The sequence below is a fragment of the Dipteris shenzhenensis genome, chromosome 29 (genome assembly GCF_047967505.1).
Source record: "Dipteris shenzhenensis isolate YYH24624 ecotype China chromosome 29, Dip_SZ_1.0, whole genome shotgun sequence".
NCBI lineage: Eukaryota > Viridiplantae > Streptophyta > Polypodiopsida > Gleicheniales > Dipteridaceae > Dipteris > Dipteris shenzhenensis.
This window is the reverse complement of record NC_141624.1, coordinates 50,131,302-50,194,606: the sequence shown is the minus strand read 5'-3', so window position 1 is coordinate 50,194,606 and position 63,305 is coordinate 50,131,302. Positions and strand designations below refer to the sequence as shown.

The window sequence follows — 63,305 nt, the reverse complement described above, 5'->3', positions numbered from 1 at the left end:
TCTTTCGAACATTTTTTTTTAAAAAGGGCATACATACTTTTGACACAAATATAGAAGTTTATCTTCTTAACAAAACTAGCTTGAAAATATCATACATGTAATGTACCCTCCCCCATGAATACAGCAAATAATTGCAGGCATTTAGATGTGCGTGTGAAACCCCACTCATGCACCACTCTCAATCCACTTACAATAGAACTCCAATAGTAGCAACGATAGAAAGTGCATGTTGGAAAATCAATCATGCTTGCATTTTTGTGAGTAGATAACTTATCTTTGTGTCCCCTTTCAAAAAAAAATGTGGTGCACATTTTCTACATGAATGCTGCACAGGACAGCATAAACATTCTTGATACCCCTTCTCACATCCTTCAAGCAATTGGCATAGGGCAAAGTAACAAACGATCAAAACCCCTAATGACCCAAAAGCCATAAGTGGCCTTCATCTACAACTTATAGGCCTCGTGAATGGCGTGGATGAATTTTATAGGCACTCCCAAAAAAACACACAATCACCAACTGGTTGGATTGAATTCCATGACAAACAAACTGGAAACCAATCATGTTACAGTGTCAAAATCTCTTATTAAAATAACACTTGAAGTATGTGGACTCCACTTCAACAAATAAATTGTGAGTCCCAGATTGTATGTCGCACATAGTCCCTATCTAGCCATTTGCAACCAAAACTATCTAATGACTGTGCACAAGGCCTTTCAATGGACTCAATGTTGAGATATCGAGCTCCACTCGTGATATGCCAGGGTGACCGTTGTGCATTTATGTCACTGACTTGTTAGCTGTAGATGCAGTTGGTACACCGCCCATGAATAATAGCTGGATGACAGCTATCTTTATGTACTCTAGTTAGTGGCTCAATTAGCATGCCACCTAGGTTAGCTGACTTTGGATGAGACCCACATATAGGGTTCATCTATTCCTTTTGTACTAGGAGAGAGTTCTTTTGGCTTTCACAACTAAGAAGAGGAAAACTGTTTTTAGCCTCCACTTTTGTGCGTATTCCCCCATTGTGTTTGTGAGAAAGCTACAAGTGAGACTCCTTACCTCTCTCCCACTCTCTTCACATGGTATCAACAGGAGTTGCATAATGTGCAGAGAGAAAATATGAGCATCAATGACTACCACATGAAGGTGAAGAAGATTGCAGATGCACTTGCCTTCATCGAGTTGCCAGTGGAAGATGATGATGTAGTTTCTGTGACCTTGAATGGTCTAGAAAAGGATTATGCATAGTTTTGGACAAGCTCGGCATTAAAAAAACCTCTTCTCAATAGAGATTAGGCTTGACATACAACAATCCCACTTGGAGACTGATCACAGTAACTCCTTTACTACTGCATCACATACATGCTTTCATCTGACTATTTCCCATTCTCCTTCTCATCCTTGAAGGCCAATTGAAATTGAGCAGAAGCCCAACTTTTCCTTGGTTTCAACCTTTCTCAACATATCTGTAGGATTCTGACTAGTGTGTATCTTCTCCAGCTTCAACAAACCATCATCCAAAACTGAATGTATGAAATGATACCTGAGTTGTATATGCTTGGTTCTTGAATGAAAGGTTGCACTCTTAGCAAGATGAATAGTACTCTAGCTATCACTATGCAAGCTGCAATTATCTTGCTTCTTTCCAAGTTCCTCCATAAACTTTTGCAACCAAATCATCTCCTTACTAGCCTCTATCACTGCAACATATTCAACCTCTATTGTTGAGAGTGCAACGACCTTTTGCAACATTGAAATCTAGCTTACTACTGTTCCACTTATAGTAAAGACATATCCAGTAGTACTTCTTCTACCATCTTTATCACCCGCCATATCAAAATCAACATATCCCTGCAAAATAACATCTGAACCTTCAAAGCATAATGCATTACCTACCTCTCAGGTATCTGAGCATCCACTTCACTGCCAACCAATGCTCTTTTCCTAGATTGTTCATAAACATGCTCACAACTCCCATTGCATGTGCAATGTCTGGCCTCGTGCATACCATTGCATACATCGAACTGCCAATTGCTGATGCATATGGAACTCTTGACATGTAATCAATGTCTTCTTGTGTCTTGGGACACATATCCTTGCATAATTTGAAATGATTGGCCAAAGGCATAGAAACTGGCTTTGCATTCTGCATTCCAAACCTTTCCAATACATTCTCAATATACTCACCTTGAGACAAAATCAATAAATTTTCATGTCTCTTGTTATGCGCATACCAAGGATTTGCTTTGCAGCACCCAAATCCTTCATTGCAAAAGTACAGAATCCTGAAATTTTAGGATGTTGAGCTAGAGCTGCAATGCCAACCTAGCATTCTCACCTAGCCCTAGCCCTCCATAGGTTTGTGAGACTTGCCTGCTAATGCAGCTGAGACAACCACACTAGCATGCACGAAAAAGTCCTCTTAGAAAGCCGTCCTCCCATAGCCCTCAAACGAACAATCTGAATGTGAGACACTCTGTGTCCATGGGTGCACGTGAAATGGTCCCTTCTGGTTGTACCATTCACATCCCAGTGTCGGTATCCTCAAACCACTAATCCCCCATAGTATCCACCAAGACAACTATTGGCCCTACCAACTCCCCCAATTTATAATGTGACCCAAGGAGTAGGCCCACCACCAAATGTACTAAGAGGAGGGTTTAGATCTTCTGATGTACCCCTTCCTCCACCACTTTTACCACCACAACCTCCTATGCTAGGGACCACCCTTGTGAATCAAGTGATAATCAAAGAGTTGCACGATTGGGATGATCAACCGGAGTTCCAACTGAGCAACTACCCTCCACTGGAAGACAATCCGAATGAGCCTTGCTACTACATTCAATAGGAAAAGGGAATTGTACTTGTTTATCAAGGTACGTCCTTCCATCCTAGACCATGGGACATAAATAGTCTCGCTAAACATGGATGCCTTTGGCTACTAGGCATACTGGTGCACATATCCAGTGCTTCCTAGGTATCTGTGATCCCATGGACTATCACATTTAGTGTAAAAGGCGCACATTGTCTAGGCAACAAGACAACAAGTCGCACAAATCCAAAGAATGACATGCACACATATGAATGTATTGTTGTCTGGAAAGATTAGGTCCCAGCTTATTTGTTATACTTAGTAGGTAGCAAGATTTACAAGCCACATAGTTGCTACCTCCTATGGAGGAATCATGGACCACAATGTTACCTAGCCCTTGTTCGAGCTTGTCCATCCTCTGCTCCATATCAGGCCAATGCACTTTATAAGGGAATATGTACATGTGACCCCTTTTCCATATCAAGCCAATGAATAATCATGCACCTCATAAAAGAGAATGACATGTCTATAGGCTTATGTTTGATCTAGATACAATCCATGAGTGTAGCAACATAAGCCCTCAAAACCTAGGATTTGTGACAATGGAGGTACATGCATTGGATGAAAACTATTCTAACATAGTTGCTAATGTATGTTGGTGTTGGAGTTTGGTGGCCTCCGTTGAAGCTCCCAAGCCAGTAGTTGTGCATGGTAGCAGTCTTCTTCATCCCTCCATGTGGCTTCCTCTATCCTTAGTTCCTGATCAAGTTTCTATAGAGCATGCATTTAAAATTTAAGGGTTCTTGTTCTTTGGGTTGCTATTTAGGATTTTTTGCTTGTTTGTATTGTAATTGTAACTTTAGCAATCGATTCTATTCCATCAACTCTGAGATAAGATATTTAGTGCTTTGCAGAATTGTCTTCTCTTGAGTGGTTTCTTATTTTTTGAATCCAAACTTCTTTGATGTGCTCCTCATCCTCCTTAGATATGGTGGATGATTGGGTGGTGTTTCTTGACCTCAGTTTCATGATCCACGCAATGCTTGTACTTCAAAGTTTCCAAGTTGGGTCATAACTAATATGCAATGGTACCAATGTTACATGGAAGTGGTAGGACCATTTTCCTAAACAAGGCCTTCCACATTTTCTTTTATGAGCAATCCATAATAACTTCAAACTAATGCGAGAGAAAAGAAGATAAAGAGTCAACAACATTAATGTGTTCCCAATTACCCATTGAGGGGCCCCTCCTACAAGCAACAATATTTGTTTTATTATTTTTTGGAATATGGCTTACAAATGATGACTAAGAACTTACTGACAAATGACGGACTGAGGAATGCTCAACAGAAGGGCAAGGCACCCCAAACCTTGCCTGAAATGATGTGTAGCTATAGGCTATCATTGAAGTCTATTCTAATAGTAATCATGTGCTCAAGAATTGAGAGAATGTGGAATTTGGATGATCTCTGAGAATCAAATGGGTTTGTGTTGCCTTGGGGTAATGCTCTCAAATGTTGAAGATACATGCACAAGTCTAAAGACTAGGCACACTGTCACATGTACCGCTACACTAGGGTGCACGGTGACACACTAGCTCATCACCAAGTGCAAAAAATGTATAGAAGAAGGAGCCAATTAGGACATTTTATCGTATCTCATTGCCCCATTGTGAGCCCTTCTAGGGACTAATTAAGCACAAGCTACATAGATCACCCTCCAAGCCTTAGTGTCAAGTCCCTTGTACCAACTAGAGAACTATGCAATGAAATAGCTAGGTCAAGCCTAAGATAGGTTTCCATAGGTGTGTAGAAGAGATCTCTGTGAAAATGGAGGAGTTGAAGTCCAAAGTGGCTTTTAAGGGAGTGTCGTTAACACCGTGGATGAAGATAATGCATGACACCATTGACGTCCTACTTGAGGGTGGATGTATGGAGATTCCATCTCTTGAGGATGAGGAGTCCCTGCCAAAGGAGTTTGTGCTTCATGTGTGGAGGAAGCCTCTCTGACAACTGTAGGTAGGTATTGCTATTTAGGAGTTACCACATCTTGGACTCTCTTTGTCAATGGAAGGAGGTGCAAGGAGGGGTTGAGACCCTCCAAAATTTCACTTGGACACATGGGGAGGAACTTTTGTACCAGGTGGTTGTGGCCTTGACAAAATTCAATCATTTTGCAATGAGGTTGCCTTAAGTGGGAGACATGCAGTCCTCCTCTATGCAGATAATGTGGTCCTACTCTCATCCTCTGCTACTTGTTTCCAGTAACGCTTGGATGCACTCCATGCTTTTTGTGATACACATGATTTAAAGTTGAACCTTGGTAAAACCAAGTTCATGACATTCATCACATCTCGAGCCATGCCAAACCTCATGAGGAGTTATGGTTTGCAAAGCTTTGCTAGGGTATCTATTAAATACATAGGTTGCACACATGACTACATCCATTTAAAACTTACTAGGCAAGCTTTGGCCTTTTACCATGCACTATTCCATCTCCATGAGGAATCTCCTTTTCCTCGCAATAGGACTATCTTTCTTAGGTGTGGAAGGCACTATACATCAATGATTAATGTCCCTATCTATCTTTTATGCAAGAACCTCCTTTGACATATACTCCCTCTACCACCCCTTATATGTACTAAGGGTAATGACCATACATAAATAGAGTCCATATGGAGAGATCGTGGACCCCACAATGAAATTTGTTTTTCGAGTTTTTGGATGCTTTTTAGGAACCAAAAGCACAGGACATCAGTTTTACAACCCCACCTCCCTTGTCCAAAGCCCCGCACAGCCTATCTTCATTATGATTTATTAGGAATGGATTCTAGGATAGGTTCTATAGTGCACAGTCTATTCCATCACAATAGTAATCCAACTATTTCTGACTTCTTGCATCAAGCATCCTCTCTGAGATTTTGCCATCATTGTTGCTAGCCCCTCTAGCTGATATTCTCTTGCAATTTACCATCTCTACCTAGCACAAGCTCTATAGATGCTTCTTCTTCCAAGCTGAACTCTTTGTCCCCTGAGCTGTCCACCTTCTCTTCTACCAGCATGATTTCCATTTCTTTCATAGGGATCTCAAATCTTAAGGATTTCAACGAGTCCAAATCTTTGGGGAGACATCTTTAGTTTCCATGACTTGATGGGTATGGATAGATCCTTTGACTAGAACACTCGTCAAGGAAGTTTCTAAGTGCATAGATGTTATCTATTGCTTGGACCAAGAGTTGGTCCCTAGTCTTGAATTGTCACATAGATATTGCTACGAGAGAAGTAAGCTATAGGAAAGACAAAAGAGACTAGAGTGCAGTAAGAAGGCCAAAGCAAGGTGCATGTTCATAGAATATGCACAGAGATATAAGAGCAAATAATAATAATAATCTATTAAATAGAAAATGCACCAAACGAGATCGTTTTAGAGCCCACATCAATAGGGTATCTAGTCTTTGTTGAGAAAATTTTAATAAGAATGTAGCCAATCATGATGTGATTGTCTTGTTTGATTCAGAATCAACACACGATGTTATTAATTCCCTGGTCCTTAAAAGATTGAAACTTAAAACTAGTCCATCTAACTATGCATATATAGTTAAGATGGCACATGGGAGTTTAATAGAGGTGCGGGACCAAAGGATCATACAGTTGGAACTTTGCATTCGATACTACATGGAGAAGGTTGATTTGACATGAATATGTTAGATCATGCACATGTAGTTGCATGGCTTTCGAAGAAGAATCCCATTATCAACTAGCAAAAGCACATCATCAATATAAATTAAATGATGTGTCACATGTTATTTGAGGTGAAATAAAGAGTTATCTCAAGGACCACTAATTTTGACTAAGTAGGTTATAAAAACTCCATGTGAGTTTTAATCTCTTTGTATCATATCAATATAGTCATTTGAGGATGCATCGACTAGATCTTTAGCTGATGATATGGGGAGATAGCCTTATGAGATGATTATATATCTTGTGAGTTGTTTGATTGTTTTAAGGATGAGTTACCTAATGGGTTACTTTTAGAAAGGAATGTTGAACATAAAATGGGGGTTATTCTTGAAGCAAAACTTGTGAAGACAACTAGAATAATACACAAGTTGGGGTAGATTCAAATCTGGTTTCTCATATTAGCTTCATTAGTGACATTAAAGAAAAAAAAGGATCCTTCTTTTCACCTATGTACTAATTGCTAATGTCAACTACTATCACCATCAAACACATATATCCTATGGTCAACATTGACAATCTGTTTGATGCATTGCATGAGGATATAATGTTTAGTAAGATTGATCCCAAGTGTGATTAGCATCGTATTATAATCCAAGCAAAGGATGTGTACAAGTATGCTTTTAGAAGCACGTTTGGTAGTAATGTCATTTAGACTAACTAATGCTCTAGCTACATTTCTCATGATATATTATGCCCATATATTGGAAAGCTAGTAGTACATTCTATTGACAATATAATAGTTTATATAGCAAGAGTTGAGCATCATGAACACTTAAAGAAATCTATTCTTGATTTTATATTAAGGCTAGTATTTTGGTTAATAATAAGAAAACCATGCTATGCATGGTTAGATTAGAGTATTTGGGTTTTGTTGTTTGAAATGGATCCAAATGTAGTGGATGCTATACTAGTATGGTTAGTTCATGAGTGTAATAATGTACGATCAATTTTAAGGTTTCACATTTATCGAAAACATATCAAAGGATGTTTCAACATGGTATCACCACCACTCATTAGTATTAGTTTATAAAAAATACCTTTATTTGGGGAAAGAACCAACACAAAAACTTTGATGTGGTAAAAAAATCAATCGCTGAAGACCTTGTGCTAAAGATTCTAGTCCCACCAAAAAAAAGCTTTTATATAGTAAAGAAAGTAATTTTTGAATTCCTTGTGTTAATGATTGCTAATTCCAAAATAAAAATTTCCTATAAAACAATGGAAGAGCTCAAGTAGGAGTCCTTTTACTTCAAGTGCAAAGGCTAGTAGCCTTTGAAAGCAAGAAGTTTTCTCCCTCTTCCCATCATTGGCCAGCTCATTGAATACGAGTTGTACTGTGTCATTCATGCTTTGAAATCATGGAGGCATTATTTTAATGGCTTAGAGTTTTATGTAGAGGACCACCACGATACTCTCAAATAATTTTGTAAACATAGATCGTGGTATGCTTATAAGAAATGGCAAAGTTGTTATACTTAATAGGAATGATTGTTAAAAAAAGGTCATTCGATGATGCCTTGATAGTCCATGTTTGGGACATCTAGGTGTCTAGAATACATATGAGCTCATAAAACTTTTTTGCCAAAGACAAAAAAACATATCATGAATATGTGACACATTGGCTTTTTAAATAATTTCCAAGGATTTTATAGTTGATATGCCAAGAATACAAGGTGGATATGATTCCACTCTTATGGTGGTGGATGACAATCTTACCAAGATGGCTCAACTTGATTCGGAGTGTATAACTAGTCGTATCCCATAACCAGTAGATTTGTTTATAAGTAACATATTTTGTTTGCATGGATTACCTAAACCCATAGCATCAATATAGAGATATCGGATTTAGAAATACTAATGACTATCTAATTCCATACTATAAAGTAGATATACATGATACGGGAGAGATACTGGATTTACTAATCAACTTTGCACAGTAGTCTTTGATGTACTCAGAATTGATGTTGGATTGAACAGTGGGGGTTATTGTGACACAGATGTTAAACAGATAGATTTAATGATAGTCTTGAAGAAATGATGAGAGCATATCTTTCATTAAGGAAAAATACACTACTAGAATTTCCATGTTGCGATATATGACATTCATCCACAAGGATGAGTCCACTTGAGTCAAACTATAGATTTAAACAAACCAATCCAACTAAAGTTGGAATACCTTAGCAGGTGCCTCACAATGTATGATATAGTCTAGAGATGTGAAACGATAACAATTGTGAGAGCAAATATTCATCAAGCTATTGATGGAGTGAAAATGCCTGCGGATGAGAATAGATTGTTCAAAGAGTTCAACAAAGGAGTGGTAGCATTTCTCAAATTTCCTTCACACACAGAGTTCTTAACAATGTGAAAATTATCACCTTGATATTGTGGGTTGTGGTCGATTATGAAAAGAATAAGCAAGGTCGCCTATTAACTAAAATCAACACAAGGTTGTAACATGCATGCTGCATGTTTCTTATTTAAAGCAATGTGACTCACTAATCGAGGGTATTATGATGTTTTGGAATAGAGAATGTTGTAGGATGCAAACCAACTGGAATCTTGGGCTAAGGAGGATAAAAGTTCACAACCAAAAGATAACCATAGTGTCACATGGCATGACTCCATCAATTTGAGGCTGCTTAGGAATTTGTTTAATAAATTTTGAAAGCAATCCCATACTTTATCATTGAGGACATTGATTCATGAAGAGGTAAGGAATGTTGCATTCCAATTAGAACGTAACATGACCTTGGATGAATCAGTGGACAAAAGTCTTTAGAGAGCCCATGAAAAGTTAATTGTAGATGTATATAAAGTTTGACTACTTCTTGAAGTATTGGTGTGGGATATGGGAAGATAAATATCCTTATAGCATTTCATAAGCGTACTAGGTGCTTACATTGTTTATGGTGGTTAAATGCCTAGTAGGAGCATGTTAGGACCAAAGGTTAATCAAGAGAGGTTTCGGAAGACTTGTGTGAGTGGTTGACACTTGGCAAGCTGCCAAGTCTAGGGGCATTAGGGGTCAAGGGGACAACTCTAAAACTTGTGTGTTGTATCTATGTGGATACATGGGGATTTGATTGAGTTGTGAAAGTTGGGAGTTGATCTCTATCACGATCCTCATTATAGTTCATGACACAAAGTTGGGGTCATGTTTGAGACTAGATTACTAGTTTGTGAAAAAGACCCTCTTGTAAATCCACCAAAAAATGTAACGAAGTTGCACCATAATGATCATAATTTCTTTACAAATTAAATACCTTTGAAACAACTCCAACCTAGGCTTGAGTCATATTAAAGATGTGAAGCAAACTAGAACTTTAAAATTTCTTAAACTATATATCTTCAATATAACTGTTCGTTTTACATTTTTACGATTCTGAGTCTAAGTTTAAGAATTTAGACATTGCAAGTTGCATAATATTTACTTAGGATTTTTTATTCAACATCATAAATGTATGTCATATATACAAGAGTTCATGGTCTCAGATAAGTATTTAATACTAACTATCAAGAATTTCGCTCATCCGTAGCTACTAGTGTTATAATTTCTTAAGTTAACATTTGACAACAAAAATTCCCCACCGTGAAGATAAATACCAAGCCACTTCCATTTATTGACCAACAAAATGCCATTATACCCTTTGTTCATTAGAAAGAGTGACACAAAGTGTATGAAGGTACAGCTACAAACCATCTTTAACTTCCCACTTGTAGATATCCAAGTTAAAATCACCTAAACCAATAGCAAGAGCCTTTGACATCATAATAGAACAAAAGAATAAAGGACAGAGCTAGAAAAGGAGTGGTAGATTGTAAATAGAACCCCCAAATGCACCCTTGGAGACAGTTTCTGAGTTGTTGACAATCAAGTTGAGCCCTCTAGAACATAATTTAGAGAAGCTATGTTGGTTGGGACACCAAGATTTTAACGGTTTATGGTAGAGAGACTTTGCTCTCTCGAAGAGTGCTAACCTCAAGAGAGTCAATATTTTAGCTTATCAATACGCAAAGGCATAGTAGGAGAAGAGCTTAAGCTAGAGAAGCTTGATATTCTTCCTCCCTCATCATTGCTCTTCCTCCCATATCATACATATCCTTCAAAATCTTCACCATCATTTGCAACTTGCATCAATGAACTAGAGGCATGCAAGAGCGCGTCGAGTGAATAGGGGTCCCTTTATTGAACGATCACAATCTTGCAAAATATATACCTTTCATGACAAAGAATTGTAGGTCCTTGAAACATCTGAATATGGCAATGGGCACTATATCATTTGTTATCATCAAAGTTGACAAGGATGGAGGAGCAGTAGATTAATTAATCATTACAGATGGGCCAAGAAATGAAGATAGAGCTGCGGTACACACAATATTTTAATTGAAATTCATAATACAATCAATTTTAAAACACTTTGTATAATGTATTAATTTTCTAGCATTTTCAGCTCACCTTCATGAATGAATGCAAGAGTTTGTTTGCACACCTTGTTGAGGAGTACAATGAAGAAGGCATTGTTGTATGTACACACAAAAGAATGTATCATATATGGCAGTAAGGAATACATTGTGTGTCTTTGACTTCACAATCTTAGCAAACATCCCAGGTGGTCCGAAGAAAGAAGAGCTTACCCAAGTGTTTGTTACCCAAGTTGGAAGTCTTGGATACGGCCACATGGTAAATCCTAAACTTACTCTTTAAGGTTTCTTAAATTTTTATTGCTTTCCAATAACTTCTAATCTTTTGTGTAGGTTAGTGGTATTATATAATTCACAAATTTGAACTCACAACTTGTGGAGTATTCATGTGTTGTCCGTGCACGCACTCGTGTGAGTCGAGATCATCAACGACCTTTTTGCTCCACCTGCAACCGTGCACAAGAAATTATTCAAACACCTTGCTTGATGGGAAAGATAGTTCAACGGCTTGGTGAAGATGTTGTGATCCACTTGCGAGGATCCCATGAGACACTAATCTACCTTTGGAGGCTCCTTTATTAGAACTTCATAGTGAAAGTGTTCTTCGTGTACGCTCAATGCTTCACTACATTAAGTGTAGTGGCACTTTCACTGTGAATAGTTCTAGCCATGTAATAGGCTTCGAGGGAAGCTCTTGATTGTGCTAAGGCATTTCTTAAACTCACCAAGGGTGTTCTTTATCAATGGACTATTAAACATTGTGTTGATATTCTTTTTTCATTTTTTTGAATAGAAAATAGACATCTCACTTGAAAAACAAATTCTCAAAAATCTAAATGCATTTGACCATTGCTTTCTTGCAACAACACCCACAAAACATAGAAATTATAAATTGTTTAGTTGATCTTCTTCCATTGCAATCATATTCCACTTTGCTAGAAATCGTTATTAATTGTATTCCAACAGATGCAAACTTTGTAAATTTTCCTTAGAAAAACCTCTCAAACATTGACAATGGTTCATATAATAAAATTGCATGTGCTGAAGAGGTCAAAAGAGTGGTAGCAAATATTTCAACATCAAGATCTTTATTATATAGTTGCTTGACAAACTTTTCAAGCACATTGGTTTGTTCATTCAAAGTCATTTGTAAAACTACTAGAAATGCCTACCAATGTTTTCATGCACACTTTCATAATAATATTTTAGTGCATACACTTTTACTAGATGAAACTACAATATCGATGGAAATATCGCCTTTGCACCATATCCAACAAAAATTAGCATACATCCCTTGGATCAAAGAACATGAAAGCCAACTTGGTTTAATTCTTTTTAACAACCTTTGATTAAGTGCTAAAGAGATTTCTACAATATTAGTTGAAACATACAAAGATGTGCATTATAGTATTCAATCTATTGCACGAAAGATATATAGAATGAAGGTTGCAAATGTGGCAAAAGAGCAAACCAGGTTAAAAGTACCACACAAAACAAAGAAATCCATAGAAGAGAAGACAATTGCTCTTCAAAGCAAAGAACAAGTTTTGATTCAAGGAAGGACCAAGAAACAAAGAAGAGAAAAGCAAGTAAGCCTAGTGCTGTACACAAATACATGAAAGCAATTGTGGACACTCCTCAACATTCTTGCAATGTTGTCAAACATTTACATTCTTGTCAAAGCTACACACAATAGATCCAACACTTACTCCTTTTTTAATACAAAATAATATCATCAGTGAGGAAGTTACTCCCAAAGAGAAATGCTTATGCTCAATTTGTTTGAAATATATTGAGAGAAATATTGTACCAACATTTTCCCATATCAACATGCCACTTGCAAAGAAAACAAAATACTGTAGTCTTCTTAATGATATTGAAGCATGCCTTATTCTATTTGAATCCCTTTTGCTCAAATACGTGAACTGAATTTTGATGGGCAATACAGCCTCAAGGGAAGCATAGTGAATGTGTTTGCTGATGTTGACAGAGCCCATCATGTATTACCAAGATTCCTTATAGATGGGGCAACAGCCATGGTTGCGATAAAAAGAAAGCTAGAGTACACTCATTATTATATGAGTAGATTGGTAAGACCTACTTTAACAATCCGTGCGTTAAAAGAGCTACTTACAAATTCTCTATACAAAAAACAAAATGTCAGATTAAACGTCGAATGGGCTCAACATATAGCGTCTTTGTAAGAAACTCAAATACAAGAGAACTCATTAACAAACAATGACATGGACGATGATAATAATAACTTAGAAACATACATGCTAATACATGGGATTTACAATAGCAAGTTAGTCATTAACTTCGAAGACAAGACAATAAATGTCTCACCCTCAAAAGGCTTCTCACCTTTAAGCATTTTCAAAAACAAACATTGTGAAGAACTAGCATTCCTTAAACTCTTCTACAGACATGAACGCTTATAAAATATACCAGATCGAACTTCATACCAAGACATTGTGCAATGGGAACTCACTAACACAGATCGCCGCTTTGCATTCTCCATAGAAAACATATTTTTTAAAATCATGAAAATACTCGTGCGTTAAGTACTATCGTCAACTTGGGTACGTATGCGCAAAGCGCAATTGCGTGGTCAAACATTAAGAGCAAAAGACACACTTCACAACACAAACGTTGAAAGCCTTCTCCATTCCAATATAGGATATCGTGACTTCACATCCATGCGAACATCATCCGACTACAAGATGAAGTTACCAAAAAACCTATTTGCCACGGTTAGACAACTAAGGCCCCCAAATTTTTTTATTACCTTCTCATCAACAGAAAGACTATGGGAACCTTTGTTGCAAATGCTTGGAAACTCTTCGCGAAGAGCCAAGCGATACCACAGAAGGTACTCCTTCTACACAAATAAAAACTTGATTCGAAGAGATCCAATAACTTTAGCTCAATATTATGTCCACAGATTCCAAGAAATGAAACGCTTGTTGAAACAAGAACTAATAATCATAGGGAAGGTGATGGATATTTTCTTTGTCACAGAATTTCAAAACTGTGGCAGCCAACACGACCATGGGCTACTTTGGATCAAAGGCACACCTCCTATGGTACTTTAACAAGCATAGATATAGAAGAGTTTATCGACAAATACATATCTTGTGACTTATCAGAGCTAGACTTGCCTAATCCATAGATCGAAAAACATAAACATCACAAAACTTGCCAAAGAAAGGGAAAAAATGTCGCTTTGGTTTTACCCGTGCACCCATGTGCACAACAAAGTTGTTGATTCCTCTACAAACATAAGAAATTAAAAGCAATTCAAAAGACCTAATGAAAAGTATCACCAATCTTATAGAAAACCCACCAATACAAGAATAAACTTTTGATGATCAACTCAAACAACTACACATTACAGAAGAAGAATACATCCTAATTCCACGATCAAACATTAACCAACCAGCTATATTTCTAAGGCGTGAACCAAAGGATGTATTCACTAACAACCTCAATCCAACAATTTCCAAATTATGGGGTGCTAATACAGATCTCCAATTCATTCTCAATCCACATGGAGCAGCATCATATTGCACGTCATATATGACAAAAGGAGATAAAGACACAATTGATATAGTTCGCAAAGCATTCTCTAAATGCATGCAAGCACAACTACCAGCCAATGAGCGGCTATGCAAGGTCGGCAATGCCATTCTAAACACACAACACATAAGCGCTCAACAAGTTGTTTACTTATACTTGTCCCTTCCTCTCACTTCCACCACACGCGAATTCTCCTACATTAACACCAATCCTATTGAAACGAAGACAAGATTTAGAGAAGTTGGATCCTGAAAGTAATGACATCTTCTTTGTAGACATAGTCACAAAGTCTTTGCAGTGAAAAAAAAGCATGAATGATGTTTTTCGGGCATCATTTGTTAGTAATTACAAGGGGGGATGCAAAAGCTAACAAGAAAAGAAAACACGAAAAAATAATACGTTACAACAACTACAACATAAACAAAGATCGAGAGAAATATTTTAGAGAGTTATGTCTACTATACTTGCCATTTTCAAATGAATAACATACACTAACCGCATAATTTCCCACATGGCACAACTTATATAACTCCAACAAAGAGAGTATAAAAAACAAACGAAGAAAATACAACAAACTAATACCAACTAGCCCAATACCTTCTAATTCCATAAGAACAAGTTCAACAACATAAAAAGCTACAGACATGCTAAAACAAATCACGAGTACGACTTAAAAGTCAAAAGCATAAAGATGACATAATAAGAGATACAAACATTCTTACTTCCCAAATTGTGCCTATAAGAAACAAACTCCAAAATTTATCAAGACCCTTCCATTCCAAACTTCAAACATGTTATGGAAACAATGGGTGTCGAAATTACAACTTACTATAAAACAGAACTAAATCTAGTAAACAAACAATATTATTCCGATAATGGAGTGCAATGCCTTCTAACTATATTTGGCCATAAAAAAACTCATAAAATAGCCATTGTAAATGTATATAAGCCTCCCACAACAAAAACACAAACTCTAATCCACATACTAAAAGGTTTCAATAGAGACATTACGACGTACATCTTAGGAGACTTTAATATCAACTACAAAGTAAAGTGTAATAATATGGAAAAACTACGAACACTCATGGAGAAATACAAAATGAAACAACTAATAACTCAACCAACTACAATTCACGGTTCAACCTTGGATCATATCTGGACAAATTCGTTCAACAAAAACCGGAACACACTACACATATTGGTCGGACCATTCAATAAGACACACCTAAATTGCAGGCCTAATGAATCATGTTCATCTTGTTTAGATGAGTAGACCCATAGAAAGGGACATGAGCAACAATGCCACGAACAATCAATTACTACTAATCCTGACCCGAGGCAGTTTTCCCGCCACGCAAATATGCCTATGCTCTCACTCTCCACTGTCCACCGTTGCCTTTCTTGTTGTTGCGATTGCCAGGCATGGAAGTCGAAGTCGAAGGTCTCGCCGTCGTGTGCGCAGGTCTGGGCTGCGTATCTCAAGAGCCTGGTGCTTGGTACATCAAGAGCGACCATTGTTTGGGTATGCACCTCCTGCATTTCTGTGGATCCAGCGTGTTTCGTATGGCGCATCGTTTTTCCTCTACGCAATCGACTTTGGCTGCAATCTTGATAGATATTCTCTGCCTCGCAACTGCGTCGCGTTTCATCTCGATTTTTATCGTACCGTCATCGTAGTTCACAAAGTCCGTGTTTCCGCTGTGAAACAGAGAACTTGAAGAATTTGCAGCGATTTCTACGCAGAGACCACCCGACAAGCAGACCTGTGTTCAAACAACTTGGAAAGTGGAACACAGTGGGTCAAGATCTTGTACCTATCATCGTGCAGTACCGTGATGCCCCCGAACTTGTTATCAATGCTAGTACGCGTTCCGGTGCCGTTTTACGTTTTTACGAGATGTTTATATGTTGTTTTGGTAGTTCTATTGAGACATTAATGGAGACGTCTGTATTGTGAGCTTTGGTTTCCAATCGGTAAGATTTGCGCTTTCCTTAGCTGAAACAACAGACGTAAACGGGGCTTTGATCGGACTACTCCCGTCATTTTGTACAGGATTCGCCCTTCAGATTCAATTCCCTCAATTCCGCAGGAAGTCCATTAGTGGCTTGTTCATCTCACACCTGCTTTCTAGGCTGCACGTTCTTGTTTGAAGCGCAGATTTCGGTTTCCTTGCTACCATTCCTCTCGTGAGGCATTTGGTGAGCCTTGATTTTGGCTTTGATTGCTCGAGGTTGTCTCCTTTCGCACAGTCCTATTCGTGGGTCAGCAGTGTGGATGGGTCTGGATTAGGGGCTGTACATCCTCTTTTAAGCGGTAGCTCACAGAGTCTAAAGTGGGTTCTTACGTTATAGGCGACAACTCATGGCCACATCCTTTTCAGATATTCCACAAATGGAGAGAGTTTGTGGAATCATTTCATTTTCTCAAGCGAAAGTTAAAGTTTCATGGCGGAGCCTGAGTTCTTGAGATTGCAAGGTAGCCTCAGTTTAAGAATCTTGGGAGGCAATGTAGGAGCTTGAGGTCTGTGCAAAGAACCAGACTGCATCTAAAGTGATAAGTTGAGGGTCTACTTTGACGATGAGAATGACCTTGTCCATATTGTGAAACTGGACTGTGTGAGCCAAGCCACAAAGCCTCTCATCATCTTGCCGAGTACTTTGGGCCTCCTTGCAAACCTGCTGAATAGGACTAAGTCACAGCTATCTGGGATCTACACCAAAAGCTAAGTTGCACGAAATTTTCCATGCAAGAAATGCAGAGGTCTTGAAGTGTTTTGGAAACATCATTTGAACTAGTGGGAAACAGTGGGGTAGGCTGAGTAAAGCAAATTTCTATTCACATACACAAGTGAGCTAAACATGCAACAAATACGTGTGTGCATGCATGGCCAACGAGGCAATTGTAGAAAGATGTGTGTGTAAGACGTGTGTTCATGCATGGCCAACGAGGCAATTGTAGAAAGCAAATGCATTGAGAGTGATCTTTTAAAAATGCAAAAAATTGGCGAGCACTGACCAGTCAATGGTCAGGCGCTTACGTTCTTGGAGGGCATGTAGATGATCGTTGAAGATGTGATTCATACTGTGCATTGGCGAATTGAGTCGTCACTTGTAGCAGGGAGAAGTCTTAACTCACTCTCTCTCCTACTAACTGTTGGCTGAATTAGAGATGAAACTGAGAGAAGATGCACTCATAAACACAAAAGGGAGTAGGGGCCTCCGAAGAGGAGAATATTTCTTTATTTACGGCTGCCCAAAGGGCTCCATACACTTCAATAGATGGAGAAATAAGACTCTATGGAAAGAGCTGATCCTCCACTCCAAAAGATGGAGAATAATGCTGCATGAAAGGAGCTGATCCTTCCTGGAGAGATGGAGAAAGAGGGCGGCTCTAATGCTGCCCTACTGCTTCCGACCAGTGTTGAGCCTGGACCTAGTCTGAAGAATTCTAGGGGTCGGAGAGGGGAGCTGATCTGCTGCTACCCTTCCAGGACTAATCTGAGATCTGCTAGCTGAGGGGAATCTGCCCAACTCCAGCTCCAACACATGCTCTGAAAGGAGCCTTTGAGGGCTGCGTTTGTTGGTCCCCAGGGCCTTGGAAACTTCCTGACCAATCTAGTTGACCTGGTTGACCGAGGGTCTTTTTGGTTGACAAGCCAGCCAACCTAGTTGACCCAAGGTCCGGTCCCTACCTGGCATGGTACAAATGCCATGGGCCCATAACATCCCTTGCTGAGATTAGAACTAGGGTAGGTGAAAAACCTCCTTATAGGTTGAAAGGTGTTACGCTCTAGCCGAGGTAGCATGACCTCGGAAGAATCAGTCGACATTTCCCTTATAGGATCTATCTTTGTAATATATGTGTTTACGCTTTATGTAAATGATCGGGAGGGATTAATGTCAAGGTCCTAGGTGAGGGCTGATAGCACCAGACTAGATAGATCTGAGACCAAGGGCCTAGTGCAAAGAATGTGCCTAGGGGCAAGGAATTAAATGCATCCCAAGAGAGGGGTGAAATGTTGCATTAGGAAGGCCCTATATGGATGACATGTGGCATCTAGATCTATCTAGGGATTTGGGGTCTGTCAAGGCTAGTGAGAGAAGTGGAGAATTTGATGATTTACGTGATTTAGAGATTGCTCTCTCTCTCTCTTGCTGGGAAGCTTTGGCAGTTTGGCTGGGTGGAAGATCAAGGTGCTACTCCCGTGATCTGAACAAGAGACTAGGATAGTAAAATCTGGTTACATTTGGTATCAGAGCTTAGGTTGTGTAGGGGAAAGGAGTGGAGCGTAGACCTGTGGGCAGCGCATGTCGATGGGCTGGACGTGGGGCCCTACGAATCGACGAATGAACAGATTTCAGACTGGGGTCCCGTAGGTGGTGGATTTACGGAACGCGTCGATCGTGACGTCGATGTGCAGCACCCTTTTGACGAAGGCAGTTCGAGGGGTTAGCTGGAGAGTAGATCGTCAGCGCAGGTCCTAGTCTAGGGTGGAGATCGTCACTGACGGAAACAGTTGGTATCACCGGACCTGACGGAGGTTCGTTGACGAAGGTCTTCGACCACCGAATAGTATAGGGAATTGATCGGTCTTCGGTGAGATTTCTGAGTGGAACGCAGACTGGTCGTGCACAGGCTTCTTCAGCGTTCGGAGTTTCTCCGAAGCCCGTTGGCTATGGCGGAGGTCTTGAAAGGCACTATGGGTTGAAGAGCCTGCGAGAGGACTTGCGGTTCCAGTAACTAATTGACAGGCCTACGAACCAGAGGGGTGCCGTGACGACGGACACCCGAGGATATGTGACGGCGTCTGGTTGCGTAGTGTAGGCGTGGAGCGCAGACACATATCACGACACCCTTCGTGGGTTTAACGGAGACGTGGTGATCTTTGAAGAGCAAAGGAGCGTGGTGGCTGACGATTGGCTTCGGGATACTTGGCTACCTCAACCCGTGCCAGTCTTCGATTCGTTCCTTCAGACAAATTTCGATCAGAATTCATAGACCAGGAAGGCTCTTTGTCATTTCTGTCAATTCTATGTTTTTTTCCCTGATTTGGTTTGCTGATGCTCCGTTTGCGTGAAAAGTGACAAGTATGCATAGAATATGATGCTGTAACAAGGACAGATTGTGCTTGAGACTATGCCTGTATACTTGAGTTATTTGCAGAAATTTCCCTAGTATAGGGAAAGGCGGGATTGAATATATATGCCTGTGTCAAATACGTAATTAGTGTGCATGTCAGATTGCAGGAATTCCCTAGTATAGGGAATTGTGTTCAGAGTGTCAGTTTGTGATTACAGTGTTCTAAGGGTGTTTAAAAAAAAAAAAAAAACCCCAAAACAAAACACCTATTGAACTAAATGGAAGCAGAAGAAGGGGCTTCCAGGAGGGACCCTGGTGAATCAGGAGTCCGGCCGACCCAGCAGGGATCGCGCCCAGTAGCTCATACGTTATCTGGCAGGATTGAATTGCTGGAAGATGCCTTGCAACAGTTGTTAGCACAGCAGTTACAAGCCAATGCAGGGCAGTCCGAACTTAGGAGAGTACTACAGAGTATGTCTGCCAGACCTTCTCGAGAGGAGAAGGGAAAGGCTCCAATGGAACCGGAGTCTAGTGTCCATACGGTCGAGCCTAGGAAGGCTAAAGTGCCAAATATTGCTAATTACAGACCGGAAAAGTATTCTGGTCGGATGAACGACCGTAGCTCCGATGTCATTGAGACCTGGCTACACAAATGGGACGAGGCGTTCGCCATTTGTGAGATCAGAAATGACATCAAAAAGATCCGCGAGGCCACCCATATGTTTAGTGAGGCTGCGGATCGGTGGTGGATTAAACAACAAAAAGACGGTATAGCATCCACTACCTGGGAGGGGTTTAAAAGAGAGTTCAGGAAACACTTCTTACCTCCTGACGAGGCATCCCGAGCTTGGGATCAATATAGGAACCTGCGTCAGAGAAATTTATCAGTGGCAGAATACACTGATAAGTTTCGAGAGAGTGTAATGAAGGTTGACGAACCCCTGCCTCAATCAATCCAAGTGAAAGATTTCATATTTGGATTGAATGACCGAATAAAAATGGAAGTTCGGGCTAAGTACGCGAACACGCTAGATGATGCAATAGCTATAGCCCTGAACTACGAGGATGCCAAGGGCAACAAGCCAAGTGGGTTTGCACAGGTCGGAACCCAGTATGGGTATCCGAAGAAATCTGGGTTTAAGAAGAAGTGGACTAGTAGAGGGAGTGGTTCGCAGCCGAGTGGTCAAGCCAAGCAGGCGAGACCGGCTGAAACTCCTAAACCAAGTACCACCATTGGAGTGAAGAGAAAAGTAACTCCAATGGCAGCCCGGGCTTGGTCTAAGTCTCCCTTGAACCCGGAACAAAGGGAAAAAGCGAGGAGAGAAGGCTTATGCTTTGGTTGCCTTCAACCTCATCAGTGGAGAGATTGTCCACGTAATAAAGATCATCGGATGGCTGAGATGGTGATCTCAGAGTGCGACGTGGAGATGCAGGGAAGTCCCAGAGCGGAAGAGATGCAGATTCAGCTAGCGGGATCTTCTCAGAGGTTAGTACCTTGTTTGTTCTGTGTGTCTGTTACTAAGTTAGTGACGAGTGCACCTGATAACATCCTATCTAAGCCCGCAGCAACGGGGTATACAGCCTTCAATGATACGGAGTTAATCAAAATGAAAGGGCAAGTGGCCAGTCATGATGTCATTGTGTTGTTTGACTCAGCGTCAACTCACAATGTGATTAACTCCAAGCTCGTGAAGAGGCTGAAATTAAAGACAAGTCCATCTGACTATGCGTATACAGTCAGGATGGCTGATGGAAGTTCAACTGAAGTATGGGACCAAAGGGTTACCCAGTTGGAGCTTCAGATTCAGGACTATACTGAGAAGCTTGATTTTGAAATAACCAAGCTTGCTCATGCGGATATAGCCCTGGGAATGGCGTGGCATTCTAGGAAGAATCCAGCCATTGATTGGAAAAAGCACGTATATCAATTCAAGATGAATGATGTGCTTTATGTCTTGCGAGGTGGAAAAGATATACCTCAGGGACCGTTGGTTTCCGTAATGGAAATCAGAAAGGCTCAAGTAGAGTTTTTATACCTTTGCACCGCATCGGTAGAGTCGGTGAATGATTCTTCGACTAGCACTGATGTTACGCAAAGTGATGAGATGGCCAAGCTGGCTGATCTTATAACAGAGGAGTTCTCTGAATGCTTTAGGGATGAACTACCTTATGGGTTACCTCCAGAGCGAAAAGTTCAGCATAAGATTGAACTGATCCCGGGGGCAGAACCTGTAAATAGACCTCCCTATAGAATGAGTTTTACTGAAGAAGCGGAGGTGCGTAGGCAACTGGAAGAATACCTCAAGTTGGGGCAGATTCAACCAAGTTTCTCACCTTTTGCTTCACCAGTGATATTAAAGAGGAAAAAGGATAATACGTTTCGCCTCTGTATAGATTACAGAGCATTGAATAATATCACTGTTAAGCACAGGTATCCGATGGCTCGGATTGATGATTTGCTAGATGCATTACATGGAGCCGTGATTTTCAGCAAGATAGATCTTAAGTGCGGCTATCATCAGATCCGGATTAGAGCCGAGGATGTGCATAAAACCGCTTTTAGAAGCAGGTTTGGTCATTATGAGTTTTTGGTAATGCCCTTCGGACTTACCAATGCTCCAGCGACCTTCGTCATGCTTATGAACGATTTACTACGTCCGTATATCGGAAAGTTCGTAGTACATTTTATTGACGATATCTTGATATTCAGTAAAAGTATTACTGAGCATCGTGAACACTTAAGGATAGTGTTCAGTACTTTGAGGAAAGCCAGTCTTTATGTGAATAAAAAGAAAACTATACTGTGTATGGTTAGGCTTGAGTATCTAGGGTTCATAATTACTCCACAGGGGGTAGAAATGGATCCGAAGAAAGTGGCTGCGATACTAACTTGGCCAATCCCTCAGAGTCTGACCGCGTTTGCGATCATTCTTGGGATTTGTCCAGTTTTATAGAAGGCATATCAAAGGATATTCCGAAATAGTATCGCCATTGACTGATCTGACCTCAGATAAAGTACCTTTTATTTGGGGACAGAATCAACAGGAAAGTTTTAACACCATAAAACAAGCTGTGGTCTCAGGACCGGTGTTAAAAATAGTTGATCCCCAGAAACCGTTGTTCCTAGAAACCGATGCAAGTGGCATTGCGGTAGGAGCAGTCCTCCTTCAAGAGGGAAGGCCAGTAGCCTTCGAAAGCAAGAAGCTTTCTCCCTCTCAAAGGAATTGGCCAACTCATGAATTGGAGTTGTATGCTGTTATCCATGCTTTGAAAACATGGAGGCATTATCTGTATGGTTCAGAGTTTTATGTGGATGTGGATCATGATACTCTGAAACATTTCTGTAAACAGCCTGACTTGAGGGGCCGCCAAGCTAGGTGGGCAGAGCTCATGCAGGAGTTTAATCTTACGATTCGGTACCGAAGAGGAAAAGACAATAAGGTAGCTGATGCGTTATCTCGCATTATGCACAATCTGAGTTTCACGGTATTAGAGAGCGCTCTAATGACCGAGATCAGAGAAACTCAGAAGGTGGACGAGTTTGTCCAGAGCTTATGGCCTAAAGCTCATGTGTTAAAACCCGGGGAAACTGAAAAGGATGACCTGGCATCCAGAAAGGGCCAAACTTATGCAAGATATACCATAAGGGATGGTATGCTAGTTAGAAATGGCAAGGTTGTAGTACCTGGTCAGAATGATCTCAGGCAGAGAGTCATTCGACAATGCCATGATAGCCCGTGTGCGGGACATCCAGGTGTCGAGAAGACATATGATCTCGTGAAGCGAGATTTCTTTTGGCCAAAGATGAAAAAGCATATTCATGAATATGTGACACGGTGTTTCTCGTGTCAAGTAAGTAAGGCCGAACGGGTAAAGCTACCCGGACTTTTACAGCCCTTGGAAATACCACTAAGTAAGTGGGAGAGCATTTCCATGGACTTTATTGTAGGGTTACCTGCAACACAAGGAGGGTATAATTCTATCCTTGTGGTGGTTGATCGTCTAACCAAGATGGCTCACTTCATTCCGACTAGAGAGTCTGTTAGTGCCCCGCAAGTAGCGGATTTGTTTATTAGACATATATTTCGTCTGCATGGATTGCCTAGATCCATAGTGTCAGACAGAGATGTCAGGTTTACCGGTCACTTTTGGACAGCGGTATTTGAGACACTAAGGACTGAGTTGGGAATGAGTAGTGGGGATCATCCTGAGACGGATGGTCAGACGGAGAGAGTCAACCAGACTTTAGAGGATATGCTGAGGGCATATGTGTCATTGAGGCAACATACATGGGACAAGTGGTTGCCATTGTTGGAGTTTGCCTACAATGATAGAAAACATTCATCTACTGGGTTCAGTCCGTTTGAACTGAACTATGGTTATAGACCAGCCAATCCGACTATAGTTGGAGTACCTCAGAAAGTGCCTAGTGCCGCGAACTTTGTAGTTCAGATGCGGGAGATGCTAGCACTTGCGAGAGCTAATATCCGCCAGGCTATGGATAGAGCCAAGGTGTATGCGGATGAAAATCGGTCTATAAGAGTATTTGAAGAAGGAGAAAAAGTTTTTCTCAGAATTCCTTCGCACTCGAAGTCGTTGACTTCAGGAGAGTGTGCTAAGTTATCACCTCGATACTGTGGGCCGTGGTTAATTCTGAAAAGAATAGGCAGTGTAGCCTATAAATTAGAATTGCCACAGGGGTGTAAGGTGCACCCGGTTTTTCATGTTTCACGTTTAAAGAAATTTTTACATACTGGTGACTCACTAATTGAAGGTGTGGTTTTGTTTCAGGAGATAGAGGATATTGCAAGGCGCAAACCAACAAGAATCCTGGACCGAGGAACAATGCAAATACGAAATCGGAAGATACCCACGGTGTTGGTTGCATGGCATGGTCAGCCTCTATCCAAAGCTACCTGGGAATCCGTATATCAGTTGCGGAGAGTGTTCCCAGACTTTATCATCGAGGACGCTGATGTCTGAAGAGGGAAGGAATGTTACGCTCTAGCCGAGGTAGCATGACCTCGGAAGAATCAGTCGACATTTCCCTTATAGGATCTATCTTTGTAATATATGTGTTTACGCTTTATGTAAATGATCGGGAGGGATTAATGTCAAGGTCCTAGGTGAGGGCTGATAGCACCAGACTAGATAGATCTGAGACCAAGGGCCTAGTGCAAAGAATGTGCCTAGGGGCAAGGAATTAAATGCATCCCAAGAGAGGGGTGAAATGTTGCATTAGGAAGGCCCTATATGGATGACATGTGGCATCTAGATCTATCTAGGGATTTGGGGTCTGTCAAGGCTAGTGAGAGAAGTGGAGAATTTGATGATTTACGTGATTTAGAGATTGCTCTCTCTCTCTCTTGCTGGGAAGCTTTGGCAGTTTGGCTGGGTGGAAGATCAAGGTGCTACTCCCGTGATCTGAACAAGAGACTAGGATAGTAAAATCTGGTTACAAAAGGAGGTGGGGATAATCTGTAAAGAAGTCCTCTCCGACCCATGCTCTCTCGTGGGAGCCCCTGTGCTTGAAGTTGATTGCGTACAAACGCCGAAGGTTGCCTGTATCCTTTTTGAAGCGATGAAGCAAAAATTGTTCAGGCTTGACCACCTCTACGTCATCGACGATCTTAGGCTGCTCCACATCTGGAACCCCTGTCAGTGCAGGACGCACATATGGCTTGAGCCACGACACATGGAATATTGGATGCATGGTCCATGCCGTAGGTAGCTGTAACTTCACGGACACATCATTGATAACCCTGATGATTGGAAAGGGATCAAAGCTTTGATTTGAGAGCTTCGGGCATTCCTCCCAACTTGCTTAAGCCGCTTCTTCATGATCCAAAGATAACCCATTGCCCCTCTTTGTAACCCACATCCTGCCTGTGTTTGTTGACTTGCATCTGATAGGCTTGCTGTGCTTTGGCAATAGAATCTTTTATGGGCTCCATGATCTGCTCGTATGATATTGGGACACCTTCTCAGTACTCCTGGTGAGAAGGACTTGAACTTCTTACCGAAGGCTGCTTCGTAGGGAGTCCCACCCACACTGGTGGAATGTATGTCATTCAGGATTCGGGTAGAAAGTGCTCCCATCGGGACAATGAATCTACAACATAATGTTTCAGAAAGTCAAAGGTCAATTGGTGTAGATTTCTGTTTGGCCATTGGATTGAGGATGAAAGCTGCTAGAAAAACTGAGCTTTGTACCAAAGTTGTCGAAAAGTTCTCTCCAAAATTAATTGTTGAACTTGGAATCCCTATTAGACACAATGGTACGTGGCATACCCACACATCGGATACCAATATTAGATGGAAAGTCCAGCTGTTCATCAATGGTACATTTGCATGGAATGAGCACAACAAACTTGCTGAACCTATCCACAACGGTCAGACACATGGTGTTCTTGGAATCAGTGGCCTGCGGAAGGCTTTTGGCAAAGTCCATGCTGATTTGTTCGAATGGCTGATCTGGAATTTCAAGGGCCTGATGAAGAGCTAGCAAGTTCCCATGAGATACTTTAACTTTTTGGCTGTCTGGCAGTGCGAGACATATTCATGGATGTCGCTGTGTAGATGAGGCCAGAAAAACTTGTGCTTAATTTTCTCAAGAGTGCCTTGAACACCTCGGTGTTTGGCAACAATGGAATCATGCGTATTGTGGAGTATGATAGCATGGAATTGGGGCAGCACACTGTATGGCATACTCACCGTGCTGGTTATCAAGCATACCTTGTACCAATGAACCTGAAAATCTAAGTCTGTGTGGTATTGGTTTCGCACGGCTGGAACAAAAGATTTTTGTTCTTCGGAGATGGAGGTAACCATGCCTCGTGGATTGAGAGCATCAGCCACTACATTTTCTGCCCCGGGCCAGTACTCAAGCATCCCTCCATACTGTTCAAAAGTTTGGCTCCATCAAACCTGGCAGTCAGACCACTGGGCAGTTGGCATAGTTTGAAGACTAGTCTAGAGGTAGGACCAAATCATGTAAAGACCTCATGTGGCACCTATTGCTTAAGCAATGCTACTCTCGTGAGGGAGCCCAAGTCGACGCATTCCTAGTATTCTCTTTGTCTCCCTCGGTCTTGGAAAGTTTGCCTCCACTTGCAGCATGTGAGACTAGAGCTCTGCACTACTTCTTTGAATGGCATCAGCCGTCCATTTGGCCCACCCCTCTTTCAGTAGGGCATCTCCACTAGTCATATCTAAGCTATGGCTTGTTGGACCTCCTCCTTATGAAACAATGCATTCCTTTTAGGAGAGCCCCTTTTGTAGTTTATTGAGATATTCTGTGGTGTGGGAGTGGTTTGATATCGTCGTGCTAGCGAGAATGCCATTGGACTCCGCCTCTGCATGCCCCCGCCACCAATGCAGATTTTGTCTAGCTCTCCAAGAGCACATTGGGCGCTAGTCCAAAGGAGTACTTAAGGTTCTATTGCATGGATATACAAACACATCGACTCTATTCCATTGCTGGGCAGTGGGGACCATATATTTGGGCCTCTTCTTGGAAGAAGGTGATTCTACCTGCGGGTATCCAAGGCAGAGAACATATGCTTTTGAAGAATCAAGATGTTTATTGACTACCCAACAAGGGCTCTCTGCTACCATTGACGAAGGGTCAAGCATTGTGGCTGTTGACGCGCAACTTCAACTCACAAAGAGGATTGGGGGGGGGGTTGACAAACATGCCTTCCAATACTTGGAAGCTTGCATGGCCACTACTAAGCAAGTGGACCTTGTCGGAGGTTTGGAAGGGGTTTGTGCAATGGCATGCAAGAGGCATCATTGGCTGCAATCTCTCCTTGAGGACCAAAGACATCAAGAGGCCAAGACTCCCAAATAGAGTGTGCATTGGCGAATACCACTTACCACTAGCATTGCACAACCAAAACGTCATCTATCCTTGTGTTAGAATGTGACGATGAGGCCATGCGTTGTCCATAACTCCACCAAAAACCTCTAGGTCAAGAGGGTACCTTTATGTAGTCTTTGTGTATTTTGAGGGCCCTGGGTGCCAAAACTTCCATGGGAGTGGCATGGGTCTTGCACCTTGGAAGCTAAAATGAAGGCCTAGAGTCTTGAGGAAATGAGAAGTTGTGATGCCAATCTAGGGGAGGAAGAGCCTAGTGAAGTGGGAAATAGAGTTTGCAATGGAGGAGAGGTAGGAAAAGGGAACGGAGGAGGGGGTGTTGTGGGCAAGGAAACTTGTGGTTGTAGAGGAACTCAAGGGTGGAAATGTGGGAGGAGGATGAGGCTTGGAAGGAGGGCGTGTGACGAGGTTATGACACTCCGGGACAGTGGGGAGGTTGAGATGGGATGCACGTCCGGAGAAGAAGGCTGAGGTGAAGACAGAGGGGGACGGGGAGCGAGGGATCAACAAGAGGGGGTGAAGGGAAGGGGCAGGAGGAGGGACCCTTGGAGCTATAGTAGTCAGAAGTTGAATCGGGGACTATTCAGTTGTAACTTGCGACTCCACCTCTAGGGGAAGAAGATCGAAGGACTCCGTCGTCTCAAGGGAGGCAAGGTGCATTAGCTAGGTCTCGTTTGACTGCTTCTCTATGGAGAGGACTCCTTGTGAGATCTCATCCTTCGTCATTTGCGACTCTTTGTTGCTCTCTTGCCGCTTTTCTTGTCCTTCACTCTAGTCCAGACTCCCTCTATAGGGTGATCGGAGGGGTTTGCGATTGAGGGGGCTGTGGTGCGCGGTATGGGAGGGGATAAGTCATATCCCACTCCCATTTTTTTTGGCGATTTGGAGGGGCCCAAAGCCCAAACAAACATAGCATTGGTAGGACTTGGCAAGGTGGCCCATTTGAGGCATTGCTCTAGTAAGCCTAGAACCTCTTTCCTTTGTTTGAAGACTCCTTCATCTATAGTCTCAAGTAATACCTTCTCAAGGAGGGTCCCTAGGTCAATCCACTATCAACCACACCTTCAGATTATTATTAGAGAGTATTGAGGTGGCTATGGTTAGAGTCTCTCGAAATGAGTACGTATCTCGATTACAACAAATTGGGTAATGGTTCTGGAATCTTCATTAGACCTCACACAATCTAGTGTTATAATTTGCTACTAATAGATTTCTCTGCTTTAGGTACATATACTCATCCCAAGTGGATGCTTCATCCGAAGTCAAGAATTGTTTTCAAAGTTCCAATTCCCAAGTTGAGGGTGCTACATCATTTGTCTTCAACTTAGTGTACCACCTATTTCTTGCCTGGGCATCATGGCATATCATTAATTGCGAATGCTTCTTTCGATGCCTCAATAGCATCTAGGGTTCTGTCTTTCATCATTCATGTGACCTGAATATTTTTTTGGCCTATAAGTAGTAATGTTAGGTAGTTTGAATTGGGACTTTGTATGGTGATAGATTCAGGTTCCATAACATCCTTTTCTTTTTCCTTACTAGGATGGCTATTTGCAAATGCATGTAGAAGTTTTCGACCTCCTTGTGACTCACAACTGTTGCAACATAGCTTGATGAATGGCAGTCTCAAAGTCTAAATATTTCATTGTCAATGGTTTCAAGTGCCAATGGGCTCAATACATGCAATATTGATTGAACCCTTGACACTACGGGGTCCACATTAGAGTCGTCTACCTCTACCTCCATTTTTCCCTTTCCTTGCTGTTTTCTCAAATTGAAATTCGAATTATAACCCAAACTTTCGAATCGCAAAAGACTGTGCACAACCTTTGACTTAAGAACAATGAATGAAACTATCCACAAAATGAGCTCTTTGCAATAATGCAAACCAAAACTAAATGATATGAAGCAAAAGGAGAGCTTCTTGGATATGTAGAATCCCTTGACCTTTGATATGTAGAACCATGTACTATTGTTGCTGGCAACCACAATATCACATGGATTGCTTCAACCGGCTAAGGATAAAGCATAATGAGGCTCAGCTGCTCCCTTTTGTAAATGCGTAATCCTTGACGAGTGAAAATATCACATGATCAACCAATCTCTTGAACCGATCACCCTGCCAAAACTTACATTGCTTGGATTACGACAATTCCAAGATTCTTTCCACCAACTGTTTAGCCCTACTTTTCCAAGAAAACCCCATATCTCCTTGGTATTTATACTCTATGCTATTTTTTGTGGCTTTGCACGACCAAGCAGGCATTTAAAAACAAAAGTCATTCTTGGGCGTAGATGAAATAGATACATTGGTTTGAATTTAGAGTGCTCTATATCTTACACAACCAAATTTGTTGAACACCAGTGCCAACCAAATTGCAAAGTAACGGAAATAGATGACCTAACAGCCGCTATAATGTACTTATTGTCAAGCGTCAGATGAAATTTATTGGAACTCTATTCATCATTCTGCGTGGAGTTCTTGCTGAAAGATTTGGACCTTCTCTAGTGTGGTTGCTTTCAATGGCATATGCTTAGCTCTTCAATAGCATAATTAAAGCCATTCAATATGCATTGAATGCTCCTTGTTGTCACTAATTCAAAGATTCATACCTCTATTACGCTTCCCTCTAACAATGTATTCTTAGCACTTAAATTTGGCACCAGCCAAGTAGAACAACCCAACAAACTATTTTTGAGGTCGCTAGGTTACTAATATGAGGTTTGGAATTGCATATGCATCCCACTATACATGATTCAATTGTTAACACGATTGCCAACCGACATATGAATTGCCGACTCACTTTTCCACCCTCGCAACAAAACTAAAAGTATTCGACAATGTTTTCCTTACAAACCTCTTAGTGTTTTGAGTGCTTGCTTGAATCACAAGCTAGAAAAGCTGTCAGCTTCCACTTTTTTAAGAAAATGAGTTGCTTCAACTGACTTAAATTACCCATCATCTCTTGAATACTTAGCAATCCATCAACATGCTTAGCCTATGAGCTTGCACGAGTTGTCTGTTGGAAAGGTCACCTCCCCATCTGTAAGCCCCCATATGAGGAGAGCATGGGGGAGGGAGACCTAGGGCAGTACCCAACAGGAAAGTACGGAGCAGAAGCAAGACAGTCTGGGACAGATTGCGGAGGATCTAGGACATGGAGGCGCACTGTTTGCAGAGGCGCAGACATGGCAGGGAGTGCAGGCTCAGATCTGCAGCAAGGAATGTGACTGTCAGTGGGCAGGTGGCAGGCCTTTTATAGCCTGCATATTTGCCTTGAAAAAAGCCCTGGAAGTTTGGGCCATAAAAGGCCTGACTTGTGAGCCCTTTAAGGGCGGTTTTTACAGACTGAGTTGGTTTTTTGGTACAGGCCTTGGGGCCTATATAAAGAGGCCATTCAGGCCTCATTTCAACATCATCTGGAGCAGCAATTCCACCAGCAGAAGGAGCAGCAGCAGGGCTATCTTTGGGCCTATAGTCAAGAGGAGAAAGAAGTACCTTGTGCTGCAGACTTAGCTTGCAGGAAGCTGCCCACCTAGACTGGTTTCCAGACAGCAAGGTGGAGAAATCATTCTAGATGGAAAGTCTACTCACACTCGAGGTGGAGCACGCGGACTCTAGTCTAGAGATAGCCAGCAGATAGGAGGAGGACTTTTGTGGTAAGATCAGAGGACAACACCATTGGTGGGACTCTGGATCTCTCTCTTTTGTATTGTGTCCATAGTTGTGGACGGAAATATATTATTTGGTGGTTTCTCTATCTGGTTTGGTTCATTGTCTATTGATGAGTCTGCACACCTATTGAATGCACATAAGTAAAGAAGTTTGTGATTCCACACCCACACCGTACACTGTGTGAGCTCCTGGGCATTATTTCCGTTGCGTGTACCCTCTGTTGGGTATTTTCTAACATTGTCTCCATTCAACCAATGTGACAATTCTACAAGCTTGTAAAACTCATAGTCACACCCTGTGACTCCAAATCTAGCTTCATGTCCTACTTCTTAGCTTGCCCACATGGACGTAAAAATGTTACGGCTCGCTAATATTGTGATAAATTCTTTCTCATAAGTGGTGGGTTGTCCTATTAGCTCAATTTTCTAAGCATTTTTGCTTACAAATGCTCATTTGGGAGAGCTACAATGAAATTGTATAGTCTTCACAAGCAGTCATAGCTTTAATGAAGAGAACGTGGACTACTCTTTGATGCTAGCCTTTGTCACGGTTGAGTCTGCCCTTCAGTTCCAGTGTGTTGACAGAAACTTGGTATGAAGATCTTTGTATAAATAGATGCTCGAGTATGTAGATGTGTATGTGAGATCATATGCTTCTATTATGGTCTACCCTCACAGTTGGACGTCGGTGACATCGGTGGGGATGTCATAGTAGCTAGTCCCTTGCTATCCACCTTGTGACTGTTATATTGTACACTGTGTTGCATTTCCAGAGGATGAGTTTGAGTATCTTCGTGGATTCATCATTCATCTAGATATATGGTTGCCACTTTTTAAGCCAAGTGTTAGCTTTGTGGGTAACGAGTGTCTTGCAATTCACACCAAGAACATACAATGCAAATTAAACCTATAACTCAAGCAAACCACTTAAAGCCACACACTAGGATTACTCTTTGATTAGCCTTCTCCTTAGTGCTAGCATGTCATAGTTGAGTCTGCCCTTCACCTTCGGAGTGTTGATAGAAACTTGGAATGAAGATCTTTGTATAAATGGATGCTCAAATAGGTGGGGGTGTGAGGATATGCATGTGAGATCATATGTTTATACTATGGTCTACCCCCTCAGTTGGGTGTCGGTGAGGAGTTTGGGCATCTTCTTGGATTCAGCTAGATTTATGGGTGCTACACTTAAGCCAAGTATTAGCTTTGTGGGTAATGAGTCTCTTGCAACTCATACCAAGGACCTTACAATGCAAAATAGGCATTGGGTTTTAACCCATAACTCAAGCAAACCACTTAAAGCCACACATCAAAACCTAATATAATTATATTATGCGAGATTGAGTTTATGTTAAACCACACATGGCACCATTGTCAACCGACTTGTCCAAGATTCTACATTCAAAGTTTTTCAAACTAGAATGTAACGGTCTTTAAGGATGAAATGCCTTTTCACACAATTTGTTTTGCACGAGGTCATTATAGGTGACTAGACTTTGACTATGGGTGTTGGAGAGGATTGGGATTGCAAATGTCTAGTGGATAGCATTTATGTTGTGACGATGTGTGGGTTAAGTTTGTAGGTCACAATATTTCTAGTGACACTTGGATATACTGTATTTCTAGTGAGACTTGGATATGGGTCGGTCATATGATTGCTTCTTTAGTAGCTCCTTGACAATGGATGGATATGATATGCAAATGACTTTTTATGATAAAAGAAGTGTCTATGAAAGGCGTACTCTTGTAAGGGGTTCTGATGTCATGCGAAGGTAGACCTTCAGATGCATATATGCTATGAATACATCGGGTAACAAAATCTACACAAGTACTTGAAAGCTGTACCTCGGCAATGGAGCATGACTTATCTTGAAAGAGTGAAGCCTCTGCTTGAGCGAACTATTTGTTGCTGAATAGGTTCTCACTCAGTGTTCGTCGTTCGCTTAAATAGGATGTGGCTGTCCAATTGATGTCATGTGCTAGACTCCTTGTTATGCTAGGAGACATTCAAAGAGGGTAGATGCTTTCATCACTAGGGAAGCGGTTCCAGACTTCTTCCTCCCATCGATGAGGATTTTAGTTGGAACATCAAGAGCCTTGGTGGTGTTTCTCGCCATTGCCAACAAAGACAACTGATTTGTAATTAGTTGCATCTTGGGGTCTTGGTGGGACCCATTGATATTCTTTTTATTTGGAAGCACAAAATGATTGCAGTAAGTCTTCTATGCCCAAGCTCTATTTTTTTTGTACCGTCAATTTTTGTTCCAAACTTTTGTGATATATGTGAAATGGAGACTTATTTTAAAAGCTACAAGGCAAATCTTTTGAATGTCACTTTTTCATTTGTCCATTTATAACGTTCCTTGATTTCATAAATAACAAATCTCTTGAACAACTTGCATGTTGAATTAAAATGTGTCATCTGGGAAATTTGTAGTATTTGGGAGTTTTGTAGTATTTGTGATGTTGAACAACTTGCATGTTAAATTCAAGTGACATTTGGGAGATATGTAGTATTTGTGATTCAAGAGGTACATATTTGGGAAATGTGCCCGTGTGTGTACATGCACATGCACATGCACATGTACATGCTCTACACTCACACTCACTCTGTTTTTTTTTTTTTGGTGAAACCACTGAATTTATAATAAGAAAAACTTTTTACAATGATAATAGCCTGGAAAACAGACTATTCTGAAAAGTCAAAAGCAGTAGGAAAACACCTCTAAAGAAGATACATCTAAGTCATTCTCACTCTCACACTCACACTCACACTCACACTCACAGTCACAATTCCACTCACACTCACACTCTATGCACACACTTCTGGACATTTCATCTTATGATATTTTGTAATTTTAAAAACCCATAGACGTGTGGCCATTCACAGACTCATACATGAATGTGTGCGTGCATGCGCACACAATTAAGAGGCACATTTCTTTCAAGGATTCTAGATAATCTAAACCCTTACTGCAGACACTGACCATAAATTGCGTTTTTGGATCACAAACCTTTGCTGCGTCATGCAAATACATTTTTTTCCGTTCTATACAATCACAGACTGCCGTATCAAGGATTGTTGCTTTCATATCAGTTCGAACTCTTTATGAGAGTGGTTGCCCAGTAGCCAATCTTACAGTTGTTTTCCAAGCAAGAAATGCTTGTAAGGGGGGTTACAAAACCATTATTTGGGGGTCAAAAAAAGGGATTCTTGTTGATTACTTTGCTTAAGAGCCCTGGCCCGTTGCGATGCTTCCCTCCCAGCCTCTCAAGTGTGCATTTCTGCATTAGAACTCTTTGCTTATATCGAGTAAAGTAATTTACCTAGTGCTTTATGTGCAGTTAAGGTGGTGGTTTTCCTGACCATGCCTGTGGATGCATTGTCGGATGGAGTTTCTCAACAAATTGAGTACATATGGAATTTCAAAGCTTCATTCTTAGAAAATGATGCTATAGCGGTCATTCTGACTCTCCTGGAAGAGCCTCTTGAACATTTGGAAAGGTAAATAAGTTATTTTGGGTTCCTTTTAGCAGAACATGTCCTCATTTTCTCCAATCTTGCAAGCTTAAATAAGGTCTTCAGTCGGTTAGCAATTATGCTATATCATGGAAGTAGGAGTAGAAAGCATTGTTTACCTGCTTGACTTAAACGTTTGAAGTTTTGCATGTTTGAAGTAACACTAAAAGATGACATCATTGGTTGCATACTGTTGTGCTCATGAATGTTTGAGGCTGATCGATGCCAGTTTTTTCTACTAGGGTTTGCAGCGTAGGGTTAAATTTTGTTCTTTTGCAGTGATTCATTCTCAGAGGATGACTGGAAGGTAGTCCAGCTGGTCCTTACACTTGTGCGCAACCTTCTAGATATTCAGGATCAACCAATGAATAAAGCTGCAGTACTGCAGAGCTCTACGGCTCTATCCATCAGAGATCAGCTTCTTCAGCACTTGTTTCAGGAGAATGTCATGGAATTGCTTTTGGCTCTTGCCCTTCATGTAGCAGGAACCCATGGACTTCTTCGTCAAGACAGCCTCCTATTCCTGGAGATTTTTCATCATATTTTTTGGGGTCAGAGTGCAGAAAAGATTGCGCGAGCAAATGAAGCAAACTTCAAGGTAAGTTGCTAGATTTTATTGTGAGAGCACCTTGCTTGATATTCCTGTTCTTAAGAAAGTGCAGACTAGTTTTTCCAAAGTTCAAAGTAAGTGTTTGTAAAAGTCACCAGACAATTGCTGTTATGAGAGCACCTTGCTTGAATTAATTGTGAGAGTACTCTGCTTGCTTATTCCTGTTTTCAAGAAAATGCATGCTAGCTCTTCCAAAGTCCAAAAGAAATTTTGTAAATCTCACTAGACAACTGTTGTTACAGGACAATCATACGAGTCCACCTTCAGGATTACTACGGGTGATGATGGAAGAGGAAAAGGAGCAGCTCAAGAACATCCGTCTTAGAGATATATCCCGCCATTCACGATTTAGTGGTACATTTGTGCGGGTGGCTGAGGTGTAGTACATGCTCACATATTTTTTTTCCTTCCAGGCTGTCAGGGATAAGACATGGTTTATTCTTCTATCTTGAGCTATTCTTCTCATGTTTTGTAATTTCAGGATGGCTCAAAAAGGATGCTAAAGAGGAATCCATTTCAATCACCGATAGAGACTGTGTTAAAGGGACCACGCTTCAAACATGGTCCTGTGAAGCGCATAGCATGTGACAGGGGTTCTTTCTTAACATCAAAGGGAAAAATTCTTGAGCTCCTCAAGTCGTTTGCAGACCAGATCTTGGCAGGAGCTTACAATGGTAAGCCTGGATTTCCTGGATGTAATGGTAATCTTTTTTTGTGAGGTGAGGTGTGATGGAGGTACTTCATTCTGAGCTACTTTGTCACCTGTGTGATGTTTGAGCCTTTAGACACTAACAAGATTGATCTGTTTCCACCATTTTACTTGCATGTAAACTGCGTTCACAGCTCCCTTGCTGACTATAATCTGGTCATTGACCTTTTTTCATCTGTGTCTAGCCTGATCTTTGAGGCTGTACGATTGTATTTAGTGTTGGGTAACCTGGTAATAGGAGTTTGGAATTGTTCATACCTCTGCGCTTAGATTTTACTGCTGATTGCTGACATGCCAACTATCCTGAAGAAAGGATCAAAATGCAACTGTGTTCCAAAGAGAAAATATACATGACCTCATAATTCCTGCAAGGCTGTCAGATAAAATAGCTTATGATAAGGTCATTTGATGGATGCTAGGCGTATACACCACATCCTTAGTTGATATATGAAAATGGTCGGACAAGTACTAGACGATGTCTCGCAGTAGACACAAAGGAATATCATGACAGTACACCCTTAACATGTAACTTGTTCCACGTGTGAAATATAGGCATGACTATTTTCATCATTGTGCCAGTGGTCATGCAGGCTGTTAAAGATGACATCCGCAGAGAAAAAAATGGGATTCAGTCTGCAGATGTGACACTATTTTTTGAAGTTGCCAAGTTTTTCACAGCATATCAGCGGTGTAGGGTCTCTGATTTAAAGGTGGATATACAAGGGGCCCAAGGGCATATTTGCTCTAAGAGTTTTGCTTATATCTGGGTGGAGAAATTGTAATTGCATCAGTAATAACTTTCTTACATGTTGTGTCCTGCAATGGCAGGGTAAAGGAGGAAGCCAGGGTTTCAATGAGGTACCTGATTCTGAAATGAATGGGTTATTTCAAGGGCAGCTTTGTGGTCCTATTGCCTCGACCATGGATGAAGAGATGTTTAGAATGGTGATATCTCGATGGCACGAGTTTTCAGAGTCTGCCAAGGAAACAAAAGACTGGGTTCCATTAACTGTAACCGGAACATTGATTAAGGAAATGGTAATGCTACTTTTCAATTGGAATATATTTCAAATTTTAAAAAAAGATTCTCTCTTGAAAGTCTTGTCCCCATGCGGACAGGCCATATCTAGTTAAGCTGCATTGCTTGAAGTAGTCCAATTCTGTACTTCAGATGCAAATCTGTGGCTCATAGTATTCACAGCTCAATTTGACTTTGGGACTAGTGCCTTGCCAATGTCTATATCTTGCAAAATTTACCTCCTTTCTTGTAACTGTATGCAGGGAATGTTAACATTGCTGATCTGTTGTTTCCCCCCGAAGATGCTTATACAGTAATTTTTCTTTACTGCGTTGCAGATTCGGATGCTTGATCTTGTCCTGAAAGTGGCTCAAAGTACATCCAGGGAAGAAGAACAAGAAATCAGGGTCACACGGATTCTTTTATATAAAGTCTTCTATGACCAAACTGAGAAAGGAATTATTCAGTTTCTTCTGCATCTAGTAAAATCGTTCGACATACACAAGCAAACACGCAGGTGCAAAATTCCTCCCTTCTCACGGTGCCCATCGCGTGTTCTCTTTGAGCAAGTCCAAAAGTGGATACATAAATATTGAAATCATTGGACGGCCCTGCACGGTAGCATTAGGTGCTTGGAGATTCATTTGAAGCTTCCCGAAAGGCATTAAAAAAAAAAAAGAACTCTGGGCATTGAATCAATTATAGAACATTAATCCTATGTGCGCAGACATGCGCGCGCTTGTGTGTGTATGCAAGCATGTGTGGTCTGCTTTTGGGAATGATGTCAGTGGACCTATTGATGGAATGGTTTGTATCCATGTGGATGTACATATTCCTAAAGAGCTATGCATGCGTGCTTTGGCAGTGTATATACAGCTAACTCTGCTTTGAAACTAGGCATTCAAACTGAGACTTAATGGCGAATCTCAAAAGGGTGATTATATGTCGCAAAAAATGTCAAGAGGATTGTGAAATAATCACATACCCCATGGACAAAATTGAAGGCTTGGGCAAATAGGTGTCAAAAGGAGAATGTCATTGTCACTATCATCAGTGACTGCATTGATCTCCTCGATCTTCACTTTTCCTTTGTCCTCCCTTGGACTCTCTCCCTTCTTATTAGCACAAGACCAAACAAAGGATAAACAAAACCTGGCCACCCATATAATCAATGTCTGAAGGGAATATAGTCACCCCCACACAGGGCAAGGCTAACAAAAGAAATGTTTGTTGATTTCAAAATGCCTAATTGCCTTCTACGCTTGGACCGTTGTCTGCAGCAGCTGCTAACATCTTCAGTTGGTGAAGAATCCCATTGTAATCAACTCTTTCCTAGAATCAAACAAGATGGCCATGATTGCTCAGATGATCTCTTGATTGTCGTACACCAACTCATGCAAATGTCTAATGAGGCGAGCTCTCCATACTGTCAAAAGCTTTGCAAAAATCCACAAACCTGCACTAAATCCTTTGTTTATGTGCTCTAGCTTCCTCAATAATACCTTTGCGTTTGGGTACGTGTATCTCGTCATCAATCTGAAAGCCTGCCTGTCCCTTTGCTTTGTGTCCCTAGAGCTCTACAAATTGGCTAATGTTTGTGTTGGGTACTAATGCATAGATCTTGACTTGACATCTCCAATCATAATGGTCTTGTAGCTTTCTTGACTCATGGAATCCCCTGCCTTGTGAATGGGAGTGATAGTGTTTAGGGTCAAGATGTGAGGGGAACTGGTGCAAACCGCTTGTGAAAAAGCTTTGCTAAGATCAGGGCCATATTATTTATTTTGTATTCGTATGTGGGCCCTTGTGATTATCCATTGTGAAGCTTCGAGGCTGCGTGTTCAACACCACTAGTTGTGAAAAGTGTATAGGACGTAGGACATGGTGAGTGTCAGAGGTCGGGTGCCGGTCGGATAGGGACATCATATAACATGCGTGCATAGGAATGCTAGAATGCGGTGTCCATGAGAGCACATGGAGCTCGTCGTTCAAGAAACTTCCTTTAGAAGTTCTTAGAGTAGTTGCGAAAAAAAGTGTTTTTAAACTCCTCGTTCTGGTGAACAAAAGCCTACTTCTTCCAGCATACTAGACGACGGTACTCGTGTAAAGTTTGTACTTGGTCTCGAATTTGAGTTGCTAGTGTAAAGACTTACACTGATCATCATACCAGTTGTTACGTGGAACTGAGCCAAGTGGGGGTGGGTGAGTAGAACAGGTGGAGTGTGCAAAAGTGTATAGGGAAGCTTCATGGAGAAAGGAGGTGATTAGAACGGCTCGATCCTCTAAGAGTGGTATGTAATCGAATGTATGTGAGTAAAGTGAAAAGGCTTGAAGAGCACTTGGGTGAAAAACTATGATCAAAATGTATTTTAGGATATGTAGTGTGTGTGAGCGGTGTTGTGGTATGTGTCAGAAGACGGGGGATGGATATACGAAAGAAAAGATAGGTGTGGCCCGCTCTTGGAGGGGATGGTGAAATAAAGAAATTTGTGATATGCAGGAAACAAGTGAAACCACTTGAGGAGGTCATCTGTCCAAACCATTATAAATTAAAAGAACATGTATTCTACCCCTATCCAAGAGTGCGTGCCCCTAGGATGTGACTGGGGCTTGTCTGTCTACGGAGACTCAAGACATCTTAGCCTCATTTAGATCGTCTGGTAATAAGATAGTCATCACGGAAATCTAGAAGTGATACTTGACGTGTGTTCATTCTCGCATTGAAGTCCCTAATAAGGAGAACTTCCCTTAGCTCAAGAAATTCACGATGCCTTGGTTGAGGGTTGCATATGGTGAAGTCTCACCCACCTTGCGTAAGTCTCGAGCAAAGTGTGAGGTCTTGGGAGGAAAGAGGATGGGCGTCGGATCCAAATTCACATAAATCTCGCCTGCGTATCTTGCCTGACAATAGAGATCGTCCCAGTGAGATGTTTTGTAAAGTACTACCACACCTGATCCATGTAATTTACTTGTCTCACGTTTCCCGTCCCGAAACAGTCTCCCATGTCGGAAAGCTGGGAAAACAGCAAGCATGGAAAAAACGAAATTCCCTGGCAAGATTTGTGCACCTTGGCAGGTGAAAATCAGCAAAAGCAACCCTGGATAACATGCTGGAAGAGAATCGCCGAATCTGGAAGCAAATTGAGTTGCTTGGAAGCTCCAAACTGCCTGGAAAAGTGCTTTCCAAGCGAGCTAGCCAAACGTGGCTCCTCGAGCTATTTTTAGCGAAAGGGATTTTTACCCCTCTCTAACCTTCAGTCCCTTGCCTTGGCCTATGGAATTAATTGCATTGAAGTGTCCTTTAAACTGTTTCAATCAGTTGGAGGCTAGTGGCAGCCACATGACATCCAACAGTGCAGGTGAGGATCTAGTATTTTGAATCTCAGAGACTCCGCCCGCCCCCTATGTAGGGGAGCCACCAGATGCCTGTCAGGAGCCTATCAAGAGCTGCCCATCTCAAACCATTGCCCACTTTCGCTCCTAGAGGGCAATGTCTTGCTGCTGTAGTAGGGCGCACCTCTCCACCTTCAGAGGTGTGAGGTTGCCATCCAAGTAGATCTCTGTGTGATCTCGCAATGCTAAACTTGTGCTCCAAGACTCAAGGGTGGAGACCATGAAGGTAGTCACATCCTCGATGAGAGTGGAGGATCTGCAGGGGGATCCTCTGAATTGTGATGTTGAGCGCCTTACTGGCCCATTGCTGTTGCTCTAGGAGAGTGGCTGAAATGTTGGTCTTCGCAGGCTCCCGTTTCGTGATGCCCACCCATCAAGGAATCTTTGCAATAGCCGGCTGCATGGTGGCTCTCTATGCCTCTACAGTTGGCACAGTGGTCATGCCTGTTGCTATGGCTGCCACCTCCCTTTGGAGCTGTGATAACTCCTGACCAAGGCTATGGAAGCGGTGGACCTCCATGACGAGCTGCTCCTAGGCTTGGGGCTGGATCGTGTGTGCTTGGAGTGATGGGTACGAGTAGGGCATGAGCTAGCTCCGACGACAGTGCTGTCACCATCAAAGATGGTGATGCTGTCACCTCCAAGATGCTGTGGTGGATTTCGGTGATGAGGTGTAGACGCTGATGTTGATGTCAAAGCTGCTGGGGCAGAAGATGTAATGTCTGCCTTCTATCAGTCTGTAGACCAATGCGTTCATTCATATTTTTGATTTTTAGCTGTTTTTGTTGCATCTCTTGGGCTTCTCTTCCTTCTCAGCTTTGTCCCCTTTTGCTATATCTTTCTTTCGCTTTTGCAGATTATTTCCTTGCTGAATTACGCAGGGGAGAAGGGCACACGACCCTTCACACATTCCATTTCTGAAGTGGCCTGCAGTGCGGGGCTGTGGAGCAGCTGCTGTTTTCAAGAAAGAAAGAAAGAGAGAGGGAATGTGACAAGGAGGGGGCTGCCAATTGTAGGCTGCAACCACTGTCATTAAGGATGGCTTGCACAAGTGGAAGAGACTGCTCCCACTTTGATTGTGTATCATGACACTTAAGCTTTAAGGACGTCGAACGCCAGCCCATGATATACTTCTGTTTGTCCATCAGATTGCGGATGAAAAGCACTGGACATCTACACCTTGGTACCAAAATTATCGAACAGAGCCCTTCAAAAATGAGAGGTAAACTTCAAATCCTTGTCAAATGTAATGGTCCGTGGCAACCCTCCAATAGGATACCGATACCGTATGAACAAGCGTGCTACATCTTCTGTGCTGGCCGTATGCTTGCAAGGAATAAGCATGCAAAACTTACTAAAACGGTCAATAATAGTTAAGCATTGTGTGTTGTGCATACATGTTGATGTCGGAAGAGGCCCCACGAAATCCATGGCTATGTCCTGGAAAGCACCATCTGGAATAGGTAAATGCATAAGTAAACCAGATGTCCTCTTGTGGGATGCCTTGACTTTGTGACAGATCTGACACTGTTGCACATAATCGTAAACATCCTTGCGCATCTTTGGCCAATAAAAGTAGCGCTCTAGCTTCTCCAATGTACCATTGATGCCTCAATGGCCACCTGCAAAAGGGAGTCGTGGGCATCATGGAGAAGTGCTTGTCTTTTGTCTTTAAGCGCACACAACCTATTTTTTGTAGAAGAGCCAACCATTTTGCACTGAATAATGGCCGGGATTGAGGGTGGTGGCTAAGTGGAACCGAGTGCCAAACTCTGTTGAATCTGCATACTATGCCTTCATATTGTCAAGGTCCTTCCCTTGTATCTCGAGCACAGTGGCCTTATGAATGGTCTGAATAGAGCCCTTCCGACTAAGAGCATCGGCGATGGGGTTGTTCTTGCGAGGGACATACTCAATCATACCCCCGAATTGTTGAAAGATATGACTCCATCTTTGTTGCCGATCACTACATTGTGAACTTGGCATTGTCTGAAGCCACTTAAGAGCTTCATGATCTGTCTTTACTGTGAAAGTCTGCCCATAAAGAAACGGCTTCCAGTGCTTCAATGCTTGAATAACCGTGAGCAATTTCTTGTCATATATTGAATAGTTCTTCTCGGTGTCATTGAGCTTCCGACTGTAGTAAGCAACGGGTCGATCTTCGTGTTGTAAGACTGTCCCGATGGCTACATTGATGACCAAGAAAGGATCACCCCCACTACGCTATTTTCATAACCGGCGCTATGATAGCCAACCGTTGTAAGTCATGGAAAGCCTCTAAAGCTTTACTTGTAACTGACACTTTTTGCCGGCGGGTCTTCACCCCTTTTAATAGATCTGTAAGAGGCGCCGCATAATTCGAGAATCCATCCATATCAGAGCTATAGGCTTGGCAAAGACCAACAAACGATCGGGTCTCTTTAGTCGTCGTGGATAGCCCAACTAGTGATAGCTTGAATCTTTTCGGGATCCAAGTGAATGCCATCCGCACTGATGATGTAACCCAGATACTGAATCTCCATCAGCCCAAATTCACTCTTTTTGGCATTAAGATAGAGCTGATTGTTGCGCAATAACTGTAAAGCATTCCGCACATCCTTAATATGCTGCTCTGTTGTAGCTGAAAATATAAGAATATCATCTAAAAGGATGAATAGGCACACGCCAATATGCGGAGCAAAGACCCATGACATCATCTTGTTGAACGTGGGCGGTACATTTTTTAGACCAAAGGGCCTAAGAAGGAACTCGTAATGAGCTCGCTCCGTCTTGAAGGCTGTCTTTGGAATGTCATCTTAAAAAATGCGGAATTGATGGTTGCCACTTTTGAGATCAATCTTTGAAAAGTACTTGGCACCGTTGAGTCGCTCCAAAATTTACTCAATGCGGGGCATGGGAAATTTATTGCTTATTGTGCTTGTTGAGTGCCCTATAGTCAACACATAAGTGTGTTGACTTGTCCTTTTTTTGTATGAATAGAATCGGAGCAACGAACGACGAAGATGATGGTCGTATAAAACCGACGCACAGTAACTGAGACAATTGTTGTTCTAACTCCCCCTCCATAGATTTGGAAAGACAATATGGGAACTTGGAGGAGTGGAGTCCGGAATCAACTCAATACAATGGTCTTTCAGTCTGTGTGGTGGAAGCTGAGGTGGCAGATCATCACGGAGCATGATATCTTGAAACTCTCGCAGTAGAGCAGCCATGGCTTGCCCAATGGAGGAGCGGGCTGAACTGCATTAAGTTGACAACTGACACACACATTGCGCCCTTGCGGATCGCTCGAGCTGCCTTAATATGAGAAATCAGCAGAATCCCTGGTATACTCCGATCATCGTGGATAATGGCCGGCTCAGGTAGACCGTCTACAATAGTAAAGATATACTGTCGCCAATCATGAACCAGTGAATGCAAACGGAACCACTGAATCCCAAGGATCATGTCGCATCCCAGTAAAGGTGTAAGGATAAAATCCGGTTGGAACGAGTAAACATCGAAGTTCTTGGTGGTACCGCTTTTGTTCGTCCCGTTGTAAGTAACCTCCTGTAATACCCGCTTTAGCTTTTTCGTTTGGAGTCATCTTGGGCTTGGACTCCTTCTGACCAGAGGACTGGCTGTCTTTCTTATGATACTGGTTGTCCTTTTGATCACCTTTAATCACCTTTACCCGCTAGGTTTGAGAATTGTTGCGGGGCTTTGGTATCCTTCTGGACCTGCTTGGGCTTTCCCCCATGCAGCATCATTTCTTGATTCTGAGTGAGGGTCAGCGTACGCTCATAGGTGAGTGGGTCAAAGTTCCGTACTAGAAAACGGATGCTGGAATCCAATCCTCTGATGAATTGTTTCAGCTTGTTTTCATCCGGCACCCCCAATTGTTGCGCCAACGTGATGACCTTGTTACTGTAAGACAACACATGCACACCATTTTGGGAGAGACGAGAGAACTCATCTTCCAAGCTAAGCATATATTGGGGTGGCAGAAAATGAGCTTTCAGGTCGGCAACAAACGTAGCCCAAATGATATTCCTGACATGCATGTTAGGGTCAGTATGGTTACTGGCCCAATGCTGCCACTAAGTAACCGTCTTACCTGCGAGATGAGGGGCTGCAAGGTGGACTTTGTCTTGTTCATCCTGAATGCGTGCTAAAGGAAAATGAGCCACTAATTGATGAATGAATTGCAATATAGCTGAGTGGTCACACTTACCGTCATACTTGATGAAGTTCGGGGTGGACCGGGCTAGAGGAGTTACCTTAACTAATGTGGAGGCTAGTGTGACTGTTAGAACTGCTGCGCTAAAACTTTCATGCATAGTAGCTAACATCTGTTTGTGTTGGGGCAGCATGGTCTCTCGGTCAAGATGTTGCTGCTCCTCGATTAGAGCCCTTTTTGAGCGTCGAATTGCCTCATGTTTGTGTTCGAATTGCCTCATGTTTGTGTTCTTCACGCATAACCAAGAGCAGTTTTTCAAAATCTGAGACATCTTTGACTGCTTCAGGCTCTGACTCCACTTTTTCTTCAAGTTGCTTCTTTGCTTCGTCCAACTCTCTTTGTTTGTCTTCCAGCTGCCTAGAATTTTTTTCGAGCTGAGCAAAGAGTAGTTGGTTCTGCTCCATAAGCTTTTGCATCATCTCAGGGCTTAGCGGAAGCGTACTTTGCTGAGGAACTTTGTCTTTTAAGATGTCGGACTCATCTCTCCTTTCTTGGTTCATGGTGCGTGGATGTGTGATCTTTCCGGATCCAAACACAACCATACACTCGTGGTAGTCAAGCTGGATTACAGACCGAAGCTCCGATACCAATGTAGCATGCAACGGTTAACTGATCGTTTAATCACAGCAAGACCTTCTTTAAACCTTTAGCGAGGCATGGTATTTATACACCACAAAGAGGAGAGAGAGAGAGAGAGAGATAAAGGATAGAGTAATGGAGACGATAACCGATACCAATGTAGCATGCAACGGTTAACTGATCATTTAATCACAGCAAGACCTTCTTTAAACCTTTAGCGAGGCATCGTATTTATACACCACAAAGAGGAGAGAGAGAGAGAGAGATAAAGGATAGAGTAATGGAGACGATAACCGATTGGGTCCCTGTACCCACTGAGGGCCCCCTCCCCCAATATAGGGGAGAATTTTCTTTTAACTTGGAGAACTTCGAAATACAAATAACACTCTTCAAGAGCACATGAAACGCTACTCTGAAGTGACACTTTGACCTTGTGAACTGACCCACAACCTGAGCAACAGACCAGCCACTGACCAAGGCATCAATGCTGTCCACACTGGTGATGTAGACCACTCTGCAAGGCTAAGGATGAGGCTTGTGCTATCCACGGGCATGCAGGGTTACTGTGTGAGTGAGAGGTGTACTGAAAGATGTAAGGACTGAGATATGGAGCTGAGAAACTGAGAGAAAGCGAGATGTGGAGTGTAGAAAGAGAGCTGAAAAGGAGCTGCTGTAAACTAAAAAAGAAAACTGCAAAGAGCTGATCAAACAGAACTCAAACCTCCCTCTGTTTGCTGCTCCAAACCATGGCTAAAGTGCTGTGTGAACACCCTCCAAAGATGGCTGATCTGAACTGCTAAGGATCTGCTGCTGTTCAGGGCCAGATTTGGGGTGCACAGGGGCTGATCTTAGGGTAAGAGGGGAGCTGCATTGAAGCTGGAGGAGAGGCTGAAGACTGAAGGCCCCAAGGAGTCCTTTATATAAGGCTGGTTAGGCTGCCCAATCACCCTTTGACTGGTCAGCCTTTAACTTTGACAAATCAACCTTTGCCCGGATAGCCTTTGACCACTCAACCTTTGACCGGGCAGCCTTTTACCAATCAACCTTTGACTGGGCAACCTTTGACCAATCAACCTTGACTGGGCAGCCTTTGACCAGTCAACTTTTGCTGGCTGCCTAGACCTGGCCTTTAAGAATGCCTCCTAACTACTAACCTAGGCTGAACCTAACTATCCTGACTAGTTCTCCAGTGGGTCACAAGTTATTTACGACTGATCCTAAGGCTAGGAGATTGACCTATGTAGCTCGTGCCTGACTGTCCCTGGACTGAGGGATCACAGTGGGGTCACGGCATACGACAAAATCACCTATAAAGGGATGTACTAAGCACTTGTCAATGTAGCCAGTGTCGCAATGCACCCAAGCGCAGGGGTGCATGTGACACCGATAGTAGTCAAGAACAAGCCAAGCAGTTCGAAAAGGTCCAAGGGTAGGCTGAAGGCGGTGTTGGAGTGACTTTGGAGCAAGTAATGGCTCTATTCTTGGCTTGATATGGACCTGTCCTTGTTATGGTCTTGGAGCAAATATTGGCGGGTCTGAAGCAGGCACAATACCCAGATCCCAAAGTTTGAAATGGTGCAGTGCTGGAGCAGATCCCAAAGCTGTCCTTGTCCAGATATTGGCAGGTCTGAAGCTGGCACAATACTCGTCCCAATGCTGGAAATGGCAAAATGCTGGAGCAGGTCCCAAAGCTGAAAAGGGTGCAGCTTTAGCAGGTTCTTGGTCGTGATCTTGATCAGTATCCGGAGCAGGAAACTGATGCAGACTTGGGACGAGGTTGGAGCAGAGAAACCCACAGATCTAGAGTGCTGTTTGGAGCTGTCAAATGGCACGATTTGGAGCAGGTCTCAATGGTATTCCTGCAGCTGGATGCTGAAAGCAGGCATGGGATGGGTTGAGAGAGAGAGAGAGAGAGAGAGAGAGTCTATTAATGCCCACAGGAGACCTGTAGAGAGAGAGAGAGAGAGAGAGTCTATTAATGCCCACAGGAGACCAACAGGTCTATGGGACAGCAAAAACCCCAGCTAATACATCTGTCAGGGAGTGCATAAAGCAAATCCGAGTTATTATAGGGTACCTACATTATAGACTGAAAATTAAGACAATAAACAACAATACATCAGTTTAAGACTGAGAGTCTTTTGGTTTGGATTTAAACTCCTTAATGAGGGCCACACCCTCATGATATATTGCTGATTTTCCATCCTTCCTAGCATCCTTGGCCTTGGCCAATTCTGTTGCATTTTGATCAGCTGAGCTCGTGTGAGTTCCTCTGCAATCCATATCTTGGTCCCTTTCAGCTTGTAAGATTGGCGAAGAAGCTTGATACACATATCCCATGTGCTAAGTATAATAATGGTGCGCCCTTTAGTTGTGGAATCTGTCCCATCTTTGTCTTCGTCTTCCGGCCATGCAATACTAGAGGTGGCTGCTTTGATTTTTTCGGAAGTCTCATTGTGCATATCATCCTCTTTGAACCACCCTTTAGGAAGACCTCCTATTCTAATCTTCAGTGTATTGTTGCATTTCGCTTCATATTCCTTGATCTCATCTTTAATGTCAGTTTTATTTGCCTTTGTATCCACAGTAGCCTTGCAAGACTGCATTACTTTGTCGATTATTGCTTGCTTGCCAGGTTCTTCAAGAACCTGGATTCGAGCTTTTGTGGCAATGAGCTCCTTCTTGGCTTTTTGGGTTTGCTCTTGAATCTCTTGAACTAGGTCAGGTTCGCCTTCGAGAGTGGCCGGCTTGGTTTCAACCTAGCTAAGCTGATCCTTCAGGGCGGTTTCGATCTTCTTGAGTTGATCCTTCATGGCAGAATTTTCATCTCGTAGTTGTCGATCTCAGGTAATAGGAACACCTCCCATGAGCTTGAGCTTTGACTAGTTAACAGCTTGATCGGTGTTAAAAAAGCACTAGCGAATGATTTCCTTTGCATCTTGCTTGTGACAGATTGGGGAAAAATTAGTGCCACTGGTGGCTGTGTCAATGGGTTACGTCTCAGCACTAACCGCCGTGGCTTGGCTGTGTCCCAAACCAGGCTAGGTGTTAGGGCAAAGAGTTGGGTGTGGCAAACACTGAAGCATGAAGGGGAGGGGCTGGGCGGGAAACCAGAGTAGAAGGCCTAAGCAAAGAGAGAGGGGGAGGGGCTGGGTGGGAGAGAAGGAAAAGTTGCCCCTTTGTGTAAGGTCTGCTAGGAGCTAAGCTAGAGAGGTTGAGTGGAGAGCTTAAGCGTTGAGCGGGAGAGGCTAAGTGGCTAAGCGGGAGAGGTCGAGCAAAGAGGTTGAGAGTTGAGCGGAGAGGCTAAGCGGCCGAGAGAGAGAGAGAGAGAGAGAGAGAGAGAGAGAGAGAGAGAGAGAGAGGTCTTTGGGAGGCCTCATAGGCCTATGACAGAGAGAGTTCTTTGGGAGGCCTCGCGGGTCTATGAGACACAGTGCAATCACAAATGGCAAATACAAGCCGCTATGGGCTGAAGCAAGGGGCTCACCAAGACCCCTACAAGTCCTAAAAGAAACTCAAAAGAAATATGACTCAAGAAACAATGCAAATGGAGATACAGATACTCAAAAAACATATCCAGGTGCCATGGTGGCTCTCTTGTGTGCTGCGAGGATATCTCAGAGTTGTATCTGTTGTGTCGACTCGCGTAACGGCCGGGGGGGTTTTGAGATCTCTGTATCTAGCGTGCCATGTCAAGAGTGACCCCTCGGCTCTGGCGCTCTCCTCTGAGAAAGGTTGTGATAGGCAGAACCTTGATGGTGTGCGGTCTAGCTACTCTTTGCTCTGTCCCTACATTTTGTCTCCTCTCACGAGCCCACTCTGCCCTCGTCTCATCTATCTCCTCTATCTCAACCCCGCTGTGCCCTGGGGTTGACTTGAAGGCATAGAAATCTGTGACCTGCCTCTGGGCTGCATCTATCTCTGGCTTAGGTAGGATCAGTGGCTGCATCTATCTCTGGCTCAGGTAGGGTCTCTCTATGCTGTCGTATCTCTATCAAATAGAGACCGACACAAACTTGGTCCTGGAAACGGATCAAGTGAGAAAGTGGTCCAAACCCAGATCCCTCCTGGTACAAACAGTGGTATCGATTTTGAATCTCACAGTATGCTGGGCATATGCATAAAGATTGCTCCTCTGTCTCCACCTCTCCTAAAGTATGGAGTCTGCATATCTGCTGCTCTCTCGGTATCCCAGCGGCTTCGCTTGCCTCTATTCCCAGTTGGTGGGATGAGAGAGAAAGAAAGAAAGAAAGATCTATTAACATCCGCAGAAAGCCTGATGGGCTTATGGGACAAAGTGCGAAACATAAATCCTTACATCATCTGGATAAACCAGAGAGGATTGAGGAGCGCACATGGCAACTCAGCTCGAGCTTATTAAAGCACAATTCTAAGTTGTAGTCCTATATCAGGAAGGCCTTCATTACATCAATTTAAGACTGAGGGTCTTTAGGATTAGATTTGAAATCTCGGATTTATGCTATTCTATCTTGATATACTGCCCATTTGCCAGCTTTATGTGCGTCCTTGATTTTGGTGAGCTCACTATTCCTTTGTTTGAGCTGAGTCGGAGTGAGCTCCCAAGATATCCATATCTTTGTACCCTTAAGCTTATTTGTCTGTTGGAGGATATTGACTCTCTCTATCCTTTCATTGAAATACACCTGCATTTGTGTTCCCTTTTGAGCTATGTAGCTAATGTGGTTTTGATTCATTCAATTTGAGGTATATTCTTCTTGAGGCATTATTTTCTCATCTTTTGTGAGAGCTACATCCTCACTAGAGCTGCCACAGCAATCTTTGGGCAACCCCCCAATGCGTAGTATCTTCTTGTTATGTACTACTGCTTCCTGCTCTTTAACTTCTGCATAGGCATCTGCTTTATTAATTTTATTGCTAGCCACAATAGCCATCTCTGCCTTGGCTGAGCTAACCTGAGTCTTGATTATCTCTTTGACCGTAAAAACGAGTGTTGGTGTTGGTGGGGATGTGCTGCATTTTTCCATAACCTCTGCAATAATCTCTTGCTTGTCCTTGCTCTCCATCTCCTTCACTTTTCTTCCAAGAGCTGCAACCATAAGCCTGAGCTCTCTAATTTCATGCTGTAGGTAGTAGATTTGTTCCTGTGGGTCTGATCCAATCCTTCTTTTGAATGTCAATGCATAGGGGCTAGGTGTTGCTGCAACGGAGGAGTACGAAGGCTATTGGATTGTCCACCTTCTTTTCAAGGAGCAGAAAATGCTGCACATAAAGGAGCAATGACCAGTGTTGTTTTTGTGGTCCGTGGTGAGGCTTAATTGCATAACTAGTAAGGTGGTGAGGCAAGGTGAAATTGAACAAGCAAGCACAAGTGAGGTGGTTAAGAAGGTATCTTATGTAGGTGGTTAAGAAGTGTGTGCATCAGCAGTGAGGTGGTTAAGAAGGCAGCTTATGTAGGTGAGTATGCGGCTTGTCTTAATTAAACTTTAAGAACCAGTTGTCTTGTATTTTGCAGCTTGAAGGGAGTTAACTCCTCAAGAAGGTTGGCCAAATATTTTTTACTTCAAAGGAGAAACAAGAATCACCATGCTTTAAGTAGAAGAATGGTAAGAAGCCCTATAGGAACAGAGGCTCAATCTCATCACCCAGAGAGTGGATAGCAAGGGAGCAAGAACAAGAAGACTGAACTCAAGGTTGCAAGGGAATTAACTTATAAACAGAAATTGAATGCTTCCATGTAGCGAGGAAGCCTTGGACAATGGATTGATTTTGATGACAATATACAGCAAGAAGAGGAGCATGTTAGCTGGAGTCAATCATGTGGAGGCCAAGCAATATGCTCATTTCTTGCTTAAGATATGTGATTGCTTGACATCTAGTACTCACTTTTTGAAATAGTAGTCTCTCTATTTCGACGAAGGTGCACCCAATGAATAGGCCATTCCAAAAATATGAGATTAGATTCGTACTCAAGGCTTTGCCTAGATACTTTTGAAGGAGTACAAGTCGTCGGAATCTCGTGAGGAGAAATAAGAACACTGTCCCAAACCATAATGCCAGCAATATTCGCTTGCAACATGAAGATAAAACTTTGGTTGTTGCTAAAATTGTAGGTAGGAATATATCTTTGTTTTGAATTATTTGGGACTAGAGGAAGTATGTGAAATGTAATGAAATGTTTTACTTTTGTCCTCTAGAGATTTATGGGTCAAACCAAATGAAGCTAAGCATAGTATTCTATTGTCTTGGGAAAATTGCTCTTGGAGGACCTCCAACCGAGATATACCAACATAGGCAAAAGATTTTAACTATAAGTCTCCCTCCTAGCCATAACTGCAATCAATACCCTCTTTGAAGGATGGAGTTCCATAATGTCATCATTCCTTTCTTAGTTGATACCTCACTTAAAGAGACTCCTTCCCAAAGACATTAGAGGTTGATACCCGTCCTATCATTTTACATAAGCTTAGCCAAGTTAGGCGTTTTATAGATAATTTATTTGTACCAGATGCTCCTCACTTTCAAGACTTTATGTACAAAGACGCTTGTGCTTTTGGAGAAGGAATAATCCTCATGACTCTTGTAAACTGAACTGCACTTCAAGAGGGGATTCTTATGTTTTCTTAGATCTTAGACTTTCTCAATCTACTGTCGGATTAGAGGTTGATATATATGGTAAACGTGAGCAAGATGAATATAGTGGTTTACACATTATAAAAATGCTTCACATTGACTCAAACATTTTTGATTTGGCAAAATATGGAGTCATTCCCAATTCCATAGATTTCCCCGCCTTTGTACAACTAAGGAGTCTTTTATCACTCAATGTAGTAATTTGATCACTTTACTAATACACAAGAGGTATAATCCAAGAAAAATAATGAAAAAAGTGTGCACAATCTTAGATATGAAGTCTTTTATCTATGGTGTATCAGCCTTAGGCATGTTTAGAATGATTAAACATAAGCTGAAACAGGGGGCTGAACAGCCCACTTTTCTTTTAGTTTCAAAAGAGAGTTTGATTGAGTATGCATGTGCTTTCTAAGTTAGGAATGTAATTTTGCATTTTTGAAGGAAGCGGTACATAAGTGTAAGAGGTTCATTTAGTTTGCTATATTTTAAATAATTCATTCATTATGTAAATTCTTTCTTTCATTCCTACATGAGAGAGAGACTTTTTTTGTTGATTTTGATTCTTGATTTGTTTGTTTATTTTTGCTTAGTCACCTTCTTCCTTTCTTCTTTATTTCTTGTTATCTTTCTCTTTTGTTTATTTGACGTATTTTAGTAAACCCTGGGTTTGCCCAAGAGACTCCGTGGGTCTTTAGAAAGCTATCGTTTTTCAAAATTTCTTTTGTTAGCTGATTTTTCTTTTCTTTCGTCATCTCTTTTATTTTCTTTGTAGAATTTTGGACTTTCAGAATAATAAAAATCTAACTTTGTATGATTGGATATATTCTAGTCTTACAAAGGTATATCCTTCCCAAAGAGAAGCCGACTATGACATTGATCAAATACTAGGGGTTTCTCTATGCAAAAGTTCCCTCACAAAGTAATCAAGCCCAACAGAAAGACATCTGAATACAAGTACAATACTTGTCAAAGAGAGGTTTAATAGAGTTCTCCTTTTGGATTTCTGGTTCTCCTCGTGCAAAAAGACAGTTTTGAACTTGTGTGCATTGTATGACACTCAAGGAGATTACTGTTAAGAGTCAATTTCCTTTGTGGAGCCAAAATGCATACTTGAAATTGCCCTCTGAACCACTTTTCTCTTGTATGAATCGTAGTCTATGGGTTTAATTTGGCAAATGAATTGGTTACCTATTCAGGATACATGGAGACTGATATATCTTTGATGACAAATCTTGGACGTCCATTTGGAGTCTTGAAGACTCTCAAAGTGAACAATTTATATAACAATCCAAAGAAAATTGACCTCTCGCTTACAAAGTGTCATAGTTGGGACACTTGTAGCTGCTATCGTAGTCATGCACCCATCTACGGTCAAAGCCATTGTGAAACAAACTATGGCGTAAGATGTCGTGATGTGTTCTCATTCCCTGGCCTATGACTTTAGCATCCACAATTTGGAATATCATGACCCTTGCTGCCTTTGATGGGCACTCCATCTCAACTAACTTTGATCTCATGCAGCTACTGCTCTGGGTCCATTTGCACTTAGTAAAAATATATATCAATAAAACCTTTGTTGCCTCTTCAGCTGTGCTCTTATATGAGAAAAAATTCTTGGTGACACCTGCAATAGGTGAAACTGTATTATTTCTAGAAAGCTTGGATTGACATATGTTAAGGTGCCATCTCTATGATATCACTTATAAACAGAGGCATGATGCACTTGCATCGGTACATCAAGGTCCCATGTTTATCATATTGAATTGATCATAAACTCAATAACCGCCATTCTCGTTCTGGGCTGATGATTTCATGGGGATGTTATAGTAGCTAGTCCTTGCTATCCATGTAGTTTGCAGTTTTCAACCTTTATGGGCAACTATGATAAGGTTGAAAGCTGAGGAGAGCTATCTTCTTTTCAGAGGATGACTTTGAGCATGTTCCAGTTTCATCTAGAAGTATATGAAGGGTTGAGGAAATGGTGCCATGAAGAGGGCATTTCATTCTTTGTTAAGCCTTATTTCAGTGGGCAGGCTTGCTGGAACTAGGAGGCTATCTTTTTTGTTCTTTTTAATTTAGATGGGATCTATGTTTGCACAGACGTTCAAAGACAAAACTCAATTTTTGATGGCTCATGTGAGCTCGTTGAAGCACAAATTAGTTTCTACAAAGGCTATCCATATTCTAACAGAGTTCTGCAAATGGTGCTGACGTGGCTGAATATTTTTTGTTGCAGTCACTTAGCTGATCTGATTGAAACTGTTCACGTTGTGTTACGGATTCTGGAATTTTTGACAAATGCAGATGGTGCTCTTCGGGTATCATTATCTTGACTTTCACTTTTCGTGTCCCTAAGTTTTATTCTTTTGAATCCAGTGCAAGTCCCATTCTTGTTCAAAATTTTCAGGTTTTGAAGAAAAGTCGAAAAGGAAACAAACGTAAAACCCAGGCAAACAATTCGCAACTTGACCAGACTAAATCAAGGGTTATCGATCTAGGCAACAGTCGTCCAGACAACTCACCACATGCAGATACTGTCAACTCTGATGCCAACATAGTCTCCAATGGAGCTGGTCATGTACCTTTAGAAGAAAATCCGGCCAGTGAAACTTTTAAAGGTGAGAAACAAGTTGCTGATATCCATATGGCAAATTCTCCTGCTGAGCAATTTTGGACATCAAGTTCTCTTATAGATGTTCATATTGATGCAGAGGACAAAGAAGAAACGGATACCGTAGAACCTGCAATAGAATTAAATCAACCTCAGGGTGCAGATGAGGTAGAAAAGATAGATGTGGAAGAGGAAGCAGAGAAAGAGGAAGGAAGCCGTCACATAGAAGTTTCTCTTGATGTTGAGAAGTGCTCTTCACTATTTGCAGACAACACAGTCATTCACAACTACTGCTGGCTTTTGAAATATTATGAGAGTAATTCCGCAGCTACAAATCACTACATTATTTGTATGCTACAAAGAGTTTATAAAGACCATTCTCTTAAGCCAATGTTTTTCCAGGTACAGGATTGGTGTCGATAGTGCGATTATGTGATTAAATTTTGTAAGTCTAATAATTAGCCTATAGGCTAATGCTCTTGCAAATTTGCAGCTATCTTTATTTCGGACATTCTACGAAATCCTGTCTAATGGCAAGGCAGCAAAGTCAGAGGAGCATAAAAGTCTTTTTGCTTTTTTGACCAAGCTAGTCAGAAACTTCTTCAAGAAATTGAAAGTGCAGCCCCTTCTTTTTCTGGATATACTATTTTGGAAGACCCGCCAGGACTGCTATCTTGTCTCATGTGATTATGAGATTCAGGCACTGAGAAGAGTGGCTGGAAGAAGTGGGAATTGTACCGTTAAGAATCCCATAGCTGATGCTCTAGGCGATGATGATTTTGATGTTGGGAATCGTACCGTTAAGAATTCCATAGCTGATGCTCTAGGCAATGACGAATTTGATGCTGATTGTCCACCATCAGATCGGTCTAGCGATGAGTAAGCAGCAGGCTACAAGCCATCTCCTCTTGCATGTTTGTAATCCAGCATTTACGTATGGGGATACCAAAAGATGCTAACTTCATTGTTTTCAATTGGACTTGGAAGCAGAGGTGGGAAACCACAGTTGTATGAAAAGTCGCACTCCTTGAAACTAAAGAGAAGGAGAAAGGGTGCCGTGTTTACTCCAGAGCAAGAATCACAACTGAAAGATTTGTTTGAGCAGTAAGTTTCCAATTGAGACAAGCTCTTGTGGATTTGAAGTTCTGATCTGATTTCTCCAGCTTTGCAGGTCAAATTAGTCAGTCTTGAGCTATACAAATATCAAGCAACTTCGCAGTGTAGGAGAAACATTTTTGTTACTCATCTAAAGGACCAGCAAAGCTCAAAAGAAGTGCATGTTAGAGAATAAAATAGAACATTATCTCAGGAACTAATAATCTGAGGGAATTTTTAAATCATACATATGGAATTCAAATGTTTTCATCTGAAGGAAGTAGAAGACATCATCAACACATGCAAAACACAATGAAAAGGCCCACTACTTGAAGTCACTCAAAACAGGTCCTACCATGAGGTGTGTATCAGTGAATGGACATACTAGCATAACTTCAATTGACCCATTGTTTTGGTCCACAATGGCCAATCACCCTATGCTTTTGTACAGGCTATTCTTTTTAGAGCATAGGTTAATCTTTTTGACATGTGGTTAAGATGAATTTCTTTTTTATTTGAATATTCACATTACTTTGCTCTCATATCTCATATGGAGAGTAGACGTGCATTAGACATCCCCTGAATTTGGCTGCTTTGAAATATAGATATTGATTTTAATGCAGGCATAAAGAGAATAAAAAATGCTGTCTCCTTTTGGCCCAAGCACTTGATTCAGAAGGGAAAATCACTGCAGCACAAATACGACGGAAGCTCAGGCTCCTCAACCTGAATCCTCTACACCAACGCCAGTCAAGGAATAAAGTGGACCATGGAAATGACTCAATGGATCCTGAGGGTGTGGAGAAAAAGGGTGTTAAAAAGCCTGCCTTTAAAAGAAACCAGCTCAAAGGTTACACGGTAGACACTGACAGACAGGAATCTGACGATGAAACTTTGACCCAGATTATGGAGTAAGTCACTTTAATGGAGTAAGTGTTTAGCTTCCTCTAGATATCATATTTCTCTTTATTGATGTGTTTTAACTTTTCAATACAGCAAGGTGCGGCTCAACAATAGTGGACATGATGAAAATGATGCAAGAGTTCCTTTTTCTAAAGGAAGCAAGAAAAAAGATAGAAAGTCAACGGATTTGAAAGCTAAAGAAGACAAGGACAGGCTTAGCGAGGAACAACCATCTGAAGATCCAACCATTCAGGATCTTTTAACTAGACAGTAAGTCTCTTGGTCTATTGCTCTAAGTTGCACTGGATTACCTAGTCGTATGCCTTTGATACTCTCTATTTAAAGGACTATGAAATTGTGCTCTGAAAGCAATGGAATGTATAGCTTTCTGCAGCTGCTCTTTCAGCTTTTCCATGTGATCCTCATTAGCTTAAACTATGTTTATCCTCTGCTTGATCTAGGAATAATCTAAAGATTCGTGCTCATGGCGAAAAACATCATTTTTCTAAGAAAAACATTCACATCATCAACGTGGACACGGATAGCAGAAATCTCAAAGATGGAGAAGCATTCATTGTGCAGAGGAGAGAGGAGCAAACGTCCAATAGACCACATGCAGTGTATGTCTTTCCCTAAAGACTTTTCTAATTGTTGTCTTGCATGACCCTTCATAGCTCAAGACTGAAAGGATTGCAATTGCCAAAGCCACAGTCAATATTATGTTCCCACTTCTTAAAATGTGTGGGCTCATGAAGGTGTGCGTGAAAGCTCATAAAATCTGTGGGAATTTGATAATTGAGTTCAGGAAATTTGGAACTTCTGGAGAGGATCTGGAGGTGGCGATTTCCTCTGGTAAACGCAAGCGTCGCAGCATTCAAAAGGTGGGTGAGACACAAAGAAGTGGGCGACCAGTGCATGGTGAATCAAATTTTGACAAGCTTTTAGAGGACGAACTTGAAAAAGAAGAATTAAGTGGCGATGGTGTATTGCAGCTTATGCAAGACCCGCACGTTGAGTCCGAAGAGACTCATTCCGGAAAGAGGCGTAGAAATCTGTTTGTAGTGGATGATACTGAATAATAGCTCTGCTGTATTCCATCATCCAAGGAAAAATTCGAACAACAAAACAACGCCGAAAATTAAGCCACTCCTACCAAAAATATTGAACTGTTACTTGAGACTCCCAAATGAGTCAAGCACACATGCATGCATACTTGAGTCCACACACATGCTTGTTTGCATGCTCTTGCACACATACATGCTTGTTTGCATGTGCATGCTCTTGCAACCACACACACACTCTTGCATGATGCAAGTGTGAGCTTCCCCTATTTTTTAAAGCCGGTTGTGCCTAAGTACCTACTCCAACACGCATTTGTATCCACCTTTGTGTACATACATGCAAACCTCCACTTTAATTTTTTTGTTTGCTTGCTTAGGGTTGAAGTGACTTACTAGAAAGTCATAAAATCAAACACATTTTATATCCCACGTGTCTAGAGTTAGAGCAACATGGTTTTATTTCTTGCTTAGAAAAAAATGACTTAGATTTTCCAAAAGATGGCTTAGAAAAAAGATGGTTTAGAAAAAAGATGACTTAGATTTTCCTAAAGATGGTTTTATTTCTTGCTTAGAAAAAAATGACTTAGATTTTTCAAAAGATGGCTTTGCATGGAACCCCTCAATCATCACATTTGTGGGCCAATTATATAAACTCATATGGAAAAGCAAATAAAAAGAAGTCCAAGACCATAGTGGTTATTATAAGGTAAGGAATTTTCTTATTTGTAGTCTTTTGTACAACTTTAATCATTTCTTTGGGCAAAAGAAAGGGATAGAATGAAAATTCTAATATGGCACTAGCTCAATGCATTCCTACATGTTATGCCAATCATTAAGAAGTGCACAAAAGATTGTGGGAGCAAGAAATGTGAAGTAGATAACGTGATTATGACTAGTCACATCAAAACGATATACAAAGTATAAATACCTACGGTTGTGTGCTAAACACTCCTTACACTTCATGGTAAACCCTAAACCCTAAACCTTAAAACTACCTCTGGGGAAAAAACCTCCACTAGTAGGAGGAAAAAGTGCCCCAGTCTAGGTCCTACATGAGATTACCATCACTCCCATAGAAATGCTTACAAACTCCGGTGAGAGATGCAATAATCAAACACAAGGTGGAAATGTGACATCAATCACCAGAAGGAAGCAAGTTTAAAAGCTTGCGAAAGCCTTCAAACTTTTCATGAGGCAAAGCCTTGGTGAATACATGTGCCATATTTCATATGTAGGCACATAAATAATGTTGATCTCTCCTACATAAACTCTCCTTTACATTATGATAGTGTATCTTAATGTGCTTTGTGCGATCATGAAAATGAAAATTCATTGAGATTGCCAAAGCTCTTTGACTATCAATGAAGATAGAGGTAGCGGATGACTATCCCATACCTAAATCACCATAGAATCGTTTGAGCCATGCACAGCCAACTATAGTTGTGAATGTTGCCTTGTACTCAACCTCACAACAAGAAGTGGCCATCAGTGGTTTCTTCTTGCTCAACATGAAGTACCTAAGAAGTAGACACCAAAAGTGGACATTCGTGTGTCAAAGCAACCAACATAATATTGGATAAAACAATCTAAGGTGCTAGGTATTGTGTAAGTAGGTGAACAATAGCTTGAGCTCCTTGGGCTATGCATGAATCTACTCAATTGTGGCACCCCAAACTGAATATCCGTCTTTGTGTTGCATAAATAAATCAAATAGCCCATAGCATGTTTGTATAAAGTCTTATCAAACTGGTCTCTTGAGTCCTCAAAACGAAATCACACTTTCTTTTGGCCTCCTTTGTAAGCATGCCCTAAATCTGACTGGAGGCTAAGAGGATTTTGAGGGGATATCAAATGTACAGAAAGAAATGCAAAGAATAAGGCTTGAGTACACCACATTGTAAAGAAATTGAGCATGCAAGGCAAGACAATAAGAAAGCAATACCAATTGTTGGAGGAGGGAGAACAAGGACAAGGAGAATCATGGGAGAAAAAAACGTGAAGTGCATAATGTGATTATGACTACAATGTCACATATAAAAGATATACAAAGGACAAATACCTAAGGTTGTGTGATAGGCACACCCCTTAGACACCCATGGTGGTCACACGAAGTGTAGGCTCTTACTAAGCATAAAACTAGATTAGGGGGGGGGGAACCTCCATTAGCTAGAGTAAAAAGTGTCTTGCTTTGGGTTTTATGTGATCACCCATCACCCCCTTAGATATGATCAGGTTGAAACTAGAAAGATTGTGAGTGGATATAAAGTCTACAAAAAGAAATGCAAAGAATAAGGCATGTGGACACCACATTGTAAAGAAATTGAGCATGTAAGGCAAGGAGATGAGAAAGCAACACAAAGAAGGGCTACACAAAAAGGCATAAAACAAAGTGCAAAAACGAAACTCAAAACTGAGGCATTTGAATACCACATGAAAAAGGTTTGATATGAAGAATACCACACGACCAAGGTTTAATATGATGAATAAACATTCCTTAAATGAAGGATATGTATTAGTTATGAACGAAGCCAAACAAATTTATCCATCATATTTGGAAATATGTAAAATTTCAAATATATCATTTTAAAACAACACGAAGTAAGCATTATGTGTTTGACTTCAAGTAAATTATGACAAGGTCCATGATTGAATATTGAGATGAAGAGCTATTCCCCAATCAGCAGGTGGATTTGATGTATTATTCAAACATGAATGTCATGAATTTACTACAGTTTCAATTATAAGGTTGACATTTAGGCAATATAATTTTATGATTTTTATATACTATGATTTGAGAAATTGAGATTATTTTATTTATTATGATCTACAAATTGAATGGATTTGTTGATTAAAATGAAGGACCATGTTTTCTCGGGGGGGTGGCATAAATTCTCCCTTGATTTTTCTAAATGTGGAGCACACAACAATAGTTTAGTAAGGGAAGGACATCGTATGGATGATGTTCATGCTACTCATCAGCTCCACAAAGATGTATATAGCTATTATGATTTCATGAGACAAGAGGCAATCTAAGTAAATTGATGGATGCATAAGCAAGCTTTTTTGGATACTTTAGTGGCATGTAGACTTGCCATAAAGTAGTGGCCTTCTCTTTATTTGGAACCAAGATGGTATAGAATGACATTGTTCATTGATATTAATTTATGCTTTCAATCACAATAGCCAATTTCTCATGCTAAGTTTTCATTAGCCTATCCACTATGCTTTGTTATGGACAATAACATGCATGCCACCTTTCTTTTGATGTTAGTGATAGTTTTATGAAGCTTTGGTGGCTAGTTATACTCCCTCATCTTACATGCATCTAAAATGCTTGTGCCGAACTTTTAAAGTAGTATATTGTTTGGTTTTTTGGGCAGGTAGAAACCTTGTTTTAACAGAAGGGAAAAAGAAAGTTCCATTTTCTCTTGTTTTTTATTGTTTCCCAATGTGATTGATACGGTGGATGTAATGCAAATAACAGAGATTGAATATTCTTGTCAAGCCAAAGTTGGTTCCAAATTATTTAGAGTGGTTAAGATATGCACAACATATTGTTTTGATCATAAATGTGGATATAACACAAATGGGGATCCACTTGGTTAAAATTTGCAATTGCATGAACGTGCGTGACCCCTTGAAAAGCTATTGGCATATATACACATGATTGAGCTTGTGGTAACATAAACCCAACTCAAGTTTATCTCAAATTAAAGTTTAATATACACGAGTTGATGGTCAAATCCATCCTTAATCCTAGGAAAGATATAGTGGAGCCTAAATGATTCCTTAATCAAGCTCTTAGGTGTCAAATGTAAAATATTAATGGAAACCCCAAAACCAAGTCTCCATGGATCACCAAGGCTTTGAGTATTAGTTGTGGATGCCAAGGCACACCTAGATTAATCTTTTGGTAGAAATATACATACAGGTAGCTTGCGCAAGAGTGCTCAACTTTACATTTTTTATTTCTTAGGTCCACCCTCTTATTACAGTAGAATCATGTTGTTCCATGCCAAGAACATGAAGCAATATATCATATAACAACTTTTGAAGAAATAGATTTGCTATCAAAATCTCGACCATGAATGCTAAGTGTTCAATACTTCGATACATCAGTTTTTTGTGGAGGCTCACCAATAATGGTGCAAACTATTGAGATGAACGTGCCCACACCCTTGGCGACCCAGACATGAGTTTCTATGTAGGTTAAAGCCATGAATGTTCCACCTTCTCTAACTCCCTACTCACCTCCTCTTGCTTCACCCCCATGCCTCGCTCTCCCCTCCTCCCTCTTGCCCTCCCTCCTTGATGCACGCCTCTTTCTAGCCTTCACTCCTTTCCCCCGCACCGACTGCAAGGGTTTTGGCCATGGCTACTAGGAATGTCCATCGAAGCGTAAGGTACCCACCCCGACCTCCTTTTGAACATTTTGTGAAATTCATGGACATGATGCCTCCGAGAGTGTAGGTATCTTAAGGGGTTGAGGAAGCTTCTACCGGAGTATCCAATTGGAGAACCACTGGTGGCTACAATCAACAAAGCTGCACCGACCACCCCTAGCCATGTAGGCACTGGCCCCCCCTTGGTCACGGTGTGTTTCTCCTCCTGTGGCTAGTACGAGCCTTGGTGGCTTGCTCATCCTAGTGTCTGGCAGTTGAGAGTGCTGCGGCCCCCCTACTCGAGCTCCTGGGCATGACGAGGCTCCAATCAGTTGGTCGCAGTTGCCCCTATGTAGTTTGGCCAAAGCCTAGGACACCCCTGAGTCAACAAGCTCCCCCTAGGTTGCCTCTCAGTGGCAACCCTTATAGTAGGGAAACACACATTCACCGCCAATTTTGGGGGCAATTGGTTCCTTTCTGGTTAGCTTTTGAGGCGGGTGTCTTCACCGAAGATCCATGCCTTGGAAAGGCCAGTGGTAGAAGGCTTTCCATCAGTATCCAACATTATTACTTGGAACATCTGGGTCACTTGGTGTATCCGGGTGATGGGAGGCTAGCAGGTTTCCCACACGGATACCCTAGTAGCCATCAGGCAGGATATTATCTTCACTTTGCATGCCATTTGGGAGCGTGGTACTCCAGGTCCAAGAGCAACCATCAAAATGCGGGAGCACTTCTACCAAGCATTTTCGTGAGAGGGATTCGTTGGATGTACAGACCTCCATCTTGGTTGCTAGCTCTTGTTTCAAAATCTCTTTAGACGGTGAGCTGTGAGATTTGAAAACAGGTAGCCTTACTATAGTTGGCAACCTGTTTTTTCTTTGTACTATCATCGATAGCTCCTTTTGGAAGCTGTTTGTATGGTGTTTTCAAGCATTAATAGATTTAAATTTTTTATAAAAAAAAGAAAGTTTGATTATAACTTACAAGCCATACTTGACTTGAGTTTCATCTAGATTCATCTATTCCGGGTTTTGAGTCCTAGTCATAATAATAATAATAATAAATTGGCTCACATTTATTGCATTTTGGGTCACAAGGTCACATGTTTACGAATTTCAAGGACAAGCTACACATTCACTAAATAAATAGGTTTTTAATCGATTAGGAACCACGGGACTCATGTGCCAACAAAATTGAGATGCCAAGGGTACAACTAGGCTACCACACATTCATGTACACTGGATATTGAGGTCATTGAGGGGACAACCTTGAAATCAAAGAGAGTCCCCTAGATAGCTGTGAAGGGGATGCCACCAAGGTTGTTGAGGGGACAATGTCAAGATGGGAGAGAATGCTCTAAATAGCTACAAAGGTTTACCACAAGAACTACAAGT

General features: G+C 41.6%; 1 protein-coding gene across 2 annotated transcripts; it reads left to right on the top strand.

The window, feature by feature from the left end:
- The first annotated feature begins 15,909 nt into the window (after positions 1–15,909).
- ATIM (timeless family protein) lies at positions 15,910–57,880 on the top strand. 2 transcript variants are annotated; one of them, XM_087400951.1, is made up of 18 exons: positions 15,910–16,084; positions 16,272–16,424; positions 34,542–34,701; positions 34,996–35,314; positions 35,569–35,703; positions 35,808–36,000; positions 36,615–36,745; positions 36,864–37,073; positions 37,392–37,570; positions 54,093–54,174; positions 54,264–54,474; positions 54,568–54,869; positions 54,961–55,346; positions 55,446–55,571; positions 56,186–56,473; positions 56,559–56,735; positions 56,927–57,085; positions 57,271–57,880. In XM_087400951.1, exons 1-18 carry the CDS (start codon positions 15,985–15,987, stop codon positions 57,542–57,544), a joined length of 3,585 nt encoding a protein of 1,194 aa, XP_087257077.1. In that variant the 5' UTR covers positions 15,910–15,984; the 3' UTR covers positions 57,545–57,880. The 2 variants fall into 2 exon arrangements, with proteins under 2 accessions (XP_087257077.1, XP_087257076.1); XM_087400950.1 differs by having other exon boundaries at positions 54,264–54,869; positions 55,458–55,571.
- Positions 57,881–63,305: the final 5,425 nt, after the last annotated feature.

What these genes read in the sequence shown, in the direction of transcription:
- ATIM (XM_087400950.1), top strand. Translation starts at nt 15,985, where the DNA reads ATGGAAGTCGAAGTCGAAGGTCTCGCCGTCGTGTGCGCAGGTCTGGGC. An exon ending in CATTTGTGCGGGTGGCTGAG is followed by an intron (nt 35,704 to 35,807) that starts GTGTAGTACATG and finishes TTGTAATTTCAG; the next exon opens with GATGGCTCAAAAAGGATGCT. An exon ending in ATACACAAGCAAACACGCAG is followed by an intron (nt 37,571 to 54,092) that starts GTGCAAAATTCC and finishes TTTTTGTTGCAG; the next exon opens with TCACTTAGCTGATCTGATTG.